Source organism: Dama dama, chromosome 19 (genome assembly GCF_033118175.1).
Source record: "Dama dama isolate Ldn47 chromosome 19, ASM3311817v1, whole genome shotgun sequence".
Taxonomy (NCBI): domain Eukaryota; kingdom Metazoa; phylum Chordata; class Mammalia; order Artiodactyla; family Cervidae; genus Dama; species Dama dama.
In genome coordinates, this window is record NC_083699.1 from 10,665,008 (window position 1) to 10,737,096 (window position 72,089).

General features: G+C 40.9%; 2 protein-coding genes across 2 annotated transcripts; one reads left to right on the top strand and one right to left on the bottom strand.

Annotated features, from left to right (window-relative positions):
* Positions 1 to 2,821: 2,821 nt before the first annotated feature.
* TIPARP (TCDD inducible poly(ADP-ribose) polymerase) lies at positions 2,822 to 30,226 on the top strand. The gene is made up of 6 exons (XM_061168189.1): positions 2,822 to 3,066; positions 5,923 to 6,875; positions 21,569 to 21,737; positions 23,035 to 23,195; positions 27,226 to 27,504; positions 28,184 to 30,226. The coding sequence occupies exons 2-6, from the start codon at positions 5,962 to 5,964 to the stop codon at positions 28,629 to 28,631; spliced, it is 1,971 nt and encodes a 656-aa protein (XP_061024172.1). The 5' UTR covers positions 2,822 to 3,066; positions 5,923 to 5,961; the 3' UTR covers positions 28,632 to 30,226.
* A 38,458-nt stretch (positions 30,227 to 68,684) lies between these two features.
* LOC133073868 (small ribosomal subunit protein eS10-like) lies at positions 68,685 to 69,248 on the bottom strand. The gene has a single exon (XM_061167855.1). It carries the CDS (start codon positions 69,214 to 69,216, stop codon positions 68,719 to 68,721), a length of 498 nt encoding a protein of 165 aa, XP_061023838.1. The 5' UTR covers positions 69,217 to 69,248; the 3' UTR covers positions 68,685 to 68,718.
* Positions 69,249 to 72,089: the final 2,841 nt, after the last annotated feature.

Genomic DNA, 72,089 nt, shown 5'->3' on the forward strand with positions numbered 1-72,089 from the left:
ACAAGCTGGAATTCCAAAGGGCTACACCCTGGAAGTAACTTTTGATTATTAATCCTTGATTGGATTAAGGTGATCTGCTTTTATTCTAAGTATCTCCCAATATTCCCAGCCTCCAGCTGTCCCCTCCCATGTACACTCTGAACTTGGCTGTGTGATTTGCTTTGGCTGACAGTGCATTACTAAGCATGATTCAACCAAAGGCTTGTGCATTGAGACTTGTCCCCTTAAAATGTTCCCTCTTGGAAACCCGAGAAGTTTCCATGTTGTGAGGAAGCCCAAGTTAGTCACATGAAGAATTCTTGTAGGAAAAAAACCACGGAAGTCAGCCAAGAGCCAGAACAGACATATGACCCTCCCTGAACCAGGCCCCAGCCATCTGAGCCACCCCAACTGAGCCTCCAGGTACGGTGAAGCAGAGATGAGCTATCTGCACTATGCCCTGACTGAATTCTTCAGCCAGAGAATCCAGAATCATAAGCAAATAAGAGTTGTTGTTTTAAGTCATAAGTTTTGGGGTTATTTCTTCACAGCAATAAATAACTGAAACACTACTAAAAGAATATAGAATATATAACAAGTAACCTAATTGTTGAGAGAGACTAGGATTTAAAATACTCCAAAAGGCATGAAAGGAAAGAACATAGAACAGATGAGACAAACAGAAAACAAACAGTAGACTGGCAGATTTAAACTCAGATACTTGATTCTGGGAAACTCCATATATGAGTAGGCACAGATCAAGATTTGTCTCAATACAATTTTAAAAAATGTATTCATTTTTGGCTGTGCTGAATCTTTGTTGCTGCACACGGGCTTTGTCGCATTGCAGGGAAAGGGGGCTCCTCTTCGTTGCGGTGTGCAGGCTTGTCACTACGGTGACATTTCTTGTGGAGCACAGGGGCTCTAGCTGTGTGGCCTTCAGTATCTGTGGCTTGCAGTCTCCTAGTTGCAGCTCAGGGGCTCTAGAGACCCGGTTCAGTAGATGTGGCACATAGGCTTAGCTGCCGCCCCCTGCATGTGGGATCTTTCCAAACCAGGGATCTAATCTGTGTCCCCTGTATTGCTGCTGCTGCTAAGTCACTTCAGTAGTGCCCAACTCTGTGCAACCCCATAGACGGCAGCCCACCAGGATCCTCTGTCCCTGGGATTCTCCAGGCAAGAATACTGGAGTGGGTTGCCATTTCCTTCTTCGTCCCCTGCATTGGCAGGCAGACTTTAAACCACTGGACCACCTGGTAAGTCCCTCAGGACAATCTTTAAAGCTTGCAAATTCTTGTCTTTTACTTAGTAGTTTCTGAATCCTGTCTAAAACATTCTCACCTTAAAGACCCTGCCTTGATGCCATATGAAATAGGCCTGCTGGGAGAGCACACTGTCACTATGTCGTTTCTGACTCTTTACGACCCCATGGACTGTAGCCTGCCAGGCTCCTCTGTCTGTGGGACTTCCCAGGCAAGAATACTGTAATGGGTTGCCATTTCTTTCTCCAGGAGATCTTCCTTACTCAGGGGTTAGAACGCGTGTCTCCTGTAGTGGCAGGCAGATTCTTTGCCATTGAGCCACCTAGGAAACCGAGGGTGCTAGGGGAGATGCTACCCTTAATCTTTTCTTTGTTGGTGTGTCACTCAGTTTGGTTTAGAACAGTTTAAGTAAGGCTTGGAACCATAATATTTATTATTATCCCTTCTTATTTTTTAACAAACTTGATAAGGTTATATTAATACTGACTTTTTCAGCCCATAATGGCTCCAAGCTAAGGAATTAAGTCACTTTAGATTTCAGGTCACATGAGAGCAACTCTTTGGGAGCTGTGTTCGTTTTCTACCAGCTAATGGGGATACAGTCATGATTAATTTTCCTTGATTTTGACCAGGGCCTACTTTCTCCGTATATAGTGATTATATGAATAGTGCTTCTTCCTCCACCGCTGAAGAAATATTCAATAGATTGATTCACCATCCAGGATGTTTTACAATCCAGAAAATATTGCAAATTCGGGATATACGCCAAATATTTTAGAGGCAAGTACATGGTGCTACGAAAGCTCCATGAGGACAGGGAAGGTGTCTGGGCAGATCAGGACTGTAGTCTAAGCCTCCACTTCGCCCTCAGCATGCAATCCGCACTCGAAAAATATTTGTTGAATGAAAAGACAAGTCATCACGGTGTTTGTATCCTTTAAAACACACATAAACGTGCTTATACCTCAACACCCCAAAACAAAGTTTCCTTTCTGCAATGCTGCGAATGTTTCCCGTGAGACCGGTATGCCTGCAACCAGGTCGGGCAAGCGCTCGCCTCGGTGCTGTGCGGGCCCGCCCGTCCGGAACGGGGCGGGCGACCTCGTCTGGCCGCAGCAGCCATAGCAGCCGATAACCTCCTCTCGGGGTCGGCGGCTTCAGCGGCAGGAGGCCTCTGGTGAGGAGGCAAATAAACAAAGCCAACCGCACAAAAACGGGTTGTTCTGTTTCACATCCTCCCTCGGGTTTCCTCCGAACAAAGTGACCCTTCCATCTGTCCGCAGGCAGGTGGAGCTCGCCCCACCCACGCGGCGCGCGCCTCCCCTCCTCACAGCTGCTCGACCCTAGACGCCTGTAGACGCGGACCCTCCAGGCCACAGCAGCGGCGAGAGGACACGCCTCCTCCAGGGAGCACGCGGCCCCGCACGCACACCTCGCGCGCGCCTCCTCGCGAGCGCGCGCGCACGCGCACGCGGGGCGGGCCGCCTTCCCGGCACCCACTGAGCTCCCGGTCCCCTCACCCCACCCCACCCCCTGCCGCTCAGGCTCCGCCTCCGCGACAGGGCTGCTGAGAGGAGGCGACCGGAAGCCACTTTAAAGCAGAGCTCGAGGTGACAGGCGAGCGAGCTGGTTCGGGAGTGCAGTCGCGGCTCTTTGCGCTCCCCGCGGCAGAATGGCCCGAGTGCCGCTCGCCGCTTCTCGAGCCTATGACTCCTAGACGCCGGAGCCCACCCTCCGCGCCCAGCCGGCGGCGCGAACACTGCCTGCGACCCAGCGTCGTCCGGCTCTGCGCCTGTGGTCCGTTCTCTCAGACAGCCCGTTTCAGGTAAAGGACTCGGTTCTGAGGGGCCGGTGAGGAACCCTCGCTGGGATGGTGGTCGCGGAAAGGGGTGCCGGCCTTGCTGCCTGCTTTCACCGATCTGGGGTGATTGGTGTTTAGACTACCTTTTTGTACCGAATTCACTTGGATCCAGTCAATATTAGGATGGCATTGATTTACACTTCTAGTCACTTCGGGTCTCTGGCAGGTGTATAAATTGGAGTAAGACACTGGGTTTAGTCGAGGCCGCCGGCGGCTCAGCGTTTCTACTAAGGGAGGCTCGGGGGCGCGTCTATGCGGTCGCCCCTGCCGGGCAGACCCCTGGCGTTCTGAGGCGCGCTGCGCGGGGGAGAGCGAGGCGGCTGAGGGGAGCCTTCCGGCAGACCCGCGTTACGGCTGCAGCCCAGAAGTTTGCAAGCTGTTTTCAGATTAACTTTAAAGTCCTCGCCTTCCTCCCCGCCAGCCCGAGAAACGCCCTCTGCGTTTCCTCGGCTCTGCTCAGGTCGGTCCTCCGAGCCTCGCAGGACAATCTTTTCGGGAAGGTCGGTCGAGGAAAGAAAGAAATTAAGGCGCCGCTAGTGGCTTCTGAAAGGGGGAGGGCAGCCGGGGCGGGGGGTCGCTGGGTGGGTGGGAGGAGGCTGGCCCGGGGGTATAGGAGCAGGAGGGGGTGGGATCCTCGGGAGCACCCGGGATCTGGCTGCGAATCGGCTGCGCCGGGAACAGTTCGTGCGATCCCGAGCGCCGAGCTGCGCAAACCGCCGCGGCCGGCAGGAGGCGTCCCTCGGACCCCCGGCCGGGATCCGAGCGTCGTTCTACGCCCAGACGGAGTCCTGAGTTGGGATCGGGGCGGTTTCCCCGACGGTGGTGGGGTGCAGAGTGCCTGAGAACCGGGGCATCACCCGGGGGCATCGTGAGGTGAATGGTGAAGCTGTAGGTCGCTGGCAGAGGGACTGGAGGAAGTGTCCTTCCAATCTTTATTTTTTTTTTCTGTTATGCAAACTAATTGAGGAACTAGGTTCTAGTGACTTCCTCACTCCAGCCACTCCTCCAGTTCTCTGCCTGTTTCTCGGTTTTATTTCTGAGTTGGACAGAGGGCAAAAATAGGAAAAGTTGTGGCGTGTGTGTGCCCTCGTATAAATGAACTGGGTTTCGTGTCTGTTTTGCCTTGATTGGGTGTGATAGGAGTGGTTAGTGTGTGTGTGTGTGTGTAAGTGCGTGCGTGGGGGAAGGCACAGGCCGGTTTGCTGTGGAGAGGGAATACCACAATCTGTGCCAATTGTGCCTTAAGGCAAGAGCACCAAATGATGAATAATAACGCCTGGCTTGGCTGCCTTCCAGTTGATTTATGTCTTATGTCAAGTCCCTCCTCCTTCGTGAAGCTTTCCCTAACAATGCCAGCTCACACTGAACTCTTTTTTTCTACCTTTTCTTTTGTACTTGCCGTGTGCATTAACGCCTCGTTATATACTGTGTTTAATTTTTCCGAGTTTGATTTATTATGCACTTTTTACACATGTAGACTTCTAAATCCCTCCAATTAGATCTTTTATTCTTTTTTCTGGGGACTCAATTTTTTTCGTTTTGTTGCTTTTCTTGACCCATAAAGGCTCACGGGACTTGCCATTTAATTGGTGCTTTTTCTCCAATAATTCAGCTAGAAAATATCATGGAGCACCCACTGTGTGCAGTGTACTAGGCACTGTACCCTGGATGCATACTTGGTGAAATCATGAGCCCTTGCAGCAAACATTTCTTTCAGTCTATTGGATAAGGGAGAAGAGGATTAATTGCTCATCACCACCTTTTTTCCACCTGGCATAATGCTCAGTAAATATTTTCAGAATTAGTTAATGAATGCTAGATTGTGGAGGAGACACCATTCATCATTTTGCAAAGTTTTCTTTGCTTTTTAAGTTCTAGTTTTTTTCAATGGGTCTGATTCTTCAAAGAAAGCACTTTTTAAGTCCCTGTGTAGTTCATTAGGAACCTGAAATTTGCTGTGTTTTGTTTTCTTGTGTTATTTTTCTGTGCCTTCATTTGTCTTTTTTTTTAATTCACATATGTAGCTTTTCTGAAGACAGGGAGGCCCCTTTCTGTATTAGGAAGTTGTGTTTGGTTTCTAAAACAGTGTGCAGTGGTTGTTGCTGATATAGCTTCTGTTGCTAAATAAACCCTGGTATTCTTCCGCTACTAGTGGTAATGTTTTGGGGATTGCAAAAGTAGACCCTTAACATCCTTGGGGAATATATTGGAACTTTCTGCATCTAGACGTGCTTCAACAGGTTCCTGGTTTTCTCCCATATAATATTTCAGTTGAGAGCCTGCTTCCTGAGTATAGCCTCATACCGCAAATTCACTCACAGTTAATTTGCAGTTTTTCCTGCATTTGACAAACTTTTTTTTTTTTTTTTTTTTTTTTTTTTACAGTTTTTGTCACCTTATGAGACAGGAGATACATAAACAACTGTGAAGAGAACCACAAAGCAATAGAGATGTGGTTTCCCCACTGTCATAGATGCACGTATTTCTACCCCTCTCTCCACTCCATCCTAGACTTAAACTGTAAAAATTCATATCCCAGCAGAATTACAAGTCATTTTATATTAAGTCCACAAATAAATGTCAGGAGCCTAGTGGAGAAGATGCTGTCTCTTTCATCTTTACCTGTTTGTGGGCTTTTGAATAACCTTGGCTCCTTTGGAGCCTTGATTTTCAACAAAATTAAAAAGTGACCTGTAAAGATGAAATATAGTATAAGAGAAAGGATTTCAGGAACTTAGAGACTAAAACAAAACATAATGATGAATGAAAAGGATTCTGTTGTTGTCAGCTTGTAAATGATCTTCTTTCCTTTTCTTGTAGGATTTTTAGACTGAAGAGCAATTGGAGCTAATCCACATCATGGAAGTGGAAACCACCGAACCTGAGCCAGACTGTGTAGTGCAGCCTCCTTCTCCTGATGAATTTTCATGCCCAGTGAGACTCTCTGAGAAGATCACTCCATTGAAGACTTGTTTTAAGAAAAAAGATCAGAAGAGGTTGGGAACTGGAACCTTGAGGTCTTTGAGGCCAATATTAAACACTTTGTTAGAATCTGGCTCACTTGATGGGGTTTTTAGATCTAGAAACCAGAGTGCAGAAGAGAGCAGCTTACATGAACCTCTGGTGAAGAAACCCTTGGAAATAAATACATCGTGTCCACCTACTGAAAACAGTATGTCTGTCCTGATTCCTGATGGGACAAATGTTGGGGGCCAGATGCCAGAAGCCCATCCTCCCACTGATGCTCCAGAGCAGGTGGTTCCAATCCAGGATCATAACTTTACACCAGAAACCATCAGTGGGACAGTGGCAGATTCTACAGCAGGGCACTTCCAGACTGACCTTTTGCACCCAGTTTCAAGTGATGTTCCTGCTAGTCCTGACTGCATAGACAAAGTCATGGATTATGTTCCAGGGGTTTTCCAAGACAACAGTTTTACAATCCAGTACATTTTGGACACCAGTGACAAGTTGAGTACCGAGCTCTTTCAGGACAAAAGTGAGGAGGCCTCCCTTGATCTTGTGTTTGAGCTGGTGAACCAGCTACAGTACCACACTCACCAAGAGAACGGAATTGAAATTTGCATGGACTTTTTGCAAGGCACTTGTATTTATGGCAGGGATTGTTTGAAGCACCACACGATCTTGCCATATCACTGGCAGATCAAGAGGACAACTACGCAAAAGTGGCAGAGTGTATCCAATGACTCCCAGGAGCACTTGGAAAGATTTTACTGTAACCCAGAAAATGATAGAATGAGAATGAAGTATGGGTATGTATTCATAACTACTCTAAAGTTATTGTTAAATCATAGAAGGTAAAAAGGCTAAAGGCTTAGTAGGGTGGTTTCTTTCAGTAGTAACCTAACAGGTTTTATCCTCTTTTTCTACTTTTGTTCTTTTGGCTATGTGCTATCCTGATTTTTCATGGCAGTTGAATGCAGGCTATTTATCTAACCAAACAATGAAGGTTTTATGATTTGAACAATTCAGATGTCACTCTGCGCAATATGTGTGTGACTGAGAACTTGCATATACATTGAATACTGTGAATCAAATACTATTTTATCAGACAGGAGAGCTTCCTTTTGAAAGAAAATCTGTGGTGAATCTTATAAATTATGAATGCTTAATTTATCTAATTTTAAAGTTTTGCATACTCAGAAGTTGCTATATTTTTAAAAGAAAGTAGTGGTAGTTGAAGATTTTCATGACCCTCTTTTCATTTTGAATAGTTCAAAAAATTTTTCTGTGAATGATTCTGAGACCCTCCCAAACTTCTGAATTATGCCCAAACATGTCAAGTTTCTTTTTTAGTTTCCTTAAAGCTTTTTACCATTAATTTTATTATTCTATTTATCTTCCAGATAAACTGTTCCACAACTCAGTATTTTTTTAAACCTGAGTCTTTTAACAGTGAGTGAAGGGAAAATCTATGCCAATGGACATATTTATTTGTTATTTGCATAAAAGCAGTTATCCTCATGTTTTTTGTAGGCAAGACCTATATTGGGTTGACCATTTGGAAAAAAGATTGTATAGAAAAACCCAAATGACCTTTCTGGCCAACTCAATAAATAAATTGATTCTTTTAGTATGGATATCCAAGCATTATTCACTGATAGGGGAACTGAAATTCCCACATCTGCATTCTTTAATGAACTTGGAAATAGAGAAATAATAGTTGCTACATATAAAGTTGCTAGTGCAAAAATGGTTGTATAATAAGCACTGATCTTTGTATTCCTAAATTGTTTCTCCTGTAATATAAAGGGACTTACAACAAGCTAACTATCCTAACTCAAAAGTTCAGAAGAACTTTGTGGAGAGTCAGTTTTGTTCACTAATAAGTTATACGACTTGTGTCTGGAGAGTCTGAAGGCAAATGGTGGTAGTGAACTATTTCCATGTTGTCCAATTCTGTTAGTTTTGATGTTAACCTTCCGTGTTCTAACAGTGCCAGAGCATTGTTGGTATCACAGTAACCTGGCCTTTGTTTAACTTCTCTTGCTCCCATTTAGTATTAGGTAAGTGGTTTTCTTTGAATATTTCAGTACACAGACCTGTCTGTCTTTTTAGCAATTTTATTATCATGAGACTGGAATTTTGCATCTTGTGTTTCAAAAGCTAGACCTGTGAAGCAAGATGAGAAGCAATATAAAGCAATATAAAGCTGAAGTTTAGAGGCATTATTATGTAGAAGACCTCTTGGGATAAAAGTAAAGCTTATATCAAGAATATAGTTTTCCTGATCATAAATGTATTCTCTTGATAATATAATGCACTCAAGATCCTGTCCTGCTTGGGTAGCAGAATATTACAGAATTAGATCCTGTAATAAAGCTGACTACTTTTGACTTATTTTTTTAAGCCAGCATTGGAAGAGAGAAAAATGTTTTCCATTTTGCCTTAAAAATCTTTTTAATAAGGTATTGTCCAAAATCTCTGTTGCCTATGAGCTAGCAATTCTAATTGGTATGTCAAGGGTAATTAATTTTATATACTCTCAAAGCCACTCTAATCCTGCCATCTCCAGATTGCAAAACTGTGCATAACAGTGGCCTCCCACTTCACTCTTATGAAGCAGATTTCCAGTCTGCTGAGTACTTGAGCATCTTGGTACATTAAGTTTCTGTCTGTTTAAATTGGTTGAGAAGAAACTAGCAGGATTATTGTCCAACACATTATGTTCTCTTACTATGAGCAAGACAAGACAGGTATTTTGATCCCAGAAAATCCATGAACTCTTAGGACAGCAGCATATTGAGTATTTTTTTTTTTTTTACTTTGTTTTTTTTTTTTTGGTGTCATATAATTATTTTTTTTTTTTTTTATTATTAGTTGGAGGTTAATTACTTCACAACATTTCAGTGGGTTTTGTCATACATTGATATGAATCAGCCATAGAGTTACACCATATTGAGTATTTTATCCTTTGGTAAACTTTCTTTGCTGAAAAATAGACATAGAGGAAAGCCCATATGCATTCATTGTTGGATCGGTTATAAAGTACTCGCAGTGAGTGCTTGATTTCCAACCCAGTTTTAAGGAAGTAAATATTTATTTGACACTTGAGAGGAAAAGTTTGAGAGAATTATCATTATAGTTACTATTGCTGGCACTGTATTGTTACTGGTGGTTAAGTGGTCCTGCCCTGATAAAAAATAGCCAAAAGTATTGTTAATTACTAGTAAAGTGAAGTTCACCATGGACTACAGTAAGAAATGTAAGATTGTAGATAGCTAAGTGTCAAAAATTGGGTTTTTGGGAAGTTGACCTGTGGTCACTGCAACCTGGTTTTCCTTGTATTCCAAAGCGATGTTGTGTTTCCTGGCAACAAGATGCAGATAACGGCATGTTGAGCCTTGCTGAGAGATTCACAAACAAGCTGGAGCAGCCCAGGTTCACATGGTTACCACATTATTTGGCTAAAGCTATTAATCTCTGTGGTCAGGCCTGTAAAGCTGGTCTATCTGTGCAGATTGCACATAACCAGGAAGTGTGTGTTCAGCTGTGTATATGCCCAAGCCGAACCTGGCAGTCTCTGGATTCAGGAATAATGAATGGCAGTTGTTTATCCCACTTGTTTTCCGCAGTTTATATGACTTGGTAAATCATTATTATATACTATACCCATAATAGTTCATTGTGTGGAACTTGGGGAAAGTTCATAGTTCTGCGTCTTTAGCAAAGATAAGAGTTCATAGTTTCAAACTGTGTAGATGAAATTCTTTGGTTTTTGCAAATGGATTTAACATTTAACTTAACTCAAATGAGATGTGCAGTGTTCATTTTATTCTTAAGAGTGAATGGAAGGAAAGTTGAGCTAGATAAGTTCACAGGTACCTTCCAACTATTAGTCAAGATGCTTAGCTACTAAAAACACGTATAAAAATGGGATTTCAGTAATAAAAGTGCTTATTTGGTTCATTATAATGAAATTATTATAACTATTCTTTTCCAATTTTGCCTTCACTCCAAATTATATTATTCTACTTTGCTTTCTCACTGCTTTTGTACATCTGCAACATCAACTGAAAACTGGTTGTATGTATGAACTCCCCATATTTAGATGCTGAGGCTTCTTTTGCACACAGGATGAGCTTTGGAGAATTTCCAAATCCAAATACACAGTTAAGAAAACAACATCGAATGTTGTGTTTTCCATTAAGAAAACACAGTCTCTGACAGTTTAGGCATTCATCCTTAGTAGAAAATGATAACTAAATGGCAGGACTAAGCACTTTTAAAGGGGTCTCACTAACTGCAGAATACCATTGTAAAGAATGTGCAAATCTCCCCTTAGCAACTGAGATCGCCATTAGTTTTCACATTACATTCATTTTTAAGTGTGCCAGAATAGTCTCATAGTTATTATCACCCATAAGGAAGAGGCACTGTGCTGACCTTATTTTGGAGGTAACCTATAGGTGAAAATATGACCAGTGACTTATTTCTAATTCTGAATTTCTTGAAAAAGGGAAGGATGAAGAAGAAAGTTGCAAACACTGACTCCATGGTTAATTTTTGTCAGAAGATAGTGTTCTTTTCTCCTGTTTAGAATTAAAACTTATTGATAAAAGAAGTTTTGGGGCTTAAGCCTAGAGTCTTGTCATAGCTGTAGTTCATTAGTTTTGAGTGATTTTGATTGCTCATTGCTCTTAGAAGTTTGTTTCTGTTTTTTAAAAAACTGTCCAAGGGACAGTACCATTAGAAGACTTCACAGGAACTGCGTGAAAGAAGGAGAATTGCTTATTAGTGATAATGAAGAGCACATGCTGTTCTTTTCTATATGACTTGCAGAGTGGATTATCTAAAGTAGACCAAGCTCCTGACTGAACACTACTGGAATAGTTAAATTAGCCAAGTGAGCTCTGGCCTGCACAGCTGTGATGATGTATGAACTAACTCATTATGTGTTATTGATAACACAGAGAGAGGAGAACAGCTGAAACTTACTATGCCTTGTGACTTTTTGGTATTTCTTGAATATACACAGCTGGATGAGTTTGAATTTATTTAAAAAATTCCTGCCGAAGAGAAAGAGAGAGCTCCATAAGCAAGAACTGTGTTTGAAGTGACTTTCAAAATGTGTGCCTAGTGTTTCAGGAGAAAGCAATCCAATGAATTATTTTCTGTACCTCTTTATGATGCTATTTACATATGAAATAAAGCTAATTGGCTTCTGTCTATACTAATCCAGGGAAGTTACTGGGTCTGTGTAGAGCCTTCATGGGAATCAATAGCAGTCGTTCATTTATTCCCTTTCTGGTTTTGTCAGTAAGCAGATTAGACTTTTTGAAGCAGCTGTCACCTGGCTTCAGGTTGGGGTCAGTCTGTTCCTGATATATTCATGGTTAAGAAAATGGATCTTGTAGAGAGCAAAGATGTATAACTTTTAAATCAGACAGTTGGGGAAATAACTTACGAGGTTATCTGATAGTTCCTAAAAATAATTGCATGATACATTATACATTTTCTCGTTGAGTTGACTCTAAAGCTTTTACTTTTTTTGTAAATAGAAAAAATAATTCCATTCAACATTTAAAACTTCATTCTGCATATGTGAACGTGCAGAAAATGCAACTTTTGAGTGATTACTCTGTTCCTGTAAAAACTACTCCCTATTGTTGGACTAGAATTTCTAGATTCTAGCTTTGCATTCTACCATAAAGCAAAGGTAAATTCATAAATTTCTTCTGGGTGCATCTTTGATCTTAGTGATTCTTAGTTTCATATTAGGTTTGGGGACTATTTCTAAAAGGTGTGAAGCAGTAGGTAACCCTTACAAACCTTGCCTACTTAGGGAATTTGAATAAAATGCAACCATTTAAGATTGTGACTGTTTTCCTGTGGCCTCTTGTATCTTATCCCCTGATTTGAGACCACCAGATTCTACATCCTTTGTCAAAAAAATAACTTTTTTCACATTTAAAATTAGGACCTGAGATCCTCTTAACCTAGGTCAATACCCTTTGATAATTACCAGTATCCTGTTAGTTGCACTTGCCTTCTTGCGAAAGGAAAGCTTTCTTTTGAGTTACAAGATGATTCTTGGTTATTCTGGAAAAACTTTTTGTAAGGCTGGTTCAGATTGGACATCGGTAAGTTTTATAAGAAACTCCCTTTGTAAATGCAGTAGAGTTTCTCTTTTAAATAAATCTGAGACTATTAAGCTAAAAGGAAGTGAATATGAATGACGGTTGTATCTTTGGAAGATACCAGAGTGCTGAAGGTTGAGCCATTTTGTGTTTCACTCTGGGCTTGAAATCCGTAGGTAATAGCTTAAGATCTTGAGGTGAACTGCACTTTGCAACACTGTCAGCAGAAACTGTACAGAAGAATAAAATATTTCTATTTAAAGTTCACCATTTCTAGGAGCAAACAAGTCATGGTTTTAGATATGAAGGGACTCCCGTAACAAAACAAAATGTTATTTTTATATTCATAGATTATTTATGGCAGTGCTTTCTAGGGACCAGGGATCATACTGCACAAACTCGCCTCTATTTAAAATCCCTGTAAGTGTTAAACATAATCCAGCCCAATCCCCAACACATTAGCTGAAAGCCTCAAATTTCTAATGTAGATTAATTCCTTGCTAATAGGAGGATTTGAAGTTATAAGGGATAGTTTCTGAGATATATTTTGAGATCTTCAAAAATGAAGGATTTTATGTAAAAATAAATTCCACTTATTGAGCTTGGTACTTTGATTTATATTTGATTTGTGCAAAAAATAGTAGTGTTGTGCTAAATAAATATGACTAATTCTGTGAGCAGGAGCTCATTTTAGAAAGTTGATTATATTAATAAACTTCTGATTATGAAAATTCCAGTTTGCCTTGCTGACCTAGCCAATTGCTGTTGCTAAGACAAGCGCAGAAGGGAGTTAACTAAGCCCTCCTGTTTGCTGTGACCACACAGCAAAATATGTCTGTCTCCTTGGTCTTCTCTGCTCCGTGCTGTTTACTTACTGGTAACACCCACTTGACCAGTAAAGAACCTTTGCATGGTCATCACAATGAAAGGATAAGCGTGTTGTGAGAGTGAGAATGTTAGAGCAACTGTTCGGTTTCATGTTCTACAGAAACCAGTGATTTGTGAATGTGTGTACCACAAAATGTGTAAGGAGTGCATTAGAATCCCTCGTGACTTAAGTTGTCTGAGAAAGAGTTTGGGAAGTTTGTATTCTGTATGCAAATAGATATCATTTATTTTGGTGCTGTTGCCTCTGAGCATAAGGAAGGATTTGTGAATAGTCTTATGTTGAAACCTAGCACTTCTCATAATGATTAGAAAATAGTTTAAGCCACATTTACGGGAATTTCTCTTCATTAATTTTTTCCCCTTTTTGGATTAAGAGCTTCTTAAACTGTTACCTTCTCATTTGACATATAGCCATAAAGTGTGTGTGATTTTCTTTGCTCTGACTTTTTATCAGCACTGAATAGTCAGTGAAGAATGGCAGGGGTAGGATCCAAGAGTGAACTTTGCTTGCAGTGAACTTTCAGAATCTTGCCTGAACCCTGTGATCTTCACAGTTCCTGCAGCTGATCTGGGCGTAGGAGGGCAAATGGCACAAACTACTCTAAATAATTTCCTGCTGCGGTTGGTCTTTGGTTTCTGACTGTCACCTGGCTTCGCTCTTTCATTTTCAGGCATTGCAAGAATAAAAATAAGCACAGGAGAAATACTAAATTTGCCTTCCAAGGTAATAAAAGAAAGACATCCTTGAATGGAGGGCAGAGGATGTGAAACAGAAGCAACTTTGCTTTCTGATGTTAGGATCGTCCAGATGCTGCCACTCATCACTAAATAATGCCACTTACGTAAAGTGTTCCACAATTAATTTGTTACTAAAAAATAATTTTTACTTTGGTCATTTATCAATTAGTTTGTCTGTACTAACTGGGGGAAAAGGCAAAATTTTATTTTTTTATTGGAGTTTAAATGTTTTACAGTATTGTGTTAATTTCTGCTACACAACAAAGTGAATCAGCTATATGCAAAATTTTAAATAAAAAACCTTTCTTTAAAGGAGTTATTTATAAATTTGAAAGTCAATTCAGAAATAAGCTAACAAACTGTACCTTACTAGGGGCTACTAGGAGATAAATTTTATGATTATTTATAATTAGTGTTTCATTGATGAGTAAACAAGTTCTAAATTGACGTTATTTGAAAACAATTATTTTTAATCAGTTTGCATACAATTGATTTTATAATTATGTAGAAAAGTTTTATAAGTAAATATAATTCAGCCTACTTTATTGTCAGATTTCATATCCACAGAACTTAATCAGTTGAGTACATGGCAGACACTTTTTGTTTTCTACTTTGAGATTAGAAACCTCTCTGTTTTAAAAATATTTCACTTGACAAGGGGATATTTACTAATCTTCATAAAAAGCAATAACTACATAATTTAAGGTAGTATAAGACATGATACATTTCTTTTCAATGTGCTACATGTTTCCTATCCCAGCTGTTCTTTTAGAAATTGTTTCATTTCCTCTTCAGGCCATGGTTGAGATGTCTCACTTAAGTTACCTTCTGAGAGTCTCAGGATATGTGACTGAACTGGGATAAAAGTTAAGGCTATATGACATTTTTGATGTCTTCAGGGTGTGAAATTTAGGCCCATGCATCCATAAATAGATAGCTGCGAGATCTTCTGATCTCAGAATATAATTTTTATTTATGAAAGATTTTAGGCTTATCCACATATTATTAAAAAGTTCTTCTGCATTATTTGCTTTGAACTGATAGTTTTGTAATTAAAACAAAAAAGCCCAACATAACAGTGTTTTAGTAGGTTCTCTTCCTCAGGTAGCTATTGTAATTTGCTTTCAGGGGTTGCCTGAGGTAGAGAGGACTTATGATTTGTTAGGGATTTAGGAAACTCTTAGGTGTACTCAGATCTGGGCCATGTCCTAGTACAGAGTTCTTTGAGAATAAACTGTTATGTGTCTGTTTAGTTCCCCACATGCTTTTGGATAATATAGAATTATAAAAACTTAAAAAACAAGGTATCCTTTCATAGAGACAACCTACCTGCCTGGCTTTTTTCTCCTATTTCTTATCCTCTCATTTTTATTTCACTATGTTCACTTCTAGAATCACTTTAACACCACAGATTAGATGTCTGACAATTTGTAAATCAAGCATGTGGTTTAGCACACAGATAAATCCACTCATTAACTTACTGCCTCCTCATTCACCTGTTTCCAAGATGTCCTAGGAGGGACCAAGAGAGCAGCACACACAGCTAGAAGTTTGCTCTAAGAAAGTCGATCCCTGGACACTCGAAGCCCCATTGAATCTTAAAGTGGGGAATATTTTTACCTACCCCAAAATCTTTTGAGGTAAATATATCATCCAGGTTTAATGTTAATTGTTTTACAGGGTGCTCTAAGTCTCAGCAATCCTGCCTTGAATAAGTCAGGGTCTTCTTAGAGGTGGGCAGATTTAATTGCAAGTCAACATTTGATTCTTAGCTTGCTTATAACTACTGAGGGTCATACGCAAAGTAACGTTAAAATAAAAGCAAAACAAAACTCTGAGTTCTGATTTGTAGGTATGTCTGTATTTACAACTACTTCTGGATACCAAGGGGGAAAACCCAGTTGTTACCAGGACCCAAAGTTATAGTGTAGAAGTAGAGAAATTTAACCTCTGGTAAACAGTGAAAGATGTTGCTTTGTATGTAGGCAACATACAAAGATAGATCATTTTTATTGCCTTCCCAAATAACTTCCTGCTATGTATTCAAGTCAGTGTTAGCAAAAATCTTAATTAGTGACAGAATAAATGACAGTTATTATGCTTCTAAAGCAGAAAGAGTACATAGTCCTCTGAAGTTTAATAACTAAACTGCTTTCACAGTGTATTTTGGTATTATATATGCCATGGCTTTGATTCTCATCACCTTGTAACATATTTGAAGGAATCTATAAGCTGCCAGATATTCCAGCACTGCTAAATGAGTTCCTGGAAACATCAAAGCCAGGTATCAAAAGCCAGCTATATTTCGTGCGCCTGTGAAATTTCTTTAGCAGCAGCAAACATATCCCATCTGTCATGCCTGTCTCAAGTCTGTAGCAGAAGAAGCCTAAATAACTCTCGATACTGCATTTGATCTTTATCCTTCTCTCATCGTGACCTTCAGCTGGGGGCGACATTTTCCCTTTATATCATAGTAATAAATAATTGTGTCTGGTTAATCCAGCTGATTAGGGTGGGTGTTGATTAGTTTGAGGTCACAGGTTTATCCTTGTAGAAACCAGTTAACTTTTATAGGCAGGAAGCCAAGATTCCGAAGTCTAACTCATCTAGTTAAAACTGTACAGAGTAAGGTCCAGAAAACTTGACTTAACTGACGTTTGCTAAAGTCTGAGTTCTATATCTTATTTGCATCATCTTCCTACTTAAATGTGTTCCATCTTCTGTGATTCTAGTCTCATTTAATGGCACCATTAATCCAGTCACCAGATCTGAAACATGGGACACATCCTGGACTCCTTCCACTCCTTTCAGCCCCTTCATGCAGTTAGCCTAACTCTTAAATACTCTCAAATCGTCCCCATTGTTGCCTTCTCAGTTCTCTGCCATAATTTGTCTCATTTGCACTTTAGTAGCTATAGATGGCTAAGTATAGAATAATAAATATTTATAATAAACATCTAATAAATATTTAGCAAATAAGTGCCTATCTCCACCCCTCCCCCACCCCTCTCTACCAAGATAAACAAATCAGCCCTTCCTACCACTGCTGTTGGAGTGACCTTTATAAAAGGCAAATCTGACCCCTGTTGAAATCCACCGGTGATTCCTGTAGCCCACAGAATCAAGTCCTAACCTCTTAACCCAGCACACAAAGCTCTTCATTATCTGGCCCCAGCCAACCTGTTCAGTTCAGGCTTATCTGTTATCATCCTGCTCACACACACAGACACCCTGACCTCCCACATGAACTGCATGTGCTGCTTGCTCTGGATTGCTTGAGCGGCGCTTGGTTGGCTTCTGCACGTGTCAGTCACTCTGCATGTGGTGTCCTGCCTCTCATGGTCTGCCTGCTGGCTGGCCAGACTTGGCTCGTGTTTCACCTACTCTGGGACACGTCCCTTGAACACCTTCGTGACCCTTTTCCCAGCAGTGAGGCCTCCGGATTGCTCCCAGACCACCTCTGTGCCACACTTCACACTGCGCCACAGGGCTTGCTTGTCTTTCCCCACTGACTTTTGGGCATTTTACCATTTTCATCTTCTTAGCCTTGCCATAGCCCAGCACTTAATCATTGTGTCCACTTATGATTACGTTTGTTGTCACATTTCTTTCTTGGTTTTGAACAATTTGTAAATAGAGAAATTGCCTAAAATGGTTACATTCTCCTGAGCTCCCAAATGCATAATCCCAAGAACTATTTATCCAACAAAGAGATTGTGTCCTAATTTCTGTTTTATTCAGCAACTATTTATTTAATAGTTTTGGTTTCCATTACATTACATTCTATCATTTATATTGCAGGCCCTTTGTACTTTTTAGTATCTGACATACACATTCTAGAACAAATGATGGTATGGGTGTTGGTACTCTGTGTGTTGGTAATATATGTTGGAAATGTTGGTATGTCAAGATATTTGTTGAGTGGAAAGAGAGTCATTGTTAGTAAGCATCGAAATTATGAGAATGGGTGTTCTCTTCAGAATTTTTAATTTTGCAAAATTCTTAGATTGGTATGTGTGCTGGTGTGTTTGGTGAAGCATGTTGACACAGAATTGTTAATATTTCTGTAGTCCACTCTCTTTCTTCCCATTAAAGCAAAAACCAGCCATTGGCTCACAATGGTTTTTTTTTTTTTTTTTTCCTAATTTGTTGTGATAAAGTTTTATTTTGGGTGAGTCCAGATGGATTGATTCAGCCACATGATACATTTAACTAAATCTAAAGCATACTGCTCAGTGGCTGCCTCCCATTCTCACTCTTCTCTGGCCATCCCTGAGTCAGGCTGTCTTTAAGTCAGAAGGGTTCCCTTCTGCCAGGATGACTGCACCCTGCTTTTAGGAAGCCCTGTCTCTCCTCTCTCCAGCCCCATCTCTAGCACTGTCTCTGTTGCTCAGTTAATACACATCCTGTATTGACCACTTTGACCTTTTACCTCCATCTGCTCAACAGTCTAAATTCCAACCTTTATTTAAGGCTCTGAGACCCTAGACTTGCCTCCTTAGCCTGACATCTCGCACTGTGCCTTGTGGTATGCTGTTCACATTTTCTCATCTCTTACGTATCCCTGTTGAGAAGGTTTCCTTTTCCAACGTTGGCCCTGTTATTCCCTGTCCCTACCCTTCAAGCAAAACGCTTGAAGAACTTTTTTCTTCCATATAACCTTCACTTTCTGGTAATTATTTCCTGTTGAAGTGTTAGGTTACTTAGTCATGTCTGACTGTGATCCTGTCGACTATAGCCTACCGGGCTCCTCTGTCCTTGGGATTCTTTAGGCAAGAATACTGGAGTGGATTGTCATTCCTGTCTCCAGGGGATCTTCCCAACCTAGGGATCGAACCCAGGTTTCCTGCATTGTAAGCAGATTCTTTACTGTCTGAACTACCGAGGAATCCCTATTTCCTATTAAACTGTTGCTAAAATTCTTTCTCTTACAGAAAGCTATCTTGGATTGATACTGTAAAGCGTGTTATTTTCTTTACCTTTATCGATTCCTGGAGCAGTAGCCACCACCTCTCCCATGATGCTGCACGCCTTTTCTTTGTCTTCTCATTCCCAGAATGTACTTGTGTTAGATAGGCAGATGTACTGCTTCTTTGGTTTTAGATTTTGTTAGTTTTTTCTGTCTTGAAGCCAGGGACTACATCTGTTTGATTCTTTGTGTATTCCCTAAAACAGCCCACCATCACCATTTCCATACACACGACTCATAACTGGTTTCTGATAATACAAAACAATGGTTTGATAAGAGTGGTGAATGTTGAACATTTGGCTTTCGTGTTGGATGAATTTTATACTGATGCAGATTGAAGAGAATAAAAACTCTTGGCTTTGGATTTTTTTAAGCATTCCCTGTTTCAGGGAGAGCAGGTGGTAAAATTAATCTTATAAAAAGATAATTTAATGTTTTTCAAATTTGTTATTTTGTCCCTGTCAACTCTAGAAAAGCATATTGAAAATCAAGTGGAGCTAAAATAGTATTTTGATACATCAATCCACAGAACAGTTGATTGTAGTAAATTAGGATTTGTCATAGAAATTTCATAATGCCCAAAAGACTGAAGTGCTCAGAGAATGTAGCAAAAGCTGCAGTTTTAGATGTCTTTCTCATGCAAATCATTATGAAGTCTTAATAATATAGTCGTAAACAGAAATTGCTAGAGAGATGTCCAGAATAAAATCTGGATGGCAAAAAGCATTGGCTGTTTATAGTATAATGTATGTTAACATATTAACTGCAATACTAAGAACTCCATAAAGAAAATACTGAGGATTTGTTGACTCATAATTGGGAATAGTTACTGGGAAATAAACTTAAAGCAGGAAAATCTGTTTAGAAACTGGAAGTGATCTTAAGAGGAAGAAAGAAGTTAATATCTCTCCACTCGATAACATCAGAGTCTCCTAAAATTAAGGGAAAATTGTTTAACTTGATGTGAAGTTTAATTTCAGTATAGGAGTTCCAGTTTTCAGTATTTTTCTTTTTTGTAGAATTTCCCAGAAACATTTTTTTAAAATTCTGGATTACGTATTCCTATTTACCATAAATAATTTTAAACAAAGTAGTGTTCAAATGTGATATAAACTGCATTTTATTGTCTTCGCATTTCACACTGAAAATTATATGTTCCTTTTAAGACTACATCCTGCTAGTTAGGATGAAATTAGGCACTCTAATCCTCACTTGAAATTAAGCAAGAAATTAGGGTTTCGGGAAGCTCTTTAGGAATTTTTAAAGGAACATAACTGCTTTTTACAAGTTATGTGCTCCATGGCCACATCAGTTGGTATATGACTTTGAGTTTTTGGTTTTGGTTTGTTTTTTTCCCAAAGAGAAGCTAATTCACAAATTATGAACATTGGGGTGGAGGGTAGAAAATATTTTCTCTCCCTCACATTTGCCAGCGGTGTTTAGTGAGAGATGTTAATAGGTATTCATGGTAAAAGGGAGAGTATTGTCGTAGGTTTGGAAGAGTACTTTCTAGCCCTCACCATGGTATTGATACTTCAGTCTCTACCTTCACATATTTAAGGGACAGAGGAGTAGCTGCAGTAAGTAAATTGTTTAACTCTGTGTAGACAACTTTTTCAGACTTGACCACAGAATGTTTTTTTGTGCAGAGTACCTATTTAACAGTCCTTGAAACAAGTGTTCCAAGAGCAGAGTCTGGAGTTTCACAGTAACCAACAAAACCCGTAGGTCAAAATTCATACCCTTTTCAAAATCCTAATTACAAGAAAGCCTGTCAGTTATTGGGAATATCTGTCCAAACACCTGGATTTCATATGAGCCAGTTCTGAGTGCCACTGGATCTGGAGTATCTGGATGTGTGTTAAAGACATTCATTTAGAAATCTGTGGTGGAAAGAATAAAATAATGCATTTAAAAACTTAGTCACTCTGCTTATAGCTGTGATGTTATATTTTCTTAGGGAAATTTTGAAATATATACAAAAAGAAAACTGAACATTTTGCCATTAATGGTTCAGATGAGTCAAACAGTAGATGAAGTCCCATTAAAAAAGAAACACAAATTTTTTGTACCACCCTTTATAAATTTAAGTGATTCTGATTTATATAGTGGGAACTCCCCCTCCCCAATAAAGTATGGATGCAGCAGCAGCAGACCATATATCAAAATGACAAAACTATTCTCATGCTGAACGTTATGATAATCCAGACTATTTTTTCTCATCATATTTTGTCAACCTTTTTTATTTTCCACCCACAGGATAAAAGATGATATTGATGTTAGGTAGATTAGCAGTACTTGTCTCATCTGAGGTCATTTAGTTTTTCCTATCTTTCATCAGGCAATATTGTATATTCCTGTTGTGATGCCTCTGAAAAAAAGACAGGCTTCAAGAGAAGTTTCTTTTCTCTCTCTGCTTTCCATGTCAGCTTCATCCTAGAGCTGACCCCCTAATTGGTTGAGACCAGGTTTGGCTTATCCTCCTGTGGTGGGAAGAGCCAGGACTATGTTGATTGGTTCAGGCCAGTGATGCTGTAGGATAGAATCAATTCCTGCTCCATGGCTTGGACATTTTGGTCTTGTTAAGAAAAGACATAAAGGAAATGGGGAAACCACTCACAATGATATCTTTTTACTACAAACAAAACAAGCTTTGAAAATTCTACAATATACTATACTAGATATTTGTAATGTCATATGCTATGTTTAGGTATTTCTGTTTTGCAAATATACTGATATTAACAGTTCATTTTTTCTTGGGTCTTTTTAGAGGACAAGAATTTTGGGCAGATTTGAATGCCATGAATGTGTATGAAACAGCTGAATTTGACCAACTACGAAGGCTGTCCACACCACCCTCTAGCAATGTCAACTCTATTTACCACACAGTCTGGAAATTCTTCTGTAGGGACCACTTTGGATGGAGGGAGTATCCTGAGGTATTTACAGAGTATTTTTCCAAAAAGTGCATTTAAATGTTTTTGTCTTTCACTGTTCCTTTCTGATGATGGCTAGATAGAAACACAAACCAAAGAGCTTTTGGATATTGTCTTGTTGACAATGAATAATACTTTTCTCTCTTGATTTTTCTGAAATGTATTTTTTTCCCATTAATTTCCTGGAGCCCGTAAATGGAATACCATTGTTATCAGAGAGAAAATGCTTTTCCCGGTGTCTTATTACAATAGGGACCAAGTATTTACTGTGATAAGTACTCAGACTCAGTGCCAACTTTGGAGTAATTTTAATGAGATGAGCACTAGTGTAACTTCTGACTGTATCTGCCTCCTGGTGATTGGATCATATGTTAAAATATTAGCATTTTAGAAGACTGGGGAAAACAATTGCCCTTGTGCCCCTGGAAGAAGTACTTGAAAATGTTTATTGAACTGTGGTCAAGCAAATCAGTCATTTAAAATTACATCACAAGTGCATAGGTATCCTTGGTCTGAGATGGTAAGAATAGTTCATCAATTACGCAGTGAGGTTTTAAAATGATGGTAGTTTACTTTGCCTCTGAATGAGAATTCTGAGTCACAATTAATTGCCCCAAAATGGATTTAAAGATTAATTTCACATTCCAGAGATCTGACTTCTTTAATTGATTAAATTCATTTCCAGCATAACAAAAAAGGGAGAACTGACTTATCTACCTTAGATAAGGAAATAGCAAAAGAAAACAACCTAATATGTTAATTAGTATAAAACACAATATTGAGTTAAAATTTCTTATTCTTAAGTAGTCACTAGTATCTGGTATCTTCCGAAGAGAATAAGAGGCTGTTTAAAGTATATTTGGATAGTCCAATGTAGTTGGACTGTCCCTGTGTTTTTCCTCTTGAGAGGTTTCTTGGGTTTGGAATGTAATTGATTTATGTGAGCAGTATGTACTACCACCTTTAACCCTCTTCTGAAACTCTCTCAAGGAATAGAAACAATAAAATCTCCAGGACATTTATAAGGCCTCTATTAGGATAGACTAACCTTTCACATGTTTCATAAGGTAGGAAATCCATGGAAGCATCTTTCTGTTCTGCATCTTAGAAAAAAATAAAATTCCTGCATATAACAGGAAGTAATTTGATTCACTGTACTTTTTGGTGCTCTTCTGATGTTAACAGCAAAGTTAACTATTTTTACCTTTTGTTACATTAACATTTTTCCTATCTTATAGTGACTGTTTATTGCTTTTTTAACTCGCTGATTTTTCTTTACCTTCTGTTTTCTCCTCCATAGTCTGTTATTCGATTGATTGAAGAAGCCAACTCTCGAGGTTTGAAAGAAGTCCGATTTATGATGTGGAACAACCACTACATTCTCCACAACTCATTCTTCAGAAGAGAAATAAAAAGGAGACCCCTTTTCCGTTCCTGTTTTATACTGCTTCCATATTTACAGTATGTGTCCAGCAGAAATTCTCACCCTCCATTTTATGTAAACGTACAACTTTTAAATGCCCAAAAGACTTTAAAAGACTAACTTGATTATCTAAAATGTAAAATTGAGTTATTCTTTAGGTTTAATTCTTTCAAAAATAGAGTTCAGATGAGCTGTAATTAACCTAGCACTAAAAGAATGAGCATCCTCTTGCATTTTTTTTGGACTAGAAAGCAAAGTAAACATTTTTCCACAACTAAAAGTAGTTCTATCTAGATTAAGTCAGTGTTTGCATTTGCCTCTTTCATGGAAGATTGAGATACCCTTCCAAGTTATGGGACTATTTTCTAGCCCATAAACTGCCTTGGCAAGTAGAGATTGTTCCTCAAGGTAGTGTTCTCCATTCATCTCCCTTCAGTGAACTTGCATGAAGCGAATTCACCTTTTCAAGCAATTTGCATTCTCATTTGCTCAGTAAGGCCCATTTTCCTGTAACACTCATTAAAAGTACCTGTCATACTTTTAGGTTTGAGACTGAGCTCAAACTTCTGAATTAAAGGGGAGCTCTCCTTCCAGTTCCCCCAGTGCCATTTTTTTTTCCTCTGGAGAGCCTACTGGCACATCTCCATTGATGGCTAAAGCTGGGGCACATTGCCATTAGCAAGGCCATCTCCGAGAGGTAGTGTCTCTAGGGAAATCATTATCTACTCTAGTCAGATAGATCATATTTAGAGCTTGATTTTTAAAATACAGCTAGGTTTACTTGGTTTTATGAACTGGGGAGATCTAGGATAATAGTGGTTGGCATCTTATATTCTTACTAGTAGTTTATTTCAAGTCCAAAGTGTGTTTTTTGCATATCATTATGGTAGTCTTAATGATTCTAATTCTGAGATTGCGATGGGAACATTAAAAACAAAATGTAAACAAAAATCCTTGAAATGCTCAGTACCTAAAAGCAGTTTGTTAGTAAGGCAGATTTAAGAAATATATGTTTCTAAACTTGAGGTAAACATGTGCTTTCTTCTTAGTTTAGGTGTGAAAATTTTACCCTATGGTTTTTTTTTTTTCTTTTTTTTCTTTTTTTTAGAAACTAGTAAAAACGCCGTTCCGTAATTGCGCTAGCACAGCTGAGACAGTGCCAGCGCCCGGCAGCTAGGAACAGACTGTGAGACAGTGGGGCTCCTCAGGGAGACCCGCAGCCTGGCGTGCTGGGCCAGTCAAGCACGATGCGGCTTCTGTGTGAGAGGAGGAATGCTCGTTCAGTGCTGCGTTGTGGGGAGAGTTTTACGGAAGTGTGAAAATTGATGTGTTTTGATCCTAAGACTAGCAATTATGGAATGCCCTTCCCTTCACCTTTTTTTAAACTTAGGCTTGTTTTGTAGAAGTATGAACTGTAAAACTGGTATGAGCAGTAGTGGAGTTAATACCACAAATATGGTCTTCCTATTTTTGGCTTACAAGGGAACAAAGAAAGCCACTCTTTTCCTTTTCAAACTTTCCTATTTTAGTCTTCTTATCTGGAACAGTAATCATCAGGTAAAAAGTAGAGCTTAGCAAATCAAAGAGATCACGCAGACATTTCAACAGGAAAAGAGTAGAGTAGCAGCAAGTTCACCAGGGTGTGATGTGCATGCAGCCATTGAGTTCCTGTCTGCTCTGGAGTCCGGGGCTGGCCTAGAGGGGAGAGAGAGAAGGACCAATTCCAAAAGTCAGATTTCAGAAGTGGATTTCTAGAGAGACCATGGTCTTAGTCAGGAAGAAAGTTTTGTGTGTTTTTTTTTTTTTGAAAGTTTTGTTTTGAAGTGTTAGTAAGTGCAAAGGTTCCAAGAAAATCATAGGTGTCAAAAAGGCTGTAACTATCAGCGTATCAGAGATACCTAAGAATTGGGAATGCTAGAGTAGGGAGGTGGGAGTGCAAGCTTAACTCATGAATTTCCTGCAAAGCTGGCTCTTTTTAAAGGGTTTCCCTGCCTTTTCCCCCTTCCAGTTTTATTAACATAATTGACATAAAACACTGTATAAGTTGAAAGTGCACAGCATAATGACTTTATATATATTGCAGAATTATTACCACAATCAAGTTTAGCTGATGTTTCTCAGTTAAATTTTTTTCCATGTGCTTGCTGGTTTTTAATAGGGCTAGTAAAAATCTTATTCTTGAATATTCTTGGAATACTTGAGCTAAACACACAAATACCAGCTTTCAAAGTTTGGAAGTCCATTTCAACTGACAGGACATCTGTCCTGTGCAGTCACCTCATGGTCTTGATAAGGCCTGAGACCCACAGAGTAGCGATCCTCAGCCTTTCTGCCACCAGGGACGGGTTCCATGGAAGACAGTTTTTCCACAGACGAGGGGTTAGAGGAAGGTTTCTGGATGATTCAAGCACGTTACCTTTATTGTGCACCTTATTTTTATGATTATTATAGCAGCTCCACCTCAGATCATCAGGCATTAGCTCAGCTCCAGGACATTAGGGACCCCTCCCAAAAAGGACAAAATTAATTTTTACTTCATCACTGAAATTAGGAAATGTTTTTCAGAATGGCCAGAGGAGGGAAGAAGAGTGATAAACGGTGACCTTAGATTAGGAGAATTCATTCTTCAGAGGTCCTTGAGTATATGCTCCATAGCCTTTGACTGACTCTGGCTCCCTAGAGAAGGCTAGGTATGTAGGAAGCTTGCAATGTGTCATTGGAATACCCATGAGCTGAATATGAAGCTTTCATTTTGTGAACTGATTTCCAGGCAGGAATGGTAGCAGAAGGAAGAGGAACCGTCTCTTCTGTTGTCAGTGCCAGGTTTTCAGTACAGCTGTGACAGCCTGTAACCTATTTTGGGCAGAGTGGTTGGGAGAATCTTACCTTCCTCCTTCAACCCAGAAACCTCTGTTGGTAACATCAACCCCTAACAATACTGGTAAACCTGGTGGGTTAGGACTTAGACTCTTCACAGAGCAGAAATAGAGGGAACAGCTAAAAATAAGGAGATTATAGTCTGTGTTTCCTGACATTCCTCTAGAATAGTGACGGCTTTTTAAGGAGTTACATACCTGTCAGAATTTGATTAAAGCAGTGGGGCCTCTCTTCAGAAAAATGTACCAGGCAAGGAAGGCTCTGGAGGAGTCTGTCAGGTCTTTGTGAAAATGCTCCAGAAGACAACTGGCAGGCCTTCTTTGCCCTGAATCTGAGTGTCAGGGTTAGGATTCCCTTTATCTCTGCTTATTTCCTTTTGCTATATTTTGAAAACGGCCAAGAAATAGGATTTAAATCATGTAATCAGGCAGGAATAAGTAACTGCTTGTCTAAACTCATCCTTTAGAGTAACAGACCTAAACTTAAGGTTCAAGGATATTCTGGTATCTAGGGCTTAAGGTAATTAGCTCTATCTTAAGCACATCTAAAGCTATAAAATTTGAATTATATTGATGGTTTTGTTGTTATATGTGATATTTAAAACTGAAGAAAATGCCAAATGTCAACTTTCTTTTGATACCAAACCCATGATCTGTTTATTTTTATAAAAAGACATTTTTTAAAAAAAATATTTTCTGTCATCTCCCTGTAAGCTCCCTCTTACCCACCTGCCTCACTGTCTCCATTCACTATGCTTCCCCATCTAAGTAGCCTTTAGTAGTGATATGTTTTCTGCTTAGTACAACAAAGTTTGAGGAACACATACAAATTGTTGTTACCTTGAAATGGAGTGTAACTATATAGGCAAAAGAGGAATCCAGGACTCAGAAAGGAAAGATATTTATAAATTGGTGCTTGCTTGCTTGCCTTGCAGCAGTACATTCCAGAGTTTTCTCCATAAGGAAGCCGGGGGGAACTAATAATAGGTTATCTGTACAGTGTTCACACTAAGGTTTTTTCTTTCCTTTAATTGATAGCATTTTCTATAATTTTTTAAACTTTTATATTGGAGCATAAGCCAGTTGTTTTTAGACATTCATTTAAGCTATTCAGATTATAGTGTTAGAGCACTGTAATGTGAGTTGGACTTATGCCGAGGTTTACATGGACATTCCTCCCTCTCCCTTCCAGGACACTTGGTGGTGTTCCCACACAGGCTCCTCCACCTCTTGAAGCAACCTCCTCATCACAGATCATCTGCCCAGATGGGGTCACCTCAGCAAACTTTTACCCTGAAACTTGGGTTTATATGCATCCTTCTCAGGACTTCATTCAAGTGCCTGTTTCTGCAGAGGACAAAAGTTACCGAATCATCTATAATCTTTTTCATAAGACTGTGCCTGAGTTTAAATATAGAATTTTGCAAATATTGAGAGTCCAAAATCAGTTTCTTTGGGAGAAATATAAAAGGTGAGTCAGCAATATGAAAAGTTCAAAAGAGGTTTTCTTGATGTAGTTAATGATAAATGCAGAGCATAATAGTAAAGACTTGCATAGAACTTAATGTCATATTTTTTCATATATTAACTCATAATTCTCATAACAGACCTTCCAAGCAGGATTATTATAGTCTGCATTTTACAGAAAGAAAACTGAGTCACAGAAAAGTTCAGTAACTTGCCACAGGTCATACAGCTAATAAGATGTGGTGCTGGAATTTGAACCCAGGCAGGCTAGCACCAGAGGCCTTGTTATTGATCACTTTATGATGCTGTATTTCAAGTCAGCCACAAATTAATGTAATTCGGTGTGGGGGAGCTTGCATGTAGATTTGAGGACCCTCAGAATTGAGAGACTTTCAGGTTGGTGGAATTAGGTAAGGAAGTCACCCTGAGAAGGTAAGCTATGAGAGCTAGATTTGAAATGAAAGAGCAAGTGAACAAATGGTTGGTGGAGCAGAGAGGGAAAGGGCTTTTGTCTGCTGTGCAAAAGAGAAGTTTAAACTTGCAGTATGATCTTTGATGATATTTTTGCCCTTGATGGCTACGTTAACATTTCCTCCCCATTGAAACCATAAAGAGAACATCAGGCTTATTTAACTCATCTATACCTTCCTTTTTTTGAATTCCCTGTCTACTTTTTGCTTTAGGAAAAAGGAATATATGAACCGGAAAATGTTTGGCCGTGACAGAATAATAAATGAGAGACATTTATTTCATGGAACATCCCAGGATGTGGTAGATGGGATCTGCAAGCACAACTTTGACCCTCGAGTCTGTGGAAAGCATGCTACAATGTTTGGACAGGGCAGTTACTTTGCAAAGAAGGCAAGCTACTCTCATAACTTTTCTAAGAAGTCCTCCAAAGGAGTCCATTTCATGTTTCTGGCTAAAGTGCTAACTGGCAGATACACTATGGGCAGTCACGGCATGAGAAGGCCCCCTCCCGTCAACCCCGGCAGCGTCACCAGTGACCTGTATGACTCTTGTGTCGATAATTTCTTTGAGCCTCAGATTTTTGTCATTTTTAATGACGACCAGAGTTACCCTTATTTTGTTATCCAATATGAAGAAGTCAGTAACACTGTTTCCATTTGAAAAATCTTGGTACTGCTAAATTATTTGTATAAACTCAATCCAGCATTTGTAGCAGGTTTTGGATGGGTGGGCAGAGTAGGGAACAGCATTGGAAATAGGGCAGTTTTAAGACCATTTTTTTAAGTGCTAGAAAGTGAAAAAAAATTTTTTTAAGAAAAACACAAGTTTTAAAATGACCACTTATTCTTTAATTACTTACTAATTGTTGTTCGCGTGCTCAGTGTGGGAAAGACTAGGATTGCACACTCTTCTCACTCACACCTGTACATCATAGGCCGCAATGTTACTAGAAGCGCTTTTATAAAGAAACAGACAGCCTAGCTAAATGTGGCTTAAGCCTGGTAGAAGTTTGGCCAAATGGAGGCTGTGAGCAAATGTGAGGATCCAGTTCATTTACAAAGATTAAAACTGACTGGAACTAGTAGCACCATATTTACTCTGTCCAAAGCACTGCTGCTGTGGTGTAGGATGAGTTGATGGCATTCTGGTGGGTGGAAAGAAATTTCTGTTTCTATCAGTAGGACTGAAATATGTCACCCAACCACAGAGCATCAATGACTTTAACTGTTCTGCAGAGTTTGCCTGAGAACTCAGTTCTGTTTAGAGAAAGTAAGAGGAAAAAAGAACCATTTGAAAAATTTGTCACCAGCAAAATTTTTCATTAACTAGTTATATAAAATGTGGTTCTTATGTTAAACTTCAGCCTTAGAAAACTCAGTCTCTCATTATCATCCACCCCAGTTTGAAGGAGTTGGGCACCTGATTTGGTTAAAGCCAGTCTTGAGAATTAAAAGTATTACTTTTAGGGTTCTAGACGTAGACCCTGACTGAAGGTTTTAGAGAAAGAATACATCTGTAACTGAATTGGTTAGAGTTTATTACTGTACTTTGCACAAAGTAGATCTCAAAAAAGTATTTGTTGACATGGAAATATTGTTAAAGGTGGACCCCCACCCCTCTGCCTGCTTCGCCAGATGTAGCTGGGTTCCCTGGTCAACTCTGTATCTTACACTACTTCACAGAAACACAGACTTGGAAATTGTGCCAGTGGCCAGGCAGGAGCAGTGTTAGGAGACCGGGCCGCTACCTGAGCCGAGAGGTAGCCGCTCAGTGTACTTTGCCTTAAGCAAAGCAAACAGACCTGGATTTACAAAAGTGGAAGTGGTTGTTTACGAAAGAATTCACTATGGAATTCTTTCAGACTCCAAGCTCTCCTCGTATGTTTGCAGTTATTTCATTTATACACAACTCTTCAGGAACTTCTGTGTTGTTCAAAGCAAGATCTATCTATCCTGATGTCTCAGTGACTTGGCCTGTTTAAGCACTTACCAGGGCTTCCACACAGTTATTTATTTTGCCCTCGTTGATCTTTTTGTTTGCTGCCATTGGCATGAAATAGCCAGCTGAGGCTGGTATAGTTGCCCTTTCATTCAGTTGTAACTTGTAAACCAGTAATTCCCAATCTTTTTCAAGTTAAGACATCTTACTGTTGCTTATTTGGTTTTATGAAACTTGTTCCTTTTTTTCTCCCTAAAGGAAAAAAAAAAGCTTTATGACATATTTATTTTTTTAATAAAACTAAAGCAAAAATAAAAGTTCTGGTAATTCTTTCAAAACTTTGTTGTTTTGGTTCTCTTTAAGACAGCTGCATTTTGATCTGTAAATGCTGGTCAGTTGTGTGAATGAACGTGTGATTGAATGACTGAGTGAACAGACCTAACCAGAAATGCTGCCTAAACACTTGTGCTCTGAGAATCAGCAAAAAAAGTGCATTATCTGGCAATTGACTTAAATCACAAGAGAATAGTAAATATTTTTCAGGTAAACGCTTGAGGGAAAGAGATAAGTTTTATATCAGCAAACAGCAATAGTAAAAAACATATATATTACCAGGTTGTCCCCTTCAGCAGGTGTTAAAGGAAATATAAAAAGGAAGTGTAAAAATTTCATCTGCTCTCAAGCACCTTGCTGCTGCTGTTTGGTCACTCAGTTGTGTCCGACTCTTCTGCGACTTCATTAACTGTAGCCCAAAAGGCTCCTCTGTCCATGGAATTCTCCAGACAAGAATACTGGAGCAGGTTGTCATTTCCTTCTCCAGGGGATCTTCCCTACCCAGGGATCAAACCTGAGTGGGTCTCCTGCATTGGCAGGCGGAGTCTTTACCACTGAGCCCCCAGGGAAGCCCCTCAAGCACCTTAGCTGCTTTCAGCTAACCTAAAGTGACCTGACTGGTAAAGATAAGCCTCTTTGATGTACTTTCTCTCCAGTGTGATTTTTAAATTCATGTATAGTATTGTATGTTTTAACCAATCAAAGACCTGTGGAGTCAGACCAAATTTTGTAATGGTTCCATGGATTTAAAACACTGAAAGGGATTCAGCAAATCTGTCTCCTTCCTGGTACCACTGTAATTTATACCATTTTAGAAAGCTGGAACTATGGTTAAGATTTTTAGGGGGAGTCTGCAAACCAAGATATTCCAGTGGCATACATTTCTGTGGACGAGAAAGTTTACATGTGCAAGGTTAATAAATACTGGGCCCTTTGTATTTATAAATTCTAAAGCCCAACTCCACCTTTTTGCAATAAACCTCCTTTAGTAAATGGTTTAGATACAAAAATAATCATTAGGGCCTGAAATATTGATCTTTGGGGAAAAATTTTTATTATAGTAGGTCTGAAAATGACTTTTAAAAATGATGCCCAAACAGTCCCATATGGTCGTTTTAAATCAGAGGGGTTTCCATTAATTAAGGAAGGTAAGTGGTTTGTGTAGTCAGTTTTCTCATTTCATTCTCATCTCGTGTAGTAGGTTTTCTTCCCAAGACTACAGATGATAAGAATGTTCTTTGAGACTTTACAATCCAGTTTTTATAAAATGCTATACAAACCAAAAATGTTTATTTACAAATTAAAAACCAGAAGCAGTATGGAGGTTCCTCAGAAAACTAAAATTAGAGTTAGCATGTGATCCAGCAATCCCACTCCTGGGCACATATCCAGACAAAAGCAATTCAAAAAGAAACATGGAACCCCTACGTTCATAGTAGCACTGTTCACAATAGCCAAAACATAGAGACAACTTAAATGTCCAGTGACAGACGAGTGGATCAAGGTGATGTGGGTGTGTCTATACACACACACGGGAATACTACTCAGCCATAAAAGAGAATGAAATACTGTCATTTGCAGCAACATCGATGCACCAGCATATATCATATTAAGTCAAAAATACCATATGATATCGTTTAATGTGGAATCTAAAATATGGCACAGATGAAAAACTCATTTGTGCCATATGACTCACAGACACAGAAAATAGACATGCAGTTGCCAAGGAGGAGGGGAGAAGGAAGAGAGATGGACCGAGAGTTTGGGGTTAGTAGATACACGCTAGTATATACAGGATGCATATATATCAACAAGGTCCTACTGTATAGTACAGGACACTTTCCAATCTCCTGAGATAAACCATAATGGAAAAGAATATTTAAAAAAGAATGTATAGATGTGTATTTGTCACTTTGTTGTACAGCAGAAATTACACAACATTGTAAATCAACTATACTTCAGTACTGAAAAAGCCAGAAGCGTTTTCCTTAGCAATGATAGTGTCAGGTTTTAAAAAGACTCATTTAGTTTATTGACTTAGGTACTCTTATTGAGAAAGAAATGGCAACCCACTCCAGTATTCTTGCCTGGAGAATCCCATGGACGGAGGAGCCTGGTGGGCTACAGTCCACGGGGTCGCAAAGAATCAGACACGACTGAGCGACTTCACTATCCCTACTCTTATTGCAGGCAAAATAAATTAATAAGACTACTTTTCCTTAGCTTGCTTACAAGCTATCATCATCATAGGCAGAAAAAAGATGCTATTGAAGAGTTTCATCAGCATTATTAGCTGGTTTTCTTTTATTGCTTTATTCACTGTTCAGCATATGTTTTGGGTGACTAATGCCTGACTAGAACTTTCAGATGGCAGCTCTTTTAAGGCTTTAATCTTATATAAATGTGGAAGATTTGTGTGTTAGAACACTGCTAAATTCTCCAAACCAGAGCAGAGATAGCCACCCACTTTGATGATGTTAGAATTTTATGGGCTTAATTGTACTTAAAGTGAAGTCGCTCAATTGTGTCTGACTCTTTGTGACCCCATGGACTATATGCCTACCAGGCTTCTATATCCATGGGATTTTCCAGGCAAGAATACTGGAGTGTGTTGCCATTTCCTTCTCCAGGGGATCTTCCCGACCCAGGGATTGTGGCCGTTGTAGGCAGATGCTTTGCTGTCAGCCACCAGGGAAGTCCTAATTGTGCTCAAGTACCTAATTAATAAGATGAAAATGACCAAAAGCTCCTATGAATTCAGTGATCTTTTAAAGCAAATTCATATTAACGTGACAACCATATCTACATTTTATGTGTAGGATATACTTAGTTTCTAAACAACATTTAGGGTCCATGTGTATTAATGGACTCCTTACAATAATTCCTACATGCTACTAAAGTTTCCAGCCAACAGGCTGGAAACTGGGCTGGACTATTTCTCTATTCAAGTTTTATAGCTATGTTTATCTCCTTAATTACATCCAACCCTAAAATTTAGCCTTAATCAAGTCAGCTCAGAGGCTCAACACAGTGCTCAGAAGCCTCTAACCTTTATAAAAGAAGTTTTAGGTGCCAAATTGTCATTGGTTGGGCCTTCTGTCTACATACATCAGCTGCACTTCGGTATTTCACAGCACATTAAGGACAGTATTCAACAGGTCTGAGTGGCAAGAGTACACTCAAGAGATGCTATCCAACTATATGAGACTGGGACTCTCCAAGCTTATTAGCTTGGAATTGAATTCCTTATGCAACCACCAGTTTATAAATTTTTTTTGAGCAGCAGTGATGGATTTGGGGCATTAACCCATACCTTTCTGACAAAGGTCCTACCTGAAGGTTTGCATTTCAAAGTATCTTGGTTACGGGTTTAAATCATAATTTCTAAGCTGACTGAAATAAACTATTCTACTTCAGAGTAGCAACCATAAATCTAATGAGAATTACTCTCAATGACCTAAGCCAACTGAATGCAGTAACTACTAGCTTTAGTTCCAATGACTCGTAAATGCAGCTGAATTTCTTCTAAATGTAAATTTCTACCCATATGAATACATTTTCTAAAAAAAAGTTTGTAGTCTCATTTATAATTAACTTGTAGGCATATATAAGTCAGTGCTAGATCGGAGTGGGAATGCAGATTTTGTGAATCATTGTTACTCAATTTTGCAATGAATTACTGTCATAGAGAGCAGTGGCTTAGTCACAAGCCTGTCTAAGAAAGTTACCCAATCTTAGTGTTTGCTTGTTGACTGAGACACAGAATGTAAATCAGCACAGTGCCTGGCTCGTGGTATACTATCACATTTTAGCCGGTGGGAGTAACACAGAAGTAGTATCATGGGAGGCTGGACAATGGCCCCAAAAACATCCAAGTCCTAATTCCAGGAACCTGTTCATAGGGTATATGCCAAACAAGGCATTGCAGACATGATTTAAGGCCTTGGGATGGGGAGATGATTCTGGATTATTCTAGAAGCCCAATGTAGTCAAGGGTTCTTGAGTGAGTGAAGCAGGGGACTTCCCTGGTGGTCCAGTGGCTAGTGGTCCACTGAAAGGTGAGCACCCCAGGTCGGTAGGTGTCCAATATGCTCCTGGAGCAGCACAGAGAAACAGCCCCAGAAGGAATGAAGAGGCTGAGTACAAAAGAAATGATGCCCAGTTGTGGATGTATCTGGTGATGAAAGTAAACTCCAGTGCTGTAAACAACAATACTACATAGGAACCTGGAATGTTAGATCCATGAATCAAGGTAAATTGGAAGTGGTCAAACAGGAGATGGCAAGAGTGAACATCGACATTTTAAGATTCAGAGACCTAAAATGGATGAGAATGGGTAACTTTAATTCAGATGACCATTGTATCTACTACTATGTACTGTGGGCAAGAATCCCTTAGAAGAAATGGAATAGCCCCCATACTCAACAAAAGAGTCTGAAATGCAGTACTTGGATGCAATCTCAAAAATGATAGAATGATCTCGGTTCATTTCCAAGGCAAACCATTCAATATCATAGTAAACCAAGTCTATGCCCCAACCACTAATGCTGAAGAAGCTGAAAGTTTCTTCAGAACCTTTCAGACCTACAAGACCTTCTAGAACTAACACCAGAAAAAGATGTCCTTTTCATCATAGGGGATTGGAATGCAAAAGTAGGAAGTCAAGAGATACCTGGAGTAACAGCCAAGTTTGGCCTTGGAGTACAAAATGAAGCAGGGCAAAGGGTAACAGATTTGCCAAAAGAATGCACTGGTCATGGCAAACACCTTCTTCCAACAAACACAAAAGACACTCTACACATGGATATCGCCAGATGGTCAATACTGAAATCACATTGATTATACCTTTGCAGCCGAAGATGAAGAAGCTCTATACAGTCAGCCTAAACAAGACCTGGAGCTGACTGTGGCTCAGACTGTGAACTCCTTATTGAAAAATTCAGACTTAAATATAAGAAAGTAGAGAAAACCACTAGGCCTTTCAGGTATGACCTAAATCAAATCCTTTATGATTATACAGTGGAAGTGACAAACAGATTCAAGGGATTAGATCTGATAGAGTGCCTGAAGAACTATGAATGGAGGTTGTATAGGATGTGGTGATCAAAACCATCCCCAAGAAAAAGAAATGCAAAAAGGCAAAATGATTGTCTGAGGAAGCTTTACAAATAGCTGAGAAAAGAAGAGAAGCAAAAGGCAAAGGAAAATAGGAAAATATACCCATTTGAATGCAGAGTTCCAAAGAATAGCAAGGAGAAATAAGAAAGCCTTCCTTGGTGATCAGTGCAAAGAAATAGAGGAAAACAATTGAATGGGAAAGATTAGAGATCTCTTCAAGAAAATTAGAGATACCAAGAGAACATTTCATGCACAGATGGGCACAATAAAGGACAGAAACAGTATGGACCTAACAGAAACAGAAGATATTAAGAAGAGGTGGCAAGAATACACAGAAGAACTGTACAGAAAGGTCTTAATGACCCAGACAACCACAATGGTGTAGTCACTCACCTAGAGCCAGATATCTTAGAGTGTGAAGTCAAGTGGGCCTTAGGAAACATTACTACAAACAAAGCTGGTGGAGGTGATGGAATTCCAGTTGAGCTATTTCAAACCGTAAAAGAGTATGCTGTGAAAGTGCTGCAGTCAATATGCCAGCAAATCGGGAAAATTCAGCAGTGGCCACAGGACTGGAAAAGTTCAGTTTTCATTCAATCCCAAAGAAAGGCAATGCCAAAGAATGTTCAAACCACCGCACAATTGCACTCATCTCACATGCTAGTAAAGTAATGCTCAAAATTCTCCAAGCCAGCCTTCAACAATACGTGAACTTTCAGATGTTCAAGCTGGATTTAGAAAAGGCAGAGGAACCAGAGTTCAAATTGCCAACATCCATTGGGTCATTGAAAAAGCAAAAGAGTTCCAGAAAAACATCTACTGCTTTATTGAATATGCCAAAGCCTTTGACTGTGTGGATCACAATAAACTGGGAAATTCTTAGAGATGGGAATACCAGACTACCTGACCTGCCTCCCGAGAAATCTGTATGCAGGTCAAGAAGCAACAGTTAGAACCAGACATGGAACAACAGACTGGTTCCAAATAGGAAAAGGAGTACATCAAGGCTGTATATTGTCACCCTGCTTATTGAACTTATATGCAGAGTACATCATGCGAAATGCTGGGCTGAATGAAGCACAAGCTGGAATCAAGATTGCTGAGAGAAATATCAATAGCCTCAGATATGTAGATGATACCACACTTATGGCAGAAAGCAAAGAAGAAATAAAGAGCCCCTTGATGAAAGTGAAAGACAAGAGTGAAAAAGTTGGCTTAAAACTCAACATTCAAAACACTAAGATTATGGCATCCGGTCCCATCACTTCATGGCAAATAGATGGGGAAAAAATGGAGACAGTGACAGACTATTTTGGGGGGCTCCAAAATCACTGCAGATGGTGACTGCAGCCATGAAATTAAAAGACACTTGCTCCTTGGAAGAAAATCTATGACCAACCTAGACAGCATATTTAAAAGCAGAGACGTTCCTTCATCAACAAAGGTCTGTCTAGTCAAAGCTATGTTTTTTCCAGTAGTCATGTATGTATGTGAGAGTTGCATTATAAAGAAAGCTGAGCACCGAAGAATTGATGCTTTTGAACTGTGGTGTTGGAGGAGACTCTTGAGAGTCCCTTGGACTGCAAGGATATCCAACCAGTCCATCCTAAAGGAAATCAGTCCTGAATAATCATTAGAAGGACTGATACTGAAGCTGAAACTCCAATACTTTGGCCACCTCATGCGAAGAACTGACTCATTTGAAAAGACCCTGATGCTGGGAGAGATTGAAGGTGGGAGGAGAAGGGGATGACAGAGGATGAGATGGTTGGATGGCATCACCGACTCGATGGACATGAGTTTGAGCAAGCTTTGGGATCTGGTGATGGACAGGGAAGCCTGGCGTGCTGCAGTCCATGGGGTTGCAAAGAGTTGGACACGACTGAGTGACTTAACTGAACTGAACCTCAGGATGTGCTGAGACAACATAGGCCTTGAATTTGTGGCAGGGTTAGGGTTAGGGTTAGGGAGATAAAACTGCTTGGAGATGACAAACTTAAATTGTCTTATTACCAGCAGCTAACTCAGTTAGCTTTCTCCATTCATGCACACAAACATATCATGAATGTATGCTAAGTCACTTTAGTTGTGTCCAACTCTTTGTGACCCTGTTGACTGTAGCCTGCCAGGTTTTTCTGTCCATAGAATTCTCCAGGCAAGAATACTGGACTAGGTTGCCATACCCTCCTCCAAGGGATCTTCCAAACCCAATTAAGGTACTAACAGGTAGTATCTGACTGAGAAACTCAGGAATACCCCATCATGAGCGTGACCCGTTCTGCTTTGGATCTATCAATTCACCTTCCCACAAGGTCTCTGAGAAGGTATTTGCCCAAAGGAAGCAAAGCAAAGAGATCATTATCAGCCAAGGTCTTGACTAATCTCCAATACAGTAAACTGGACTAAAGGTTGAATGGCAGAAGGCTACTCTTATCTATTAATAGGACCAAACACCGTGGATCTAGCAGGATATATAGAAGCCCTGCTTCAACTACTCTTTACATCTAATGCCTTAAGTAGAGTTAAGCCTTCACTCTATGACACAAAGAAGAACCATTTCTAAGAAAAAATATTATTTAGAGCTGCTGCTGCTGCATTGCTTCAGTCGTGTCTGACTCTGTGTGACCCCATAGACGGCAGCCCACCAGGCTCCCCCATCCCTGGGATTCTCTAGGCAAGAACACTGGAGTGGGTTGCCAGTTCCTTCTCCAATGCATGAAAGTGAAAGTGAAGTTGCTCAGTCATGGCTGACTCTGAGCCACCCCATGGACTGCAGCCCACCAGGCTCCCCCGTCCCTCGGATTTTCCAGGCAAGAGTAGTGGAGTGGGTCGCCATTGCCTTCTCCATTATTCAGAGCAAGGGTTGCCAAACTTTTTTTGTATAAAGAGCCTGATAATAAATATTTTAGACTTGGTGGATCACACAGAATCTTACAGCTATTGAACCCTGCCATTGTAGAACAAAGACAGCCACAGATGATGTGTAAGTGAATGAGAATAGCTATGATATAATAAAACCTTATCCTAGCCTCAGGTCACCTATGCTGTCTAGCACTTCTCACTCAATGTAATTGAACCAAAGTTAGTTTATTTGATTTCTTACTTGAGATGTCCAGGTACTGTATCAAATTTTTGTTTCTAACTCCTACTGTAGCTGTGCTAATTACAGAGAATGCATTATTATTACTTATTAATATTTTTTCCCCTCTCTATCCTATATTAGACCATGTTCAACTCACAAAGAAGACTGAAAACCTTTAAGAAGGCTATGCCCTCATGACCAACATTACTTATAAAGGCCTGTTTTCCACTTTGGGGGCAGTGGATCATGAGGCCACTACTAGAAGGTGCCCATCATTGCACTGATAGACACCCCAGTTGAAAGGAAATCCAGTCGTTGATGTTCTATGAGAAACCTCCCATTAGATCATGAATAGATGAGAAACAAACCAGACCCACTATGGCAGGTGGTCAGTCCCTTACTACGGTACCAAGTGGATGGAAAACTTTTCTGACTTGGGATTTTTGGTCATAGGATGGCCAAGCACCTAAAGACATCCCTAAAGGCAAGAGATTACATAATAACTCATCCCCCTTTTTTCAAAAATTAGAGTTGTCTGGGTGGTGGTGGGGTTCCCTAGAGCCAAGAAATAGCCCAGGGAAGTTCTCTGGAGACAATGGGAGACAACAAGATGGAAAGGATAGAAACTATATCCTACAACTATGACCATATGTTTGACAAGGCTCAGGACCAGCCCCAAGTCTGAAGAGGCCTCAGTGTCTGATCTGAGAGAGATCAGGACTGGGACATTGGTTTTATTCTGGTCTACTCTCCAGAAATGGAAGAGGGTATCTCATGAGCAAAAGTGAGCAAAAGAGAAATAAACAAACAAAGGCAAAACAAATGCTGGAAGCTCAAAGACATACCTATAGATAAAATAAAGACCTCTAAAGAGCTTTGATGGCTTTCGATAGAATTGCCACAGGGTCTCAGAAAAGTCAAATTGGTAGCGATGGCTATGGTGGTAGTGACTATGATCATTGGGGAGGGGATGGCAGTTCTTCATGTTGATGCTGACCATGATGTTGGTGATGGAGAAGGTGACAGTGATGTGGTAGTGGAGAGAGTGATGCTCATGGCCAAGGTGATCATGTAGGTCATGATGGTGGTGATGGTGATGATAGCTTTCTTGCTATTTGTAGTGGTGGTGGTTGAAAGAGGGGGGGAAAATAGACACCTAGTACTTGATTTAGAAAGAAAGTAGGGGTAATAAATTATATAGTGTCCAGCTCCATTATAAAGATTCACAAGGGAAGTACAAAAAATTCTGACCTTGAGCCCTGCCTCAGAACTCAATCTGATCACTTTGAAGTCAGAAAAGAAAAACAGTAGATTCAAACGCTGATTTAATTGTTTAGTAAAAAAGAAAGATCTATGGTAATTTTTTTTTTTTAATTTTATGAAGATATGTTAAAAGAGTCTTGATTTTGAAAGTGAAGCTTTTTCACCACCTCCACTCATAATGAAAAGGGTCAGGGCTACCGTACTGTTGTAACTCCAGGAAATATTACTCACACATCTGTGTGAATAGCACTCTGGAGGAGTTTAAAAGCTCAGGGTACAGCTATGCTTAAGGCATTGGCATGACACGGTAGCCTGCAGTCTGAGAAACTGGGGCAGAGATTGAAGGAAGAACTAAGAAGGCAGAAGGTTTTCAAAAGTTCTTAGTGCTGACAACAGGGAGACAGACCAGGCCCAAATCCACACAGAATCAATAAGAGATTCCCAACAGTGGACAGCAGTCCATGAACTTCAGAAGGACATTGTGTGATATCGAAATTTTAGGTTGATTCCCTTATTAACACAAGGTAAATACAGGGTAAACTGCATTTCTTTGAACTGTGGTGCTGGACAAGACTCTTGAAAGAACTTTGGACTGCAAGGAGATCAAACCAGTCAATCCTAAAGTAAATCAACCCTGACTATTTATTAGAAGGACTGATGCTGAAGTTCGAATACTTTCGCAAACTGATTCAAAGAGCTGACTCATTGAAAAAGACTGATGCTGGGAAGAATTGAAGGCAAATGGAGAAGAGGGTGGCAGAGGATGAGATAGTTAGACAGCACCACTGAATCAATGGACAATGAATCTGAGCAAACTCAGAGATAGTGATGGACAGGGAAGCCTGGCATGCTGCAGTCCATGGAGTCACAAAGAGTCGGACACAACTCAGCAACTGAACAACAACAATAGCAAACTGTATTTACCCTTTGTTATCCACAAATCTTAAGGAAAATCTTACAATAGCCTTGACTCTCAAGGAATGCTGGAAACGAGATTACGCCCACTCTTGAAAGTCATGTAGAGAAGCAGTAGGATGAAAGACAACAGGTGACGATCACTGAGCCAGGATAGAGACATCAGGCAGCCACCAAAGAAGTGTAGCCACCAAAAGAATTTAGGCACCTCCTACCGAAATCCAGGGGCATATGCTGGTCTTCTCATAAGTAAGCAAGATGGGAGGAGCTGAATTATTTATTGTGATATTAAAGAAAAGGGTGATCCTGGAAGACTGGAGAACTTGGAAATACTTAGGCACAATAATAATGTCTACTGATGTTTATTGAACATTCATGATATTTATTGAATATTTACTACATGGTACACTCTATTAAATGCTTTGTGGGCCTTATCTCAACTTACAGTGAGAAAGTAAGACCTTTTAGATCAAGGGAATGCAACCAGTGAGTGGCAGAGCCCTATTTAAACCTGTCTGCTAAATTCCAAACTCACACTCGAAAAGCACTGGTCTCCAAATATTGTGACGATACATTCCCATAATTAAAAACTTCAGGGGCATGCACTGTAATCTATGGATATTTATTTATTCATAAATTATATACATATATGTATATATCTTCTCCACTAATAAATTATACACATTATAAATATGAAAATAAAGATGAAGTAAATAACTTTTACATGTTTTAAAAACAAGAAATGTAGTATTTTTATATTTATTAAATGCACATACATACTGTTGTTCTTGCTAAAAAATAATAGTATTAATAGCTGGTAAAAGTATATCATGAATATATCCAAATGGAAGATGCCCATCACTGACAAAGCTTACTAAATCATTATAGTAACTTTTTCATTCTTAACCATAGTTTTGGAATGTTCACTAGCCACAGTAATCATGAAAGAAAAAGATATAAAAGGAATCCAAATTGGAAAAGAAGAAGTAAAACTGTAACTGTTTGCTGATAACCATGATACTATACATAGAAAATCCTTGCAGGATACAACATTAATACACAGAAATCTTTTGCATTTCTATACACTATCAATGAAAGATTAGAAAGAGAAATTAAGGAAACAATCCCATTTGCCACTGCATCAAAAACAATAAAATATCTAGGAATAAATTTACCTATGGAAGCAAAAGACCTATACTCTGAAAAAAAGATGTTGATGAAAGAAATAGAAGATAACACAAACAGATGGATACACCATGTTCTTAGATTGGAAGAATCAATATTGTGAAAACAACTATACTACCCAAGACAGTCTACAGATTCAGTGCAATTCCTATCAAATTACCAAGAGCATTTTTCACAGAACTAGAAAAAAAAAATTTTTTTTTTTAATTTGCATGGAAACACGAAAGATCCCAAAGAGCCAAAGCAATCCTAAGAAAGGATAAAACAGAGCTGGAGGAATCTGGTTTCCTGGCTTCAGACTATCCTACAAAGTCACAGTAATCAAAACAGTTTGGTACTGGTGCAAAAATGGAAACATAGATCAATGGAACAGAATAGAAAGTCTAGAAATAAATGCATGCACCTATAGTCAATTAATCTATGACAAAGGAGGCAGGAATATACAATTGGAGAAAAGATGGCCTCTTCAATAAGTATGCTGGAAAAATTGAACAGCTACATGTAAAATAAAGAAATTAGATCATATTCTCTAGCTTCTCAGGTGGTGCTAGTGGAAAGAACCCGCCTGCCAATGCAGGAGACAAAAGAGACGCAGGTTCAATCCCTGGATTGAGAAGATCCCTGGAGAAGGAAATGGCAACCCACTCCAGTTTTCTTGTCTGGAGAATTCCACAGACAGAGGAGCCTGGTGGGCTACAGTCCATGGCATTGAAAAGAGTCAGACACGACTGAAGCGACCTAGCACACACGCAACATCTAACATCATACACAAAATGGATTAAAGTCCTAAATGTAAGGCTGGATACTATAAAGGTCTTAGAGGAAAACAGGCAGAACACTCTATAAATTGCAGCAATATTTTTTTGATCCACCTCCTAGAGTAATGAAAACTAAAAAATAAACAAGTGGGACTTAATTAACTTAAAAGCTTTTACACAGCCTTGGAAACCATAAACAAAACAAAAAGACAGTCCCCATAATGGGAGAAAATATTTGCAAATGATGCAGCTGACAAAGGATTAATATATCCAAAATATACAAGCAGCTCATGCAGCTCAATATCAGAAAAACAACCCAATCAAAAATATTGGTGGAAGACCTAAATAGACATTGCTCCAAAGAAGACATACAGATGGCCAAAAAGCACATGAAAAGATACTCAATATCACTCATTATAGAGAAATGCAAATCAAAACTACAAGGAGATATCACCTCACGCTGGTCAGAATGGTCATCATAAAAAAGTCTACAAACAACAAATGCTGAAGAGAATGTGGAGAAAAAGGAACCCTCTTAACCCTCTTGCACTGTTGGTGGGAATGTAAGTTGACACAGCTACTATGGAAGACAGTAAAGAGATTCCCTAAAAAACTAGGAACAACATTGCCATATGACCCAGCAATCCCACTACTGGGCATATACCCTGAGAAAACCATAATTCAAAATGACACACGTACCCCAGTGTTCGTTTTTTCACCCCGGTGTTCATTGCAGCACTATTTACAATCATTAGGACATGGAGTCAACCAAGATGTCCATTGACAGATGAATGGATAAAGAAGTTGTGGTATATGTGTGCAATGGAATATTACTCAGCCATAAAAAGGAACGAATTTGAGTCAGCTGTAGTGAGGTAGATGATCCTAGAGCCTGTTATACAGAGTGGCTAAGTTGGCAAGAGAAAAACAAATATCGTATAGTAACACATATATGTGGAATCTAGAAAAATGCTACTGATGAACTTATTTGCACGGCAGCAGTGGAGAAGCTGACATGGGGAACAGACTGTGGACACAGCAGGGGAAGGAGAAGGTGGGGTGAACTGAGAGAGCAGCATTGAGATATGTACAGTACCATGTGTAAAACAGACAGCTAGTGAGATGCTGCCGTATAATTCAGGGAGCCCGCTCAGCGCTCTGCGAGGACGTAAAGGGGTGAAATACGGGGATGAGGGAGGGAGGCTCACAAGGGAAGAGATATATGTATCCTTATAGCTGATGCATGTTGCTGTATAACAGAAACCATCACAACATTGTAAAGCTATTATCCTCCAATTAAAAATAAATTTAAATTAAAAAAAATTTTTGTATGGAAACACAAAAGCAATCCTGAGAAAGAAAAACAAAGCTGGAGGAATCTGGTTCTCTGGCTTAAAGACTATATTACAGAGTCACGGCAATCAAAACAATTTGGTACTGGTGCAAACAACAAAAATATAGATCAATGGAACAGGACAGAAGGCCCAGAAATAAATGCACACATCTATAGTCAATGAATCTGCAACAAAGAAGACAAGAATATCCAATGGAGAAAGAGTCCCTTCACTAAGTGGTAATGGGAAAATTGGACAGCTACATGTAAAAGAATGAAACTAGAACATTCTCTAACACCAGACACAAAAATAAATGCAAAATGGATTAAAGACCTAAATGTAAGGCTGGATACTATAAAATTCTTAGAGGAACACATATGCAGAACACTCTTGGATATAAATTGCAGCAAAATCTTTTGTGATCCACCTCCTAGAGTAAAGAAAACTTTAAAAAACAAGTTGAACCTAATTAACTTAACAGCTCTTGCACAGCAAAGTGAAGTGAAGTTGCTCAGTCATGTCTGCCTCTTTGCGACCCCATGGACTGTAGCCTACCAGGATCCTCAGTCCATGGGGTTTTCCAGGTAAGAATACTGGAGTGGGTTGCCTTTTCCTTCTCCAGGGGATCTTCCTGACCCAGGGATCGAACTCAGGTCTCCCACATTGTAGGCAGACGCTTTACTGTCTGAGCTACCAGGGAAGCAGGAGACCATAAACAAAAAGACAACTCACAAAAAGGGATAAAATATCTGCAAATGAAGTGACCAACAAGGGATTAATCTCCAAAATATATAAACAGCTCATGCAGCTCAATATATTAAAAAAAAAAAAAACCCAATAAAAAAATGGGCAGATCTATATAGATATTTCTTTAAAGAAGACATACAGATAGCCAAAAAGTACATGAAAAGTTACTCATTATTAGAGGAACACAAATCAAAACTACAATGAAATATCACCTCACACCAGTCAGAATGGCCACCATCAAAAAAATCTATTAATAATAAATGCTAGAGAGGGTGTGGAGAAAAGGGAACCTTCTTACCCTGTTGGTGGGAATGTAAGTTGGCACAGCCATTATGAAGAATACAGAGATTTCTTTGAAAAAAAAAAAAAATTAGACCTACCACATGACCCAGCTTGCACAAGCTTCTATCCCCATTCATCAGAAGGGAGACAGAAGAAGCGAGAACTGCATTCCCACAGCCTCCAGAATGAAAACCACAATCACAGAAAGCTAACCAAAATGACCACATGGATCACAGCCTTGTGTAACTCAGTGAAGCCAGGAGCCATACCGTGCGGGACCACCTAAGACGGACAGGTCATGGTGAAGAGTTCTGACAAAATGTGGTCCACTGGAGAAGGTAAGGACTCCAGTGATCTTGCCTTGAGAACCGCATGAACAGTATGAAAATGCTAAAAGATACGACATGGACGACGAGCCTGTCAGTTCAGTAGGTGTCCCATCTGCTACTGGGGAAAAGCAGAGAAATAGCTCCAGAAAGAATAGAGAGGAAACAATGCTCAGTTGTGAATGTGTCTGGTGGTAAAAGTAAAATCTGATGCTGTAAAGAACAATATTGCATAGGAACCTTGAGTGTTAGGTCCATTATGGGTGCTAAGTCACTTCAGTCGTGTCCGATTCGCTGCAGCCCCATGGACTGTAGCCTGTCAGTCTCCTATGTCCATGAGATTCTCCAGGCAAGAATACTGGTGTGGGTGGCCATGCGCTTCTCCAGGGTATCTTCCAAACCCAGGGGTCAAACCCGCATCTCTTACATCTCCTGCATTGAGAGGTGGGTTGTTTACCACTAGCGCCACCTGGGTAAATTGGACGTAGTCAAGTGGGAGATGGCAAGAGTGGACATCAACATTTTAGGAATCAGTGAAGAAATGGAATAGTCCTCATAGTCAACAAAAGAGTCTGAAATGCAGTACTTGGGTGCAGTCTCAAAAATGAAAGAATCATCTTGGTTTATTTCCAAGGCAAACCATTCAATATCATAGTAATCCAAGTCTATGCTCCAATCATTAATGTTGAAGAAGCTGAAGTTGAACGGTTCTATGAAGAGCTACAAGACCTTCTAGAACTACACCAGAAAAAGATGTCCTTTTCATCATAGGGGATTGGAATACAAAAGTAGGAAATCAAGAGATACCTGGAGTAACAGGCAAGTTTGGCCTTGGAGTACAGAATGAAGCAGAGCAAAGACTAACAGAGTTTTGCCAAAAGAACGCCCTGGTCATAGCAAACACCCTCTTCCAACAACACAAGAGACAACTGTAGAGTGGTTGGACATCACCAGATGGTCAACACTGAAATCAGACTGATTACATTCCTTGCAGTCAAAGATGGAGAAGTTCTATACAGTCAGCCAAAACAGGACCTGGAGCTGACTGTGGCTCAGATGATGAACTCCTTATTGCAAAATTCAGACTTAAATTGAAGAAAGTAGGGAAAACCACTAAACCATTCAGGTATGACCTAAAACAAATCCCTTATTATTATACAGTGGAGGTGACAAATAGATTCAAGGGATTAGATCTGGTAGAGTGCTGAAGAACTATGGGCAGAGGTTCATAATACTGTACAGGAAGCAATGACCAAAACCATCCAAAAGAAAAAAAAATGCAAGAAGGCAAAATGGCTGTCTGAGGAAGACTTACAAATAGCTGTGAAAAGAAGACAAGTGAAAGGCAAAAGAGAAAGGGAAAGATATACCCAAATGAATGCAGAGTTCCAGAGAAGAGGAGAGAGAAGCCTTCTTAAGTGAACAATATGAAGAAATATAGGAAAGCGATAAAATGGGAAAGACTAAAAAATTGGAGATATCAAGGGAACATTTCATGTAAGGATGGGCACAATAAAGAACAGACACAGCAAGAACCTAAGAAAGGCAGAAGAGATTAAGAAGAGATGGCAACAATACACAGAAGAAACAATTACGATGGCGTGGTCACTCACCTAGAGCTAGACATCCTACAGTGTGAAGTCAAGTGGGCCTTAGGAAGCCTTACTACAAACAAAGCTAGGGGAGGCAGTGGAATTCCAGCTGAGCTATTTCAAATCCTAAAAGATGATGCTGTTAAAGTGCTGCACTCAATATGCTAGCAAATTTGGAAGACTCAGCAGGGGCCACAGGAGTGGAAAAGGTCAGTTTTCATTCCAATCCCAAAGAAAGGTAATGCCGAAGAATGTTCAAACGAATGCACAATTGGGCTCATTTCACATGCTAGCAAGGTAATGCTCAAAATCTTCAAGCTAGGCTTCAACAGTATGTGAACTGAGAACTTCCAGATGTTCAAGCTGGATTTAGAAAAGGCAGAGGAATCAGAGATCAAATTGCCAACATCTGTTGTGTCATGGAGAAAGCAAGGGAATTCCAGAAGAACATCTACCTCTGCTTCACTGACTACACTAAAGCCTTTGACTGTGTGGATCAAAACAGACTGTGGAAAATTATTCAAGGGATGGGATACCAGACCACCTTACCTGCCTCCTGAGAAACTTGTATGTAGGACATGAAGCAACAGTTAGAACTGGACATGGAACAATGGACTGGTTCAAAATTGGGAAAGAAGTACGTCAAGGCTGTACATTGTCACCCTATTTAACTTATATGCAGAGTACAGCATGTGAAATGCTGGGTTGGATAAATCACAAGCTGGAATCAAGATTACCAGGAGAAATAGCAATAACCTCAGATATGCAGATACCACCATTTTAATGGCAGAAAGCCAAGAGGAACTAAAGAGCCTCTTGAGGAAGGTGAAAGAGGAGAGTGAAAATGCTGGCTTAAAACTTGACATGCAAAACTCTAGGTCCCATTGTTGTTGTTCAGTCACTCACTCATGTCTGACTCTTTGCGACCCCACGGACTGCAGCACCCCAGGCCTCCCTGTCCTTCATCTCCCAATATTTGCTCAAACTCATGTTCATTGAGTTGATGATGCCATCCAACCATCTCATCCTCTGTCATCCCCTTCTCCTCCTGCCTTCAATCTTTCCCAGCATCTGGGTCTTTCCCAATGAGTTGGCTCTTTGCACCAGGTGGCCTAACTATTGGAGCTTCAGCTTCAGCATCAGTCCTTCCAATGAATATTCACAGTTGATTTCCTTTAGAATGGACTGGTTGGATCTCCTTGCAGTCCAAGAGACTCTCAAGAGTCTTCTCCAATACCACAGTTCAAAAGCATCAATTCTTTGGCACTCAACTTTCTTTATGGTCCAGCTGCCATATCCATACATGACCATTGGAAAAACCACAGCTCTCACTAGATGAACCTTTGTAGGCAGTCATGCCTCTGCTTTTTAATATGCTGTCCAGGTTTGTTATTGCTTTTCTTCCAAGGAGCAAGCTTTTTTAAATTTCATGACTGCAGTCACCCTCCACAGTGATTTTGGAGCCTAAGAAAATAAAGTCTGTCACTATTTCCATTGTTTCCTTATCTATCTGTCCCATTACTTCAAGGCAAATAGATGGGGAATAAGTAGAAACAGTGACAGGTTTTATTTTCTTGGGCTCCCTAATCACTGCAGATGGTGACTGTAGCCATGAAATTAAAATATGCTTGTGCCTTGGAAGAAAAGTATGACACACCTAGACAGCATATTAAAAAACAGAGACATCAGTTTGTCAGCAAAGGTTCATATAGTCAAAGCTATGGTTTTTCTAGTAGTCATGTACAGATGTGAGAGTTGGACCATAAAGAAGTCTGAGGGCCTACAAATTGATGCCTTCAAGTTGTGGTCCTGGAGAAGACTCTTGAGAGTCTCTTGGACCACATGGAGAGGAAACTGGTCAGTCCTAAAGGAAATCTACTTTGAATATGCATTGGAAGGACTGATGCTAAAGCTGAGGCTCCAACACTTTGGCCACTTGGTTGGAAGAGTTGACTTACTGGAAAAGATCCTGATGCTGGGAAAGATTGAGCAGGGGGTGACAGAGGATGAGATGTTGGATGGCATCACCAACTCAATGCACAGGAGTTTGAGCAAGTTCCAGGAGATAGTGAAGGACAGGGAAGCCTGGTGTGCTGCAGTCCATGGGGTTGTAAAGGATATGACTTAGTGAATGAACCACATGATCCAGCAATCCCACTCCGAGGCATATATTTGGATAAAAGCATAATTCAAAAAGATACATGCACCACAGTACTGACTGCAGCACTATTTAGAATAGCCAGGACATGGAAGCAACTTACATGTCCATCAACAGAACAGATTAAGAAAATGTGGTACGCATGTACAATGGAATATTCCTTAGCCTTAAAAAAAGAATGAAACAATGCCATTTATAGCAACATTGATGGACCTACAGATTTTCATACTAAGTGAAGTAAATCGGACAGAGGAAGACAAATACCATATGATACCACTTATGTGTGGAGTCTTAAAAAAATGAACTTATTTACAAAACAGAAACAGACTTATAGATACTGAAAACAAAGTTATAATTGGTTACCAAAGGGGAAAGGTGAGAAGAGGGACAAACTAAGAATTAGGGATTAACATATACATACTATTATAATTAAAATAGATCACCAATAAGTACTTACTATATAGCATAGGGAATTCTACTCAATATTCTGTAATAACCTATATGGGAAAAGAATCTGATAAAGAATGTATATACATACATGTATAACAGAATCATCACTTTGCTGTACATGAGACTAACACAATATTATAAATCAACTATAATATAGTTTTTAATGTTTTAAAAACAAGAACTGTAGTGTTTTTATATTAAATGTACACAAATATTTTTGTACTTACTAAAAATAATAGTAGCTAGAAAAAATATATCATGAAAATACTCAAATGGAAGATGTCCATCACTGACTAAACTTACTAAATCTTAATACCTATTTTTTTCATTTTTAACCTCCTTAGACAAAATTTTCTGCTGAAATTCAGCTAATAAATATTCATACTTCCAGATGTCAGTCATTCTTGCAAACTAATAAAAAGGTGTTGTATTTTTATATTTTTAGCATATAGCTTTAAATTCCATCAAAACTCTTCATTTAGATGACTTTTAAATGGAAAATTTCACTTCCAAATGTTTCTAAGAATGTACATGAGAACATTTTTATGTGATATACTTTTTTTTTAGAAACAGAATTACATGAAATGGAAACACATCAAAATACTCTTTTTCAAAATGTTCTCTCCAAAGTAGATGTCTTGTGAAATAGATAAGTAATTTTGTGCAATGTTTAAAAGTGAAAAGACAATTTCACTTGAAAAGAAGAATTGCTTGCTTTGTGTTTTTTCAAAAATATCTTCTAGGTCACTAGTGTCAGCTATTTGTCATCAGAAGAAAAGTCAGCAACTTTGAAACATTAATGTTTTCATATAAAAATATATAACTCATTTTTAATGCTACCTTTCTTTTAAGCATTTTTGTCAGGAGATAACCAGTGAACCTACATACAAGACTGATTTTCATGGTCACAATCCTCCACACCCAACTTGTAAAATTTTACAAAAATAAAGTTATTAGACAGGGTTTGGCAAATGTTCTCTATAAGAGCTTTGATAGCAAATATATTAGGTTTTCCAGATCATATAGTCTCTTGCAACTACACAGTTCAGCTGTTGATAATACTAAAAAGATGATAGTAAACCAAGGAGCATGGCTGTGTAAGTAAAACTTTATTTACAGAAACAGGTATCAGCCGGGATTTGGCTGTGGCTATAGTTTGCCGACATAAGACTTAGAGTGATGTGATCCTTAAATCCACTCAACCAAGCACAGATAACCTGCCATATGTTACTCCAATAGGGAAAAGAGTGCTAGTGCCTCCAAGTGCTCTGGGAACGTCTCCCTTTTTCCTGAGGGTACCATGCTACTGTACACGATGTGTGCCCCTCCAACAGACAGGCCTGAGTTCAGTTCAGTTGTGTCCGACTCTTTGCAACCCCATGAACCGCAGCACGCCAGGCTTCCCTGTCCATCAGCCTATGTCAAAGTTCAAAGCTGGGGAAACAAGATTTTTCTTAAACAGTTTTAGATTAAAATGAATGCAAATAGATATTCCAAAGTTTTGTCTTTCATCTCTATTGATCATTTTTTACACCCCACTTCTGAGATCTTCACTCAGAACTATAGCACATATGCCTGTGAAAGCAGGTCACTGAGATAAAAGGGGAGGTGAAGTGAAGGAGTGGGTGTTTACTGCCTCTAACACCAGCCATCTTTCAGATGGTGGGTGGTGTGGGGGAGGCAATGTAGCGGCTTCCTTCAAGGACAAAGGTCGAGGACTACAGATGAACCAGTGGAAGAAGAAACAAAATAGGGCTTGGGCTTTGGACAGACTTTCTCATCGCCATCCAGACAAAGGCTGTTGTGCTTTTACCATACTCTTTTGCTGTAATTTAATTAAAGGTATGTCTCTACCACTAGACTGGGTGCTCCGTGATGGTATCTTTGTATCTTCAGTAACTTTTTTTTTTTTAAAGAAACCAAGTGTCATGAGCAGTCAATACATATTTGTTGAGTGAGTGAATACAGAGGTAACAGAAGAAGAGCCACAAAATTTGCAACTATTTCTTAAGGAATAAGGTTAATGTAAGATTAGCTAAAACAAGACTTCTCTGGTGGTTCAGATGATAAAGAACCCGCCTGCCAATGTAGGAAACCTGGGTTTGATCCCTGGGTTGGGACAATCGCTTGGAGAAGGAAATAGCTACCCACTCCAGTATTCTTGCCTGGAGAATTCCATGAACAGAGGAGCCTGGCGGGCTATAGTCCATGGGGTCGCAGAGTTGAACACAATTGAGTGACTAACCCTTTCCCTTTCAAAATAAGACACACAAAAATATAAGGCAGTTTGTGTCTCCAAGGTGTCCCTGTGCATCTCAGCACCACTTCATTGAGGGGAGGGAGGGAGGGAAGAAATTACAATGACTCAGGAGAAAGGGATATTTCACCATCATCATCAGATGTGCAGGAGATGCAAGGTAAGCTTAAACCAGGTTTTTTTCACAGACAGTTAAGTGGCAATGATTTAGTTGATTTGATCAACACGGATTGCAGAACTGGAAAATTCTGGTAAAACACAACCTACTTCATGCCAAATTATGTGGTTTGTTTAGATTTACTGAACTGGAAAATGCCAAATCCCTTTGCACTTGCCACCGTGTGAATATTACCTACAATGATTAAGGGCAGAGTCCCAGACCGTGTCAAAACACCAGCCAGCTGATGACGTGTGGTCCTTAACCAAGGCGTGGTTTCCCCTGAAAATAAAGGCTAACCCTATCTTCTGTATTTCATATGTTTGAGCTGGTGTCATTTTATATATCTCAAGTGTTGTTAAGCCTGGACATTATTTGTCAATTAAGAATCTTCCAGTCATGCTAATCTTAGTGAGCCTTATCTATAGGTGTGTGTGCTATCTCAGCTCAGCTCTCTAAAAACTCCTGCTGAATCAACATATTCATTCTCTTTGGGATAGGGAAATGGACCAGTTTGAAATGGAGCGAACAGAGTTGTGGGTAGAATGTGAAAGTAGGAAATTAATGTTACTTTACAAGTAGCAAAGGACTCAGCTTGGAGGAGGAAAGCTGAACTCTAGTCCCAGCTTTTCTGATAGCTTCATCTAAGTTACCCAGCCATTATAGTCTTTGGTTTCCTTACCTGTCAAATGACTGAGTCAGGACTCTACTCAACCTTCTGTGACTCTAAGACAAATGAAGAAATAAGTCTGTCATTAATACTGAAGACCTTGACTTTAGTGACATAATATGCTTCACGAAGTCATGTGACTCAGGGTTGTGACTCTAAAGAGGAATCTCAAAAATAGAAGGTGGAAAATACAAGTCAAAACCCAGATTATTCACTCTCCCTGATCTCCACAGGACTTGCAAACATTTACTGTCTGTATCAGCAGCCCCTCTTGGAGTCAACCAATCTTAGTCTTGATTTCTAGAGTTTTGTCTGAATTATTCTCTTCCTCAGGTTTCTCTCTCCACGTCCACTAGCCAGTGCCCACACCATAATTCTTTCCTTCCCTCCTCCAAGAATACCAGAAAATGCATGTTTGCAAGGGCCACCAAAGCCTGCCCTGAAACCTGATCATGAGGACAGGGTACCCTGATCTGGAGTGGGCCCAGTCCTCGCCAGTGACCCACTTTTTAATAGATAACAGACTGCCACTGGAAAGGCCTTCAGGGATATTGACTCTGGCCTCCTCCTCTGGGGCTCAGGCGACAGCGCAAGCCCAATGGCCCCGGAGCCCAAGGGTCCAACACACCTTTCACCAGTGCGGTGCCAGCCTCCCAGCGCGGGGAACCTCTGCCAAGAATGGAAGGCATTCTCTTCTTGAATGGAGCATTCAAAGCTGCTGCCACGTGATGAAGGTGAACCCTTTCTGTCCCTTGTGCCTCTCCTTGGTCAGACTGTGCTCTGACTCAGCTTCACATGCGGCTGTTCCCTGGGGTGTTACCATAGTTTCTTTTTTTTTTTTTTTCCTAATGAGCCATTTCTCCTTTCTGCAGCCCCACTGGGACTCAAACCTCAGGCCATTCTACCAATTCCCCAGGCTCTGCCTTGGCTTGGATTGTCACAGCCACCTTGCAGCTGATGGAAATTCCGCCCACAAGCAAATTAATTCCTCACGCTTCTACTAGATACATATTTAATGTATTTTTAAAATAGATACTGAATGTCATTTCCATGGCTATTACAGATTATCGATGGCAAATTTTCTTTTCAATAAAACTTTCATATGCATATATGATTTATTTAACATGGGGCAGATTTTATTACCATGAAGAATAGAGGTTATAAGTATTATTTGCTGTCCTCCCTGGCACAGTGATGTAGGAAACCATACAGACTATGCTCTGAACACAGACATCTGAAAACATTTGATTTCCATCATATTTCTTAAGAATTTTACTATTAGTTTAAGACTCTTATCAGGCCATAATTATAAACGGACCAGAACATGAAATAGCTGTGAGAGCTAAGAAAAACATTCCTGCTGGAACAAGTTCATTCTTAGAAACCCAGGCCTCTTATAACTTGGAAGATTATAATATTGTACATGCATTAGAAGGTATTTTTCAAGAAAAATCTTTTTCCACTTCTTCTGAACACTGGTCAGTTCAGTTGTTCAAATCTTCAAATGGATTAGAAATGAGTGCACTGTCTTCCAAAAAAGGAAGCCCATTCTAAGAGAAAATGCCTTTCCTACAACATGTCCTAAACTCACTCTCACTGAAGCCATATCCAAGCCTGACTGAGAAATGCCCACATGTCGAGCTAGCCAAGAAGACGATTACACACTATGTTAAGAGCTTTTCCACTTTTAATATTTAAAATTCTTTCCAGCCAGAACTGTGATGTGTGAGTACACATGAAAAGATCTTTGTATGAAGATTATATATAATTATATTGCAATGCTCTATTTTCAACATGTTTATCAAATAGCTAAGACATACACAGGGTGAAAAATGCTTAAGTTACAAAAGAATATATAGCATTTCCCTAATTCTCCCCTAACCCCTGCTGAGGCGAAAATTTATGAGTTTCTTGTATACCCCTCCAAAGATAACGTGTCTATATTCTTTTTAAAAAAGATTGTAGCATAGTAAACATAATTCTTGAATGTTTTTCCCTCTCTTAAATTTATCTTGGAGCTCAGTCTCATTCTTTTTAATGACAACAAAGTGTTCTCTCATGTGAATATTCCATAATTTATTTAGCCAATCCCCTAGTGATAAACTTTTGGACTGTTCACAGGCTTTTGCTATTACAAACTATACTGTGATGAACATCCATACGTACACACACGTCTTCCTGCATATATGTCATTGTTCCTACAGAATAAATTTCTACAAGTAGGGTTGTTGGGTCTAAGGATAATTTTTTTTCTTTTAAAGCCGCGTATTGCAGCTTGTAGGATCTTAGCTCCCCCTGAAGGGATTGAACCCAGGCCCTGGCAGTGAAAGTGCCAAGTCCTAACCACTAGACCATCAGGGAATTTCTAATAATGCACTTTTAATTTTAGTAGATATTGCAATTTTGACCTCCCCAGAGACTGAACCAATTTACCAGCACTCCTTGCCTACCTCCCTCAACTCAAAAGAGAAAAAAGTATGAAAGAGCAATGCTTTCCTAATCAGTCTCTGCTCTATTTGAGTTTGTATTTGTGGAATTGCTTTAAATACAGATAATATCAGAACACGATACAACTGACATAATATTGTCATTCACGTCTCCACTCAAATGTTACTCCCTCCAAAGCTTCCCTGACCACCCAACACACACATCCTCAGGCACACTCTAGCCCATTCCCTTGGTTCCCAACCTTTTTGACACCAGGGACCGGTTTCATGGAAGACAGTTTTTCCAAAGACCGGGGTTTGGGGGGGGGGATAGTTTCAGGATGATTCAAGTGCATTTCATTTGCTGTGCACTTTTATTTCTACTATTATTGTATCAGCTCCACCTGAGATCATCAGGCATTCGATCCCTGATGCTGGGAATCCCTGCATTATCCTTTGTGTATCACCGTCATTTGTAACTATCAGAGAATAACCTTGCTTCTTTTTTATCTCCCTCTACCCTGCCACCACCTACTAGAAGGTAAGCCAGGAAGCACAATGACCCAGTACTTTGAACAGAATCTGGCATGAAACTGGCACTCAATATGCATATGTTGAATGAAGCCCTGGCTTCAAAGGTACCTCTGGTACAAAGGATGCGCATATGCTCTGGGATAACTTTCCAGAGTCCTCAAACAAGAGAGGGGGTGGTGGGTGCTGCTTAGAGGAGTTTTTAACTCATTCTGAGAATATTTTACAGGCCTCAGAGAGAAAACAAGGCCCCCACAATTTTGACAAAAACAAATGGGGCTGGTAGAAACCATCCAATTCTTTGATTTGAGCCTGAACAAAAATAAATCGCATTATCCTTCGTTTTGAGCAAACGATGTGTCAAAGTGTCAAACACTTTTCAAACATTTGTAAAGTGGCTTGAAGAACGTCAAGCACCATTGCTCTGTCTATTAAGAGCCTAGAGAGATCTTCTTAATGAAAAATAAAAGCAGCAGTTTTGGACTTTCAGTTCATAAAGTACCCTATTTTGAGGAAGTTCTGTCAGGCGGTATCTGTTGTGGAGGTGATTCACTGAATACAGGTGGTAATAAATGAGTGTTTGTCGAAGGGGTGTTTCTAAATCCTCTAAGGGTTATGCGCTGGGTCCCGGGTGTGGCTGGCAGCCTCAGCTAGGCCTAATTAATTAGATTCAGCCGTGTGGGAAACTTTAGTAATGACTGTTGGTATGAACATTTCTTGCCACCCATTAACTGGCTTGCCACCAGGAACACAAGAAAATGTCATTTGAGCTTTCTGGACATTATATATTCTGGGAGATATAGGGCAATACCATGTGAATTTTCCCACTGGAAAAGATTTCTCAGTCTTAATGCAGGAAGTAGGTTCATCTTCATTGCTAAAGAAAGTACATTTTTCAGAATTCTTAGAGAAGCCTGCTAACTCAGTTGCTTATATAGCAAGTGCATGTAGGCTTTCAGCAGCCAGTGCCAAGTCAAGGGGGAGGCTTCTGGAGTTTAGACCCTTTAATCCTCGTTAGTCACCTTTGCCAATACTTTAGACAGACAGTGAGTGTTTTCTCAAGCTTAAAGTGTTATGACAGCACAGCTTCTAGAATAAGTCTCCCAGCTGACCCCCACCTCCAGCTGCAAGTCCCCCACACACCCCCCAAACAGTAGTTCTGAAGTCACCCCCCAGGCCTAGTTCTCCATATCTGAAGACCCTGGAGAAATCAGCCATTGCAGGGCTATCTGTCCAAAGACAGCCTGAGTTGTCAGCTCTCTACTTCCTCCCCACCAGACATACCACCTCCAGGGAATTCATTCCTGGCAGCCTTTCACAGGGGTTTCCCTGGTGACTCAGTGGTAAAGAATTCACCGGCCGATGCAGGGGACATGGGTTTAATCCCAGATCTGTGAAGATCCTACATGCCATGGAGCAACTAAGCCCATGCACCACAACTATTAAATTCCACATGCTCTAGAGCCCACGCTCTGCAATAAGAGAAGCCGCCTGTGTACTGCAGCCAAGAGTAGCCCCTGCCCACTGCAACTAGAGAAAGCCCTCACAGCAACAAAGACCCAACACAGTCAAAATTAAATTAATTTTTTTAAAAAGATGTAGGGACCCAAGTTGACCTGAAGGATTCTAGGTAACTCCTTTTCATACCATATATTTTTCAGACCTTTTGTAAAATACCCTTCAAAGCAAAATGAAGGGTATATTTATGTTTAAGAAATATACACACTTTTGGAAAAAGGTATAGCTAAAATCCTGTCCCAGTTAAGATTCTCCAATATATTTCTGTACATTAATTGTCAAACATCTAAGGCAGGTTGTCTGCCTGCCTTAGATTTTCTGTCCAGGAAGTAAGAATTTTCCCACAAGTGACTTAAATTGCCTAGGGGGAAAAGGTGGAGGGAGAAACACACTTCCTGGCATGTGGAATGAGGAGTGAGGTTATGATTCCCGCTCATATGATCCACTAATTAAGAAAGCTGCCCCTTAGAAAGGCTCATCTCGCCAAGCCCAGCTCAAGTCCTCCCCTTTGAATGAGTACCAAATAAGAACCCGTGTCTCCACTCAGTTGTGCCGAGGTGAGGGCACAAGATTAAGGATGAGGCTTTCTCTGTAGTTTTAAATCCTCTACAGAATTGTTCTGTCAAGGACCTGTGGGTGGGTTTCCAGGGCAGCTGTGACTATAGTTTAACCCTGCATCAAGTTTGTATGAGAAAAGCCCATGTGGGGTTATCACCTTGGTCAGCTGGGGCCACTAATACAGGATACTCAGTGGCCTAAACCAACGGTCCGCCATGTTTTGGGCACCAGGGACCTGTTTCACGGAAGACAATTTTTCCATGGTCTGGCGATGGGGGGATGATTCAAGAGCATTACACTCATTGCACACTTTATTTCTATAATTATTACATCAGCTCTACCTCAGATCATCAGGCATTAGATTCTGGAGGTTGGGGACCCCTGACTTAAAAAACGAACTTATTTTCTCACCATTCTGGGGGCTGGAAGTCAAGATCAGAGTGCCAGTTTGACCCGACTCTGGTGAAGTCTCTTTCTGGTTTGTGAATGGTCATGTTCTTACTGTGCCAGAAAGAGACAAAAACGTGAGGGCCCCACCCGAAGACCATACTCCTAATACCACCACTGTAGGAGGCACAGGACTCACAGAGGCACACGCCAGCCAAGGCCCAGCTGTCAGCATGGAGGCTAAGAGAACACAGCCCAGATTCATCCTTCATCTAGTACTTACTGAGCCCCTACCGTGAGCCAGGAGCAGGTCTAGGCACTGGCCATACAACAGCCAAGAACACATCAACCTTCCCTGTCTTTGTAAAGCTTCCAGTTTATATATTCCACCAAAAGCCTGGCGCTCAATAATTCCAACACAGAGCGAGAGGCTTTGACAAGCTGAGGTTCTGAGCACTCCATCGGTGCTGCATTTTTAAAATGTGCATTGCCTCATGTTTCTTCCCTTTGTCAAATCTTGAGCCACGCTGGGAGAACATGCTGTTCACAGGCGGAGCGGCCCAGGCTGGGAGCAGAGGCCCGGGAGCCGTGCCCCACGGGTGCTGCTCGGCCTGTGGCTGACTGTGCTGTGTGCAGCCGCTCGGCTGCATCCTGCCCGGCTGTAAGCCTTGTGGTCATCCAGCCCAGAGACTGAAGAAAGAGCCCAGAGCAGAGACAGAGACGCCAGTGGTTTATCAGACAGGGGGAGCCTTACTCAGAGTCCTGGAGAGACACCTTGCCCAGTGTGGCAGACGACAGTGAGCAAGATGTGGCCGCCGTCTTCGCTACATCGGCGAGATCATCTGGGAGAATTAATATCATCAGGTGGGCTCAGTTACCAGGGACTACTTATGCCCTATAATTAAGAGAATCGGGTAGTCATGTGAGAGAAGCAGGGCCTGGTTGAGCTGGGGATACAGAGGACAAGAGGATAGCCATCTTGAATGGCCTGACCATACAGGGACCCTGAATCAGAAAGTTCCACCATGTCCCCATTTCTTCACTGGCACAGAAGGGATGATGCTGTTTACCTGCATCCTAGGGAGGTGTGTGAATTTTTCCTACCAGTCGGAGACTGGAAAGATGGAAGGACAAGTAAATGAGATTTACAACTTGCCTCCACGCAGCTCACTTGCTGCCTGCCTTTTAGAAGATCCATGTGTAAACACAGGACCGTGTAATTAACCTGATGTCAACACCAGCTGAACAAAAGCGCAGGGCTGAGGAGGGCCAGGTGGCCCAGGAGAGAGACATTCGGGCAGGCTTTGTGAAAGAAAGAGCCCTTTCCTCTGGCTCCTTATTCAAATCCCTTCCAGGGAGGAGTGACCTACTAAATGTGGGCAAATAGTTCCCGGAACTGCTGAGTTTCTTCCACCCAGAAAAAACAAAATGTTACCCCTGGCAGGCATTTATTTTCCAAGAAGCCATGGGTAGCCAGTGGCTATGGGCATTTGTCCAGATACTTCGGGTGGAAGTTGCAATTACCTGAATTACCCCCAACAAATTCTGTGATATGGTGATGTCTGGTGATGTCTGCTATGTTAAGTAGGGCGTGGAAGACGCATTGTGTTTGGTCCTGTGATTGCTGACGGAGATGGGGGATGGGTGGCAGTTAATGGTTAAATTTCTATCTCCCACTTTGTCCAATGTTTTTCTTCACTTGGGGAAATAACAAATATTGTGATAAGATGAATAGAGCAACTTTAAAACAGAAAGTGTGAGAGAAAGCCATGTTGCTGTAATAGTAATAAAAAATGCAAAGGTAAACTTCACATGAAATTAAGACATAAAAATCACAGTGTGCTATCACCTTACTCCTATCAGAGTGGCCATCAACAAAACAATACAAATAACAAATGTTCGTGAGGATGTAGAGAAAAGGGAACCCTTGTATACTACTGATGGGAAAGTAAACTGGTACAGTCACTTTGGGAAACAGTATGGAGGTTTCTCAAAAAAAAAAAAAAAAAAGCTAAAAATAGAACTACCCTTATCACCCAAGCATTTTACTCATGAGTGTATATCCAAAGAAAACAAAAACACTAATTAGAAAAGATACATGAATCTCAATGTTCACAGCAGCATTACTTACATTTGCCAAGATATGGAAGCAACCTAAGTGTCTATCAACAGGTAAATGGATAAAGATGTGACCTACATATACAACAGAATACTATTCAACCATAAAAAGAATGAAATTTTGCCACTTAAAACAACATGGATGGACTTGGAGGATATTATGCTAAGTGAAATCAGAGAAGGACAAATACTGTAAGATATTACTATATGTGGAACATAAAAAATAAAACAAACTAGTGAATATAACAAAAAAGAAACGACTCAGATATAGAGAAGAAACTGGTGGTTATCAGTGGTGAGAAGGAAGGAGAGAGGGACAAGATAGGGTTAGGGGATTAAGATATACAAACTATTGTGTATAAAATAAATAAGCTATGGGGATATATTGTACAACACAGGGAATACAGCCAATATTTTATAATAACTATAAACTATTATCCCCTCTCATAAAAAGAAAATGGTCCATTTTATTTCTGCATTGTTTTGAACTGGTGTCCTAACTTTGAATAAAACATAATTTGAAGCAGCATAAAAAAATAAACTACAAGGATATATTGTACTGCACAGGAAATATAGCCAATACTTTATGACAACAATAAATGGAGTATACCTTTAAAAATTGTGAATCAATATGTTATACACCTGTAACTTATGTAATATTATACACTAACTATACCTCAATTAAAAAAACAAAGGACATAACAAGCTTGAAGACGGTCAGGGCAAGATGTGGCATCACTAAGGGGCTGTCTCCCCAAGACTCTCCCACAATTTAAAAGAGACTTCCTGTCCTTCCCTCCTCCTCTCCTTCCTGTCACCCTTCTTTCCTCTCCCTGTTCTTAACCATGATTAACAGGTTTTAGTGCTTTAGGTAAAAAGTGACACCTTTTTGACCTCTCTGTCCTCTGAGGTGTTCCAAGTGCGTCACCTACCCAGTGCAACCAAACAGTAACGAGACATACTTCCAAGTCTGGCTCTCGAGATAGGTCTCACCACTCTGTAGTCAGACGGCATTGTTTATGGGAGGGAGTCGGTGGGCAGACTAGTGACCGCTCGGCAATGTGAGCTCTGGTAGGCGTCACAGTAAGCCAGCTTCCGCCATGGGAAAACCCTTCCTTCCAGAAGACCAGGCAGATGTGCAGTAGGATCAGGTGCTTTGCGGCCTTCTTAGGGCCAGGCGTCTGACCTCACGTGTTCCTCAGGTGAGCAGGGGCAGAACAAAACAACCAAACCAAACGCACGGCTGCCTTTACCTTGAATCCCTGCACCCTCTCCTCATGGGTTCCAGATTCTGGTGACTTCAGACCACGGCTGACACCCCGGGAGCTGTCTTCTGCCCTGGACTCACTGAAAGAACTAGATGATGCCAAATTCTGATTTCTACTCTGAACCGTCAACAGAGCTGAGCTCTGAACAGCGCTGTTTGTTTTTCTATTTGTATTTTGTTTGTTTGGGGTAGAGTCTTTATAGGCCGGTCTGTGTTCCATTCAATGGTTAACTTTTGAATAAATAAACATTAGGAGCTACGAGTTCTCATGGGAGGGTATTAGTGCATCAGACTGTCGATTCAAGATTGCTGAGCCTTAGAAACTACTCGCAAGTGCCAAACCTCGAGCACCTTGCTGAACAATGCACGCTCACCCCTGGCTCTGTCGCGAGCAGCTTCACACCCTGGAAGAGCAGACCTTCCTCCCAGCACGCCAGGCCCAGGGTTTCGGGCACATAGCTCTTTCTTTCTTTACCCCGAGGAGGAGCTACCCTGACTAGTTTTCTGCACAAAACACGCAGTCTAACCACAGGGATGGGTGGACATGATCCCACTTTATGTTTTTTTTTTTTTTTTCTTCAGTCTTCACACTCTTGCTATGCTCAGGCCAGCAAATCCCTCTGTGCTTTTTGGAAACACATCTGTCGCAGGTGGAGTTAATGCTACCGACAGTGTTGACTATGGTGCAGGCAGTCGGCTTGTCTGTGGACATATCTCGTAGACTCAGGGGCCAGTTGAGATGAATTGTGTAGAGTCAAAAAGAGAGTCACTGTGCTTATCTGTCATTAGGGGGCTGACTTAACGCTAGGTTTTTCTATCTTGCTTATTTTGGTCTTCCCTAGAAGATAGCATCAGCTGTCAGAATGTTTTAAAAATACAAAGCATAGGTTACCACAGGAATTGTAACATTTGTTATCATTGAAAAAACTGAACAGATTTACAGAAAGACAAGGCAATATGCTGATCCTTACAGAAGCCAGGTAATACTCACAGAGAGAGTTATTATACTATTTTCTATCCTTTTACATGTGTTTGAAAGAAGTGAAATAAATTTTTTAAATAGACTCTGAACACCCATTTGAAATGATAGCAAAGACAACTGCATACAAAATCTTACTCAGGAACTGTTAAGTATGGTCATTAATGAACACTCACCCTTGAATCTAAGGATCTTCTATGTGCCAAGGCTTTGCATATGTGATTTCCAAGCCTTACAACCCTGAAAAAACAGGATAACTAATCCAATTTATAGGTGAGACTCAGAGAGGCTAAATGATTACCTCAAATCACTTGTCAAGCAACAGAGTCAACAATGAACCACAGACCTATCTTTCCTGAAGAAGCAGAATTTTCCACAACTCCACATGCCTTCAGCTTTGTCTGGGTGCAGAGCGCATGACCCCCTGCACTGGTGATTCCCAAGGTCAGGAGTAATGCAGGGGGAAGCTATGTAGGTTTACCTTCAGGCAATTCTCCTTCTTGTTCAGTCACTAAATCATATCTGACTCTTTGTGACCCCATGGACTGAAGCATGCCAGGCTTCCTGTCCTTCACTATCTCCTCTTGGAGCTTGCTCAGACTCATGTCCATTGAGTCGGTAATGCCATCCAACCATCTCGCTCCCTGTTGTCCCCTTCTCCTCCTGCCTTCAATCTTTCCCAGCATCAGGGTCTTTTCCAGTGAGTCAGTTCTTTGCATCAGGTGGCCAAAGTATTAGAGTTTCAGCTTCAGCATCAGTCCTTCCAAAGAATATTCAGGACTGATTTCCTTTAGGATTGACTGGTTTGATCTCCTTTCAGTCCAAGGGAGCCTCAAGAGTCTTCTCCAACACCACAATTTGAAAGCATGAATTATTCAGCACTCAGCCTTCTTTAAGGTTCAACTCTCATATTGGTACATGACTACTGGACTAGATGGACTTTTGTCGGCAAAGTGATGTCTCTGCTTTTTAATACGCTGTCTCGATTTGTCACAGCTTTTCTTCCAAGGAGCAAGTGTCTTTTCCTTCCATGGATGAAGTCACCATCTGCAGTGATTTGGGAGCCCAAGAAAATAAAATCCGTCACTGCTTTCTTTTTTCCCCATCTATTTGCCATGAAGTGATGTGACTAAATGCCATGATCTTAGTTTTTTGAATGCTGAATTGTAAGCCAGCTTTTTCACTCTCCTCTTTTACTCTCATGGAGAGGCTCTTTAGTTCCTCTTCACTTTCTGCCATTCAAGTGGTATCATCTGCATATTTGAGGTTGTTGATATTTCTCCCAGCATCCTTGATTCCAGCTTGTAACTTATCCAGGCTGGCATATAGCACGATGTACTTTGCATGTAAGTTAAATAAGCAGAGTGATAATAAACAGCCTTGACTTCTCCCTTCCCAATTTTGAATCAGTTCGTTGTTCCATGTTCAGTTCTAACTGTTGCTTCTTGACCTGCATACAGTTTTCTCAGAAGGCAGGTAATGTAGTCTGGTGTTCCCATCTCTTTAAGAATTTTCCACAGCTTGTTGTAATTCACCCAGTCAAAGGCTTTAACGTAGTCAATGAAGTGATTCTCCTGGAAAGAGAATTTAGGAAATTCTCCCATTCTCCTTGATTTGAGGCTCTTGGATTCCCCCTTGCCAAAAAACAAACAAAAAACCGGGAAACTTGTTTCTCCAGTGTCTCCTCTTTGCTGTTGCTGTTGTTTAGTCTCTAAGTTGTGTCTGATTCTTGCGACTTCATGGACTGTAGCCTGCCAGGCTCCTCTGTTCATGGAATTCTTCAGGCAAGAATACTAGAATGGGTTGCCATTCCCTTCTCCAGGGGATCTTTCTGACCTAAGGATTGAACCCAGGTCTCCTGCATTGCAGGCCGATTCTTTACCACTGAGCCACCTGGGAAGCCCTGTCTCCTCTTTAGAGGTTGTCTTTTAAAAATGTAGTGCTTTTGGGTACCATAAAACGTTTCAACACATTGCTAATTTTTTTCCCTTTGAGTTAATTTATTATGCAGCTTCATTTTTTCCCCCGTTGGGAGAGAATGTCCTAAAAGCAAGGACATCTGGGGCAGGGGAGTCACTAAGAGGTGATAAAAGGTTACAAAAAAGGAAAATGGGGAAATCCTGTGTCCTCTCCTTTGTGTTTTCCCCCAAGCAGCAGTCAGCACCACACACTTATGGGTGAATGTTTGATCTTTACACATTGTAAAGTCTAAAAATAAAAGACCCATCTTTGAAAGGGAACATTGTGCCCTCAGTTTTTGTGGAGAATTTGAATCCAGTAATTAATTCTATTTTTTAAAGGCCAAACTTTGATATCTGGATTTTCTTCTTCGATGCCTCTTCCCTGCCCAGCACAGCGAGTGTTTGCTGAATGGATGTAAGGGTCAGTTCCAGGCCAAAAAGAACAATGGGCGCATTAGAACTGCCAAGGGTCAGAAGCTGAAGCATTTCGCATCACAGGTCTGAGTAGCAGGAAATCATGACATTCCTGAGCTCTTTGGAGATACTGGTGTTCAGAGGCATGGGTGACTCCAGCTTCATTTCAGGTCTCGGGGGATGGCACTGGGCCGCGAAGATCTTCAAGAACTAACACACACACACACACAGATACACACACACAGATACACACATACTCACACATACCCACATACCCTATCGATGAAAACCACATCATCTCAGTGACTCCTGACAGTCTTGACAAACATTTCTCCCTCCCACTAACACATCCATCCCCACTGTGAGGGATCCAGAGGGCCTCATAATTTGCTACTGTGAGAGAAGAAAACCAACATTGGATTTCCCCCCATGTGCTTACTGGCCAAGGCTAAGAAAACATTCAAGCTGATGGCTTCTTTGCTCAAGCAGCTGAACCAAGGGCAAGGGAGTGAATGAGAGCAGGAGCCTCAGTAATTCCTGCATCCAACCTCACCTCCAAAGATGACCTTCTTTAAAGAAAGAATTCTTTGAATGCCTCCATTTTATCTTGAGACAAGGGGGATGCAGGTGGCTGAGGCTACACACACCCAAAGTAGCAGTGGATCTCGTGTTCATCCAGCCAGGATGCCGGGTTGGCCAGAAAAATGTACCTGTAGGAATCAGACAAACCACAGAGATATGGATCCATTTCAAATAATCACTCTGAGGGGAGACTGCATGGTCAGCCACTGTCCCAGCTTCCCATCATGGGCCCGGATGGGGGACTCTAAAGGCATCCAACAGGGACATTGGCAGTTCCATTAAACAACCTCCTCAGACCCACTTGTAAAGTTCTATGAACTTAGAAGCCCACATTCCAAGAAGAGAGAATCTCAGACTCAGAGGGCATCCCAGGGTCATTTTATCAAGCCTGGTCAGAAAATACCATAGATCTTGTAAGTGAATCTTCTACCCTTTCATAATAACTTGACATCACCCTTAAACTTCAATTTTTCCACCCATAAAGTAGAGAAAACAATAGCCCTGACTTAACAGGGATATTGTCATGACTGAAGGAGACATGAACTATAAAAGTGCCTTGTACAGCACCTTACCATTACCAGTGTTAAATAAATAGCAGCAAGAATGAGGATACCACCACAGTCCTAGCAACCACAACCATCAGATATCTCCTGGACTGACACCCTGAGACGCTCTACAGCACTCTGTCACACCTGTTAAGTCTGTTGTGGGCTGCAAAACTAGAAAAATCAAACATGTCCAGAATTACATGTTTACATGCTCAATTAGAATCAATAAATATCCAAATGAGTGGTTAAACGTACAGTTGTGTGAGTGCTTTATCTGGTCTATAAAAGTTTTCTTCCACACAGGAATATAGTCTGTGATTGGAAGGGTTGAATATATTATAAATCAGTTCTCCAGGGTCTAGATGAGTGAGCTGTTACTGTATTTATTATTCCCTACATATACTAGCATGTATTTCTTTGGAATAAAGTAGTCTTAATCATACATTTTTAAGGTCTGGCTGGGAAGTTTCTATCTTTCTACCTCCTGGCAAAGAGATACACCAGAGCACCAGAGCACACAAAAGTGATGTATTGTGATCAACAGAAATCAAGCCATGGCTCCTCCAAAGACCACCTAGATTTAGAGATACAGTCAAGGCTATGGTTTTTCCAGTGGTCATGTATGGATGTGAGAGTTGAACTATAAAGAAAGCTGAGCACCGAAGAATTGATGCTTTTGAACTGTGTTGAAGACTCTTGAGAGTCCCTTGGACTGCAAGGAGATCAAATGAGTCAATCCTTAAGAAAATCAGTTCTGAACATTAATTGGAAGGACTGATGCTGAAGCTGAAACTCTAGTACTTTGGCCACCTGATGTGAAAAACTGACTCATTTGAAAAGACCCTGATGCTGGGAAAGATTGAAGGCAGGAGAAGAAGGGGACGACAGAGGATGAGATTGTTGGATGACATCACTGACTCGATGGACATAAGTTTGAGCAAGCTCCAGGAGTTGGTGATGGACAGGGAAGCCTGGTGTGCTGCAGTCCACAGGGTCACAAAGAGTTGGACATGACTGAGCAACTGAACTGACTGACTGACTAATGCTTGTTAACCCAGGAGAAGTCTCTACTCTTGACTGTGGAAAACAAATCTCACAGAAGAATGTCTACCTCTGGCTCTATAAGAGGGGGTAATGAAAAATAATGATGTATTTCTGGGTTGGCAGCTTGGCATTGCCAGTCTTCATCATAAGGGGATGAGTGTAATGTGATATAATTGTCTGTTATAAAGCCAGACACATACAGATGTAGTGAACTGTGATGGATTTTGCCAGCTCAGCACTGTTACTTTCCTTTAATAACAGCACTCCAGTCCAGGGATGGGTATGTAACTTGGGTCTGGCCAACCAGAGCACCATATCGGAAAGGGATCCCGTGATTGGTTCCAAGATAAATATTTTAGCCAATGGAAGGCCTGCTAGGATTTTTGTCTGTGCTAACAGGAAAGAGGACGTTTCTCTCTTTTAAACTGGAGATGGAAGCCTGGAGCAAGGTGGTCATCTTACTACCACAAGAGAAAAGCTGATCTGAGAATGAGGCAGAACTTGTAGACATCATTAAGCGCCTTTATCCAGCCATAGCAAGACTTTACAGTTAGGTGTGCTAGTAGACACATTCTCTTTTAGCATTTTCCTCCCCTTGGAACAATTTGAGTTAGATTTTTGTCACTTGCAACTGAGGGATTTTTGATTATACATCCTGATAATGTGCAGTTCTTGGTTCTGTAAGACCTCATGGTAGCCAGCCTCCAAGATGACCCTCAGTGAACTTTATTTCCTAAAAATCTTATCCTTGTGTAGTCCCTCCCTACATTGAATTAGGGCTGGTCTGTGTGACTACAGAAAGCAGCAGAAGAAATAGTGTATGATTTCCAAGCCTAGGTCCAAAAACTGCCTTGCAGCTTCTGCCTTGGCTATTTGAGGCTCTCATTCTGGGGGAAGCCAGTCACAGTGTTGGGGGACCACTCAGGAAGCTCATGTGAAGAGGTCCACATGAAGAGCACTCAGGCATCCTACAAAGAACTGGCACCAATTAGCCAGACCTGTGCATGTGCCACCTTGGAAGTGGACCTTCCAGCCCCACTTAAGCCTTCAGATGACTACAGCCCAGCTGACATCTTGACTGCAATCAAGGGATCCTGAGCTAGAACTACCCGACCAGTCTGATCCCAAATTCCTGACCCACTGTGGGAAACTGCGAGAAACGAGAAATAATTATTGTTGTGTGTAGTTGCTAAGTTTTAGAGTAATGTGGAGTAACACAACACTAGGCAACTATCAGACCTCATCTTCTACTTCTCACGTCCTGCCCTGATGAGAAACACAGGATGCTCTAACACAGGTGTCCCAGGCTCTATCCCTCAAAGTCTCACTTAGCTTCTGAGAGTTGCCAGAAGGGAAGTGATTATCATGGTGGAGTCCCTCCCACCATGTGTCCTAGTGATTGACCCTGAGGCCTCATCCATGGTAACCCTTGAGTTTCCACAGGAGAACTTAGGCCTCCTGGACTTGTGTGAACTCAGGGCTCACCATGTCCCTTGCAATAATGAGACCACTTCTTGTCCTCTCTCTGTGTCACTTTAACCTTTGACTTGTCCATGAAGTTCGGAATGTATAATTTTGTATATATCATATGATATCTCAGAGGTCTGGCTTGGCCATTTTCTCTTCCATTGTTGAATAAATAACTTTATTTAAAGCAGAGAAGCCTAATAGAATTTTTGTCAAGACAAAAATGTTCTATATCTTCACCATCCAATACAGTATACACTAGGCACATGTGATCACTGATCACTTGAAATATGACTAGTGTGATATGAGTAGAATTTTTTTTTTTTTTTTTTAGTTTCTTCTCTTTACATGTTTATTCAACACAAAACAACCTCTCACAACTTTACTGAGGTGGCTGACCACGTCCACGACCAAATCTGCCTCTAAACTGGAACTCAGTTGCTGACCCAGCCCCAGCCTCGGCTTTCTTGTCGGCACCAGGGGGCACGGCACTTCGTCTGTAGGTGTCTCTGTCGGCTTCCCCTCGCGTGAGTCTTGCAGGTCGCTCTCCCTCCAGACCTTTGGGCCGTGGCCGGCCAGTCTCCGGACGGCTGCGGCGCAGGGTGGCGGGCACAATCTCAGGGGGCAGGTGGAGGTAATCGCGGAGATACTGGATGCCCTCGTTGGTGAGGTACCAGTAGAAGTGTCTCCAGGCAAACTGTTCCTTCACGTAGCCTCGTGACTTGAGAGACTGCATGGCTTTCATGACATGAAGATTGGGCACGTTCTTGTCTGCCAGCTCCGGGTGCTTGGGCATGTGGACATCCTTCTTGGCCACCATCACCCCCTCCTTAAAAAGGAGTTCATAAATGGCAATCCGGTTCTTTTTGGGCATCAACATCGTGACGGCTGCTGTGTCCGGGGCCGGCGCTGGAAAGCTAGAATTTTTAATTATATTTAAACAGTCTGATGAGTTATATTAGCTAAATCTAATGTTAAATTATATTTAAACATTATATGATGAGTGACTTTTGTATTAGACAGTGCAGCTGTAGATGCAGTGGTTGTCAATCAAAACACTTTTCATCTTGAGCAGAAAGTTTGCACTAAGATCAATATGACTTTAGGGAAATACTTTAAAACCAGTGTCATCCCAAATTTAATGGAAGTCGTTCCTTTGAGTTTTACTTTCAGAATCTCCTCCCACCTTCCTCTCAGGACTCAGACAGGAGCCCAAGACTGACTAATCCCACTGTCCTCCAGATGTGCCCCCACACAACTGAATCCCAGTGATGGTGTGGCCCACTTTCAAAGGGATGCCCTACTATTGGCATCTCAGAGTGGGAACGCATCTAGAAGTTTATCTAGGCCACACTTTCGTGGGCCCCTCAGTGCTTATGACTGCATAATTGCTCACTGAGCAGTCCCAACCCAGTGGGGTCTAAACATGAAATGGTTTTAATTTTTCCAGTCACTACCTCTAAATTTGATTTACTCTGAAACCAACCTAGACAGCATATTAAAAAGCAGAGACATTACTTTGCCAACAAAGGTCCGTCTAGTCAAGGCTATGGGTTTTCCAGTGGTCATGTATGGATGTGAGAGTTGGACTATAAAGAAAGCTGAGCCAAAGAATTGATGCTTTTGAACTGTGGTGTTGGAGAAGACTCTTGAGAGTCCCTTGGACTGCAAGGAGATCCAACCAGTCCATCCTAAAGGAGATCAGTCCTGGCTGTTCACTGGAAGGACTGATGTTGAAGTCAAAACTCCAATACTTTGGCCACCTGATGCAAAGAGTTGACTCATTGGAAAAGACCCTGATGCTGGGAAAGATTGAAGGCAGGAGGAGAAGGGGACGACAGAGGATGAGATGGTTGGATGGCATCACTGACTCAATGGACATGGGTTTGGGTGGACTCCGGAAGTTGGTGATGGACAGGGAGGCCTGGCATGTTGTGGTTCATGGGGTCGCAAAGAGTTGGACACGACTAAGCAACGGAACTGAACTGAACTGAAACAAACAAAACAAACTTACAAATAAAAAACAAAAAGCTTTTCCCTTAGCACATCTTGGGTAGACTGCATTACTCTCTGGTCACTTTCAGTCCATTAAAAAAGAGACACCCACCTTCTCATAATCTAGTTCTATGCCAGCCTACTTCTGGAGGAGAAGGGGACAACAGAGGATGAGATGATTGGATGGCATCACCAACTCAATGGACATGAGTTTGAGCAAGCTCCATGAGTTGGTGATGGACAGGGAAGCCTGGTGTGCTGTAGTCCACGGGGTCTCAAAGAGTCAGACACAACTGAGCGACTGAACTGAACTGAACTTCTGTCAGTTTTAAGGTCCTCCAGCCTGTTGGGACAAGAAGGGGTAGGGAAGAAGGGATCACACGGGTCCCTGATCTGAGAGATCCAGCTGGGTAAGGCTGCCTCTGCCACCTCTCAGCTCAGCCCAGTGTCCAACCACACAACTGGGTTGTGAGCTGCTGGGTTCCTTTACTAGAGGGCAGCCCTCTGGAATGGATCCTGGTGAGGCAGCTTGAGACCAGCGACTTCTCTGGGTACAGACTCCCTGCCACCACCTCCAGTTCAGGCAGGCAAAGGGAGAGAGATCTTCAAGTCCCCAGCCCAAGCAGATGGCCACCTGGGGAAGGAGATACTCTCTCCCTTCTTTCAGCATACCCCCTCCCCATTTCTCTTGCCTGAGCAGGGGTGGACAGTGGGGCACAGAAGGAAATCACTTCCTGCTGTGAACTCACCTCCAACCCCCAACCCTCCTCCCCTCAACCCCACCCCCAACCCCCCAACCCCCCCACCCCAGTTCTTTACCATGTAAAAGAAGCAGGAAGGTGATCTGATGGGTGTTGATTAGTTGATTATGAAAGAAAGCCTAATCTGTTGCCCCTTAGAAAGCCCAGGGAGGTAAGGGGTAGGGGTTGGTGTTGGTGGGGCAAGTATGGCTTCTGGTTTCTACTAATTCCCTTTTGAATGTGAGGCATTTAGCACCTCTTTTCTCAGCTGGGACTCTAAATGCCAGTTCCAGAGCAATAGGAACACCCTTACCTGGCCTTCCCCATTCCTGATTTGGTTCGGTTTAGGTGGTCTTGAGCAGGAAGTGTGGATGTGTAGGGATCTTGGTGAGTTGCTGGATGGTCTCGGGTGAGCTTCTGGCAGAAGGGTTGCAAACAGAGGCTGGCCTGGACGTTCAGAAGCTGGACAGAGACCCCAGCACCAGGCAGCCACCAGCTGTCCTGGTGTCCTCATGGTGGGCAGGGGCTGGCCTGCCCCCTGCAAGGCCAGGCCGAAGGACTCTAATTGTACTGGGCGAGGTCAGAAGGTTAAGCTCTTTGCTAGTCTCTGCTGACTCACCTGTGTGTAGTGAGGGATGTTCTAGCCTAGGTAAGAGAAACCTTTGGGATCAATGTGCCATTTGCAGGGCACAGGGTGACCCGGGAACCAGTGGCTGCTGATCTCCCTGGCTGAGCAAACCGTGAAGGAGAGGTCTGGGGGCAGAGGTGGAGGCTGGGCAAGATGGAGCTGGTCAGTTTACAGGACTTCCTGGGGTGGACGTGGCTCTAGCATCCCTTGGTCTGTGGCAGGGCTTCTTGCACTTATTAGGCAGACTACCCAGCTACAGACATTCTCAGTGACCTGCACATTGGGCTCATGTACACAGACACCTGAAGGCCAGGAGGCTGGGAATGATGCTCAGGATGGGCGCCAGCATCAACCTGCCTCCCCTTGACCAAGCCACCATCATGTCCCAAA

Excerpts from the sequence above, each read along its gene's own strand:
- TIPARP (XM_061168189.1), top strand. The coding sequence starts at position 5,962 with ATGGAAGTGGAAACCACCGAACCTGAGCCAGACTGTGTAGTGCAGCCT. Across the intron at positions 21,738-23,034 it reads GATGGAGGGAGTATCCTGAG|TCTGTTATTCGATTGATTGA; the intron begins GTATTTACAGAG and ends TCTCCTCCATAG. Across the intron at positions 23,196-27,225 it reads ATACTGCTTCCATATTTACA|GACACTTGGTGGTGTTCCCA; the intron begins GTATGTGTCCAG and ends TCTCCCTTCCAG.
- LOC133073868 (XM_061167855.1), bottom strand. The coding sequence starts at position 69,216 with ATGTTGATGCCCAAAAAGAACCGGATTGCCATTTATGAACTCCTTTTT.